General features: G+C 40.7%; 1 long non-coding RNA gene across 1 annotated transcript; it reads right to left on the reverse strand.

Annotated features, from left to right (window-relative positions):
• Positions 1-761: 761 nt before the first annotated feature.
• LOC127235932 (uncharacterized) lies at positions 762-23,182 on the reverse strand. Its single transcript, XR_007835745.1, has 4 exons — positions 22,054-23,182; positions 21,625-21,685; positions 3,341-3,538; positions 762-1,979 (listed from the first exon to the last, which is right to left on the reverse strand). It is a non-coding gene; the product is annotated as an uncharacterized LOC127235932 (long non-coding RNA).
• Between the last annotated feature and the right edge of the window lie 46,845 nt (positions 23,183-70,027).

Below are 70,027 nucleotides of genomic sequence, written 5' to 3' on the forward strand. Positions count from 1 at the left end.
CTCTTTACTACCACCACCTGCCACACCAAAGACCTTTCCAGTGCCTACTTTTGTCATTGGGAAAAAGAGAGAAATAAAAGATCTCTCTGGTCGATGTTCCAAGTGATGTCTAAGGCTCTTCAGAGGTGTCTGCACCTCTTTGGAAGGATCGAAAGAAGTCCTTCAATTCCATGAGCTCGGCTTGTTAGTACAGGAAGGAACTCTCAGTCTGGATAACCTTGATCCACTTTATTATGATTAAAAAAAGAAAAGAAAACAAATTCACATAATGGATGAATAACAGCCATTAATATGGAGTGTTTTCAGTTATACACTGCTCTGTGTGACTTATGTACATTTTAGAAATCATTACTATACAGAGGTGAAGGTGGCTGTGAGTGATGTTTGTAGAAAAGTTACAGTTCCTTGTACCCTTGTGGATCATCTGACACTGAAACCCCAGGGATGGGAATGTCTGTTCAGATTCCTTGTACAGTTTAGAGTTGCCACAGCCCACTGTGAGGAACCTTTGCAATCCCAACAAAACTCTCCCTTAGTGGACACTAAATCCCGGTAGTATTTACAGTGTAGTACAGTGTAGTAATACAAAAATTACACACTCACTGTGGCTTCAATGAGATGAATTGTAATGTGTTGCCCTAGATGCTTCAAAAACCTCTGACACTGGATGAAAAGCAATTAGTATCTTGTTTTCTTTTGAGAAAAAAAAACAAAAATAACAACAAAACAAACAAACAAACAAACAAAACCGAAGTGCTTGTTTGGCTCCTCAAGGTTATGGTCAAGTTTCTAACGACAGCTTACCTTGAATTCTAGGGCTTCCTAGAGTCTAGGTGACAATGATCTTCAGTACTGGCCTTAACCCCTGACAACAAGAAGGCTACAACTTGTAGTCTTCAGATGGCAAATAATGGAGGGAGTCTTCTAAGGGATGCGGTCCCCTCCCCAAGGTAGTCTTCTTTTTCTAAGCTCCCTAATCCTCTTTACAGATTCAGGAGGTCCCAGACCTGCACTCCAGCCAAGGTGTCCCCACCAGCAGGCAGCAACTGTGAAACAGATAGTGGCTGACTTCCGTCCCTGGGAGGTCCATTCTTAGACCACTGGGGATGAACCTCCCCTCTTGAGGCAATTCCAGATGAAAATCCCCAGGGCCAGCAGGGTGATGCACATGGCAGATGAAGCCACCAGCAAACCGATGACAGCTAGTGCATGTGGGGGATAATCCTTGGTCACCAGCTGCCCCTGGGAGAAGAGATTGAGCATCAGGGGAAGGTCCCTCCTATCAAGTCCAAAAGAACTGTTCGCCCAAGCCTTCTATGAAGGGGAAGAGGCTAAAGAGTGAAGACTGTGGTGTCTACTACCCTGCAATTCAGAAAAACCACGAAGAAAGGTAATTCTGACCTTTGCGAGCATATGTGAGAGAATGTGTGTGAAGCCTATCCTGGAATGCCATAGAAACAATTTTTCTAGTACTTTATTCTAGAGCCCTAAATGTTATGTAACCTTCAGCACAGACTAATGGTTTCTGTGGTGGTAGAAATGTTCTGTATTAATATGTACAGTGTGGCACACCAGAGCATACTGGTACTTCTAGGGAAAGGCCCACTGTGATGCTTTGGGGCATGCTCTCTCCATGCATCATGGTTAAAAACTCACAGCCCACTTCTGCTGTGCTAAATTGAGCATCTGTGAAATACTCGAAGTTCCCATGCCATCACATGGAACCTTCTCACAGCACAGCAATAGTCCCTTGTGTTCTGAGTGACTGTGTGGTCTCTGCCTTATTTCCCAGCCCTGCAGGAACATCGGGTACGTGAGTGCCATCCCAGGCTTGGTACTGCAGTGTCCCTGTGAGGATATAGTCACTCAGGTAGAAGACATAGAGGCTGATGATGAGTACTGGACTCACAAACGCCCACATGGCCTTCCAGTACCAGTTGAGGGAGCGGCAAGTCATGGCCTGAAGGTCACTTTCAAATCTGTTGGGAGTACAGAGAAAGACAGATTAATTCGTGCTCTAGAGGGAGGGACTCTAGTTTGCATACCTTCTGCCCTTGGGAAGATGCTGTTCTGGTTTGATGTTTGAATGTGACCCCAACCCATCTGATCCTCTCTCGGGGAGCTGTTGAGGTAAAGGGAAAAGGGCTGAGGCTGCCTGAGGAAGGATGACCAATGAAGAACTGGTCATGAGACATCATCTCCCCGGTGTTGGCCTTCAGAGGTCCCAGGTGTGGACCAGAGGATAGTTCCCAGAGAAGGTGGGGGAGGGGGTGCCAGCCCTCTCAGTCCACAGGGCTAGGGTGAGATTCCCTCTGCCCACCCACTCTGTCCATCAGTGATGGTTCCGAGTATACTCTACTGCCTCCTAGAGATGGTCACTCTGTGCTTGGAAGGGCCTGGCCTTGGCATGGGAGAGCAGGCAGAGTTAGAGCAGGAACAAAGCTGCTAGGCTGAAACTCAAGACCACCCTCTACCTTCTCATTGTGGATATATTCTATAATAATGGCTGAAAGTCTGGAAATGCTGAAGATATCAACAACGTAGCTCCTGAGACTGTGAGAAGTGGACTTAAATGTGGTGTGGGGCCCTAGATAAGGATAGGTTTGGGAAGAAACTACAATTTACATAGATGCTCTCACATGCCAGGCTCTGGTCATGTACCAGAGCAGATTAAGCCTCCAAGGTAGTAGTCAGAGATCCCTTATATACTGGGGGTGCTAGGGCTTAGTGTTGTCAGATAACTGCACAACATGGCAGAGTCAATATTTGACTCCAGGTTTTTTACTGACTTCCTAAGGCTTTCCATGGTGCCTCTGAATTCATAGTAGCCCTTCCCACTGCCATACCATACAATATCAGCCACTGGGAGGCTCCCTCAGGAGAGGATTAAGTGCTGGACTGGGAGCTACATGCATTTGTACTGTGGACCACAGAGACCCAAATTCAGAAAAAAAAAATACCAGGTGCTATCAGGCTTCGAGTCTAGGAACAGGGAAGAGGACGCTTCCCACATGATAACTAGGACATGTGATCAGACATGACATTATCTATCCTGGATATAGAGCCATCGGAGGCACAGGAGGGTTCTCATGATCCTGGCTGGGTGGCAAGATGTTGAAATTAAAAATGGGTCTCTTTGGTGCACATTACATGTGCATACAGCTCCTAGAACAACTTACCCAAGTGGAACTGAGTATTACCCTAGCAGGAGCACAGCTATACCAATGCAGCCCTTCTGGAGTTGTCTTAGAATCACACGGCCCCTAATTAGACCCTTCCACTGATTGTCTTTCATTTTGCCACCCACCCATGCCCCGCCTCCACTGCTTGGTGTCCTGACCTGAAATGGCCTCCTTGGGCAGGTAGCTGGAGATGACCTTGCTGTCCATCAGAGGGGTGAGGATGGCCGCTGTGTTTCCAAGCATGCTCCCCAAACCCAGCATCAGCAGCATGAGAACTGACCAGAGCTGGGACACTTCCATGTTTTAATGGCCTCAGTGTAGATGATGAAGGCCAGGCCCGTGCCCTGGACAGCCTGCTGATGATTAAAAGACACCAGATACACATGTGAGTCAGAGGGGACAAGAATGGAACGCCATAGTTCGGATGTGGAATGTCTATCCTCCGTGTCTTGCTGCACTCTTAGAGGTGTGTAACTGTAACACCAAAAATAAAAACCCAGAGACAGATATTGGGGTTCAAGCTTCAAGCTGAGGTCAGAGAAGCAAAGCAGCTGAGCCACTAGGTCTTACATCTACCTCAGTCCAAAAGGGGGCGATCCTGTTTCCACAAGGTCTCCAGCAAATCTCAGACTGCTGCCTATCCTCAGGATGGCTAGAGATTAAATCTCACAATGCTGCCTGAGACACTGGATTCCTATCTTTTATATGCCTCTCTAGAGCAGGGATTAAAGGCATGAGCTCGGTTAAATCTTTTAGGCTGATTCACTCTAGTGTATCCTTGGGAGGTCTTGCACTCACAGAAATCCACCCAAAAGCATGTGCCACCACTGCCTGGCTAGCTAGAATGGTTTCTGGGATTAAAGGTATGTATCACCATTGCCTGACCTCTATAGCTTGTGGCTGGCTTTGCTTTCTGAATCCTCAGGCGAGCTTTGATATGTCATAAGTAATATATCACCACATATAACTTTCAGAGCTGGGCTCTCACTGGAGAGTAGATCATTGGGTGTCTTGAGATTTTATAGCCCGCTGTCACTTCCTGTCTGTTCTTTGCTTCCTTGTCCATCAATAGTTAAAGTCTTAGGCTCATGAGTCTATTGTCATGAATTGTACAATCCTTCTCCACCATGATAGATTGTACCTTTCATTCCAGAAATAAAATAAGTGCCTCACTCATGACCATGTTAGGTATTTGGTTATAGCAACACAATTTTGTATTGACTGATACAAAAATGTAAATAAGCTAAATGGTGTAAGCACAGTGGGAATAGTAGGCTTCAGGAGCAGATAAGGATAACATGGCACTGAAAATTTTAAGTGAATATAAGATATCACACAACAATTATTTCACTATTATTAGCAGGAGCCATCAATTCTAAACAATGTCAGTGTTAAAATACTCCCTACTGGGGTACTCTGATCTCACTTTCCTGCCCATGACTACCACCGAAAGCACCACATTGTAGACAATTAGAATGAATGACTTAAAAAAATAGTGTTTTCAATGATTAACATAATTATTGGTTTAAAAGGTCACTGTAATGTTAATATTGGATTAGATATGGCTAAAGAGAGAATTAGTGGACAGGGAGTCATTTCTCAGTGTAATTCTGTTCAATCAAAAGTAGTTTGACCTAAAGATGCACTTAAATTGGACTAATGGTGTCTTTGTACACTGTGAACCTTAAGCTAATCACATCAGCCAGCCTCTAAGAGCCAGGTAGCCAATGGCTTAAAACAAGGTTCAAAGAAAGCAAATATAAGTTTTACCCACTGAGCACTCTGTATACTTCTTTTCTTTTTAAAATTTTATTTTATATGAATTTGTGTTTTGCTCGCATGCATGTGGTGTGTGTTTGTGTATGTGTGTGTGTGTGTGTGTGTGTGTGTGAGAGAGAGAGAGAGAGAGAGAGAGAGAGAGAGAGAGAGAGAGAGAGATCCTTTGGAGCTTGAGTTACTGGGTGCTGAGAATTGAACCCATGTCCTCTGGAAAAGCGGATAGTTTTCTGAACCACTGAGCCATCTCTCCAGCCCCCTCATTTCCACTTTCTATATATAATTTTCTTTTCTTTTGATATCCTGTACATGAGGGTAGAACATGCTGCATTTCATTTTGCCCAGTATGTTTTCTAACTACAGAATCAAGCCAATTAAGATCTATGAAAATAATTCTGTCTTACTTTTCTGTTGTTGTGACAAAATGCCATGACCAAGGCCACAGAAAAGAAAGTGTTTAATTTGGGGTGCATGGTTACAGAGGGTTGGAGTCCATGGCCATCATGGAGAGAACATGGCAGCTGGCGGGCAGGCATGGTGTTAGCCCATGAGCGCTTATATCCCTTTCTGCAAACACGAAACAGAGGGAGCTATTTGGGAATGGCCTGGGTTTCTGAAACCTCAGGCCCAGTGCCAGCATCAGAACTCCTCCAAATAGGCCACACTTCTTAATCCTTCCCAAAGAACTCTACCAAATGGGGGGCAAGTATTCAAACATATGCACATATGGGGGTCATTCTCATTCAAACCACCACACCCCACACCTTGTCTGCTATAGGCTTGTGACCATATCATAATGCGAAATAACTTTCGTCCAACTCTAATAGTCCCCACAGTCTTTCATAGTGTGAACACTATTTTAAGTTTCTTCTGAGACCCAAGGCAACTTTTAATTATAACTCCTTGTAAAATCAAAAATTAAATTATATATCTCAATGTAAAACAGCATAGAATATACATTACCATTTCAAAAGGGAGGAATGGTAATATAGTTAGAAAATACTGGACCAAGGCATGACAGAAATCCAGCGGGGCAATCTTCAAATCCTGTATCTCTAATCTGTTGCTAATAGGCAAATGGAAATTCAGGAGGGCAAACTCCAAATCCTATAGCTCTAATCTGCTGCCAATGGGCTTAGATGACTCTTCCCTTCAAGTTCTGCTGGCTACAACATGTGTCTTTCTCTCTTGATTTGGTCCCAAGCTTCTTGGTAAGTATTTCCTATGATTTTGACATCTCCAACATCTTGAAGTCTCCAAGCCAATCCAGGATTCATTTTTATAAATTCACATATAGCTTCTCTGGTTTTCTTGAAGGGATTCCCATGCCAAACACCTTGCTTCAGAGGCTTTTCTTAACTGCAGAGTAAGATTCCACAACTCCTTACTCCTGTATCATTCAGGGATCTAAAGTCAGAATGATCTGGCCAATGAAGCCAAGTTCAGCCATTTGGGTTGGAGCCTGTTCCCCTTCTTGAATTATATTCGCATAATATTTTCCCCCATTGCAGCTTTATAGAAATACAAAAGGCATTTCCTTTATACAAGTTTTAGGGTTAGCTGGGTGGGGTCTTCACCCAAAGACAACACTCCCTTTATTCCGCTTCACACCAGGCCTCTCCTTATCTCTTTCAGTACAGACATCAAATTTCTTGGTGCTTTTTCCCCTCCTCAAACTATACATTTTGTGTTTCTTTTTGCCCTGCTTATTATTTTTTATGGTAGCTCTGCATGAATGTGATTACTAATAACCATGCAACAGAGTTAATATTAGGCTGTTTTGAAATTTCCTCTGCCTATAAAATTAGTCCAACTATTTAAATATGCTATCAGGCAGAAAGCATCCTCATTTTTTCCCCAAGCACCACAAGAATGGTTTCTAACACTGTCACTAATATTGTTGCCCTCTGAAGTTTCTTGAGCTGAGCATCCATAACCCTCAATGATCTTAGCACTGTTGTCTCCAAGCTCTTACTAGGATGTCCATTCAGCCCTGCTTATAGCAGTCAACAGCTTTTCTAATCCAATTTCCCCAGGTTTTCCATATTCTTTCCAAAAGCAGCATGGCCAGCTTCCTGTCACAGCAATACCCCACCCCTTAGTACCAACTTTTGTCTTCCTCACTTTCCTGTTGTCACGACAAAACACTATGACCAAGGCAACTTATGAAAAAGAAAGTGTTTAATTTGGGGCTGCAGAAGGTTAAAATCCATGATCATCATGAGGAAAGCATAGCAGCATGCAGCAGGCAGGCAGGCAGGCAGGCAGGCATGCAGGCAGCAGGCATGCAGGCAGGCAACAGCCAGGCAGGCAGGCAGGCATGGAGGCAGCAGGCATGCAGGCAGGCAACAGCCAGGTAGGCAGGCAGGCAGGCAGGCAGACACACCTCTTCCAACAAGGCCACCCATCTTAATCCTTCCTAAACAGTTCTACAAGCTAGGGAACAAGTATTTAAACATGTGAGTTTATGGGGCCATTCTCATTAAACCACCTCAGATTCCCTTTGAACAACATAGAAGGAAACCCAAAGAAATGATGACATGGAAAAGGTAATATGCAATCAAAAAGTTATAAGACCTGTGGAATAGGAGGGAAAAGATTAACATAAATCTAAATGAAGATCTTCAAGGAGAAAAGAGCATTCATTGACTGCTCTGCCAAAGGACCTAGGTTCAATTCCCAGTACTCACAGTTTCTTACAAAGTGGCTAACTCTGATTCCAGAGATCTGACAGCATTTTCCGACTCCTATGGGCACTGGGAATGCATATGGTTCATGTAGACAAAATACACATAAAACAATGTTTAAAAAGACTCTTATACATTGCCAGGCAGTGATAGAATACGCCTTTAATCCCAGCAATCAGGAAGCAGAGGCAGGCAGATCTCTGAGTTTGAGGCCAGCCTGGTCTACAGAGGGAGTTCCAGGAGAGTCTAGGTTACACCGAAAAAGCCTGCCTCAAAAAGAAGCAAGCAAGTAAACAAGCAGACAAATAAAAAATAAGAAATACAGAATGAAAGAGAAAAAACAAATGGGGCCAAATACAGATGTTTATATGGAAGCAAAATCTAACAAAGTTTAATGTCCTTAAAACTTGCCCTGTCCAGGCATGATGGCTCACACCTTTAATCCCAGAACTCAGGAGGCAGAGTCAGTCAGATCACTGTGAGTTCAAGGCCAGCCTGGTCTACAAAACAAGTTTTAGGACAGCCAGGGCTGTTATACAGAGAAACTCTGTCTTGAGCACACATCCTTCTCCTCCCCCCAGATAAACAAACTTGCCTTATAGAACAATACTTTAAAAGAAGATTTATTTAGTTATATGTATATGTACATGTATATGTATATGTACATGTTTGTGTACCATGTCTGTGCAGGTGCCCACAAGGCCAGAAGGAAACATCGGATTCTCTGGAGTTGACTTTGAAGTACTTGATGTGAGTGTTGGGAACTAAACTCCGGTCTTCTTGAAGAAGCTTTTCTAACTGCTGAACCATCTCTTTAGCCCCACAGGAAGGTATTTTAAAGCTAGTTCCTCTCTCCCAAAGATAGCTGGAATGCAAGAAAGAGTATTTACAAATAAAATTGTGTGTGTGTGTGTGTGTGTGTGTGTGTGTATGTGTGTGTGTGTCCATCCCTGGGGCCAGAGACTGATCTCAGGGCCTTGTGCATCCTACGTTTGCAGTATTTAGAAAGTTATAGGCTCAAAGGGCCTGAACTGCATGACAATAATGTTTAAAATGGAAGAGGGGAACCAGGTCTGGCACACACCTTTCATCCCAGCACTCAGGAGGCAGAGGTGGGAAGATCAGGATTTCAATATCATTCTTCTGTCTTTAAAAAAGCAAAGACAGGAAAGACAGGAGAAAATGATCTAAAATTCTTACACTGTTTGAAAGGGAAGTCATAAATACTCTCTAACATTAAGCTGTGTTAAGTTAAATATTAAGAGATTTCAGGAAGGAGATATGAAAGTCCAAATTTCAAACAGTAGAGAATATATAGTAGAAAGGAAAGGAAATAAGAGAGAGAGAGAGAGAGAGAGAGAGAGAGAGAGAGAGAGAGAGAGAGAGAGAGAATGGCAGGAGCAGGGGAAAGAAAGTAATTCTAAAAATATAAAATAAAATAAAATCAGTAATTTAATATCTTGGACATAAAGCTAATCTCAAAAACAAGCGAGGAAAAACTAAGTGTCAGGACCAAAACAAGGGAACTGAATGGATGCCAAAGCTTAGAACAGGAGCCATAGATGCCCAAGTGGGATCTAGATCTCATAGCCTGGGTGTCATCGTCTTGGTGTCTGAATTTTGCAGAAATGGAGGGTCAGGCTATAGATCCTGTAGGCAGGGCTCAGAGCTTTACAATGGTGCTGGTTAGTTTTATGTCAACTTAACACACACTACAGTTATCTGAACGGAGGGGACCACAACTGAGAAGATGCTTCCATAAGCTGCAGGGAATTTTCTTAATTAGTGATGGGGAGTGGAGCAGCCCAATGTGGCTGGTGCCATCCTTGGCCTGGTGGTGCTGAGTTCTTAAAGAACGTAAGCTGATCATGCCATGAGCAAGCCAGTAAGCAGCAACCCTCCGTGGCCTCTACATCAGTTCTTATCTACAGGAATCTACCTTGAATTCCTGATGGAGGTGTAAGCCAAATAAACCCTTTCCTCCCCAACTTGCTTTGGGTCATGGCCTTTCTTCATAGCAACTATAACTCTAACTAGAACAACAAGCAAAAGGAGGAAAGTGTTGTATCTCTCCCTGGACAATGGTAAACACCAGAAAACAAAAAAACAAAACAAAACAAAAAAAATAATAATAAATGGAAAGATCTCCCATGCTCTTGCTTAGGTAGGATTAACATAGTAAAAATGGCAATCTTACCAAAAGCAATCTACAGATTCAATACAATCCCCATTAAAATCCAACCACAATTCTTCACCGACCTTGAAAGGATAATAATCAACTTTATATGGCAAAACAAAAGACCCAGGATAGCCAAAACAACCCTATACAATAAAAGAACTTCAGAAGGCATCACCATTCCTGACTTTAAGCTCTACTACAGAGCTATAGTTCTGAAAACAGCCTGGTATTGGCATAACAATAGACAGGTAGACCAATGGAATCGAATTGAAAATCCTGATATTAATCCATGCACCTATGAACACCTTATTTTTGACAAAACAGCTAAAATTATACAATGGGGCGTGTGGCTGGAACAATTGGATGAGGGTGTGTAGAAGACTGGAGATAGACCGATGTCTGTCGCCATGCACAAAACTCAAGTCCAAATGGATCAAAGACCTCAACATCAATCCAGCCACATTGAACCTCTTAGAAGAGAAAGTAGGAGGTACCCTTGAACAAATTGGTATAGGAGATCGCTTCTTGAATATAACTCCAGGGGCACAGACACTGAAAGAAACAATTAATAAATGTGAACTCTTCAAACTTAGAAACTTCTGTAAGGCAAAGGACACAGTCGACAAGACCAAATGGCAGCCCACAGACTGGGAAAAGATTTTCACTAATCCTTTATCTGACAAAGGGCTGATCTCCAAAATATACAAAGAACTCAAGAAACTAGTCAACAAAACACCAAATAACCCTATTAAAAAATGGGGTACAGAACTGAAGAAACAATTCTCAATGGAGGAAATCAAAAAGGCTGAAAGATACTTAAGAAAATGCTCCACATCCTTAGCTATCAGGGAAATGCAAATCAAAACAACTTTGAGATACCATCTTACCCCTGGCAGAATGGCTAAAATTAGAAACACCAGTGATGACTTATGTTGGAGAGGATGTGGAGAAAGTGGAACACTCCTCCACTGCTGGTGGGAGTGCAAACTTATACAGCCATTTTGGAGATCAGTATGGCAGTTCCTCAGGAAAATGGGAATTACTTTACCACAGGACACGACAATCCCCCTCTTAGGCATATACCCAAAGGATTCACATCCATGCAACAAAGACATCTGTTCAACTATGTTCATAGCAGCACTATTTGTAATAGTAAGAACCTGGAAGCAACCTAGAAGACCCTCAATTGAAGAATGGTTAATGAAGATGTGGCACATCTACACAATGGAATACTACTCTGCAGAAAAAAATAATGGTATCTTGAAATTCGCAGGCAAGTGGATGGCACTTGAAGAAACCATCCTGAATGAGGTAACCCAGTCACAAAAAGAGAAACACAGTATGTACTCACTCATATATGGATTTTAGACCTAGATCAAATGATCACCAGCCTATAATTCACATCACCAAATGAACTAGGATACAAGGTGTATTCTAAGAGATTCATATAAAGTCCCTCACAGAACTGGGAAGGGACAAGTCTCCCAGAGCTCAGGTGAAGTGGGGGAGGATAGCGAATGGAGAGAGAAGTAGGAGAAAATGAGGGGCAGGAGAGGAAAGCATGTGCGACCAGGAAGATTGAGCCTGGTTAGGAATAGAAGATAGGAAAGAGAGAGAGAGAGAGAGAGAGAGAGAGACAGAGAGAGAGAACATAAAAGAGGGAGCCAATATTGGTTTGAAGATAAAATTGAACACAAAGAAAGGTCGAGAGAACTATAAGACTGCTCTCAACTAACAAGTTGAGCTTCCATGGAAAGGCTATCATAAATCCCCTTCCTGGAGAGTGAGATCAACAACTAACTTCTCCATGGAGCCCTCAACTAATGCCTGTTGAAAACAGGATCAAACACCCATATATAAACACTGAGTCGAACTAGAACCCAGATGCAGATGGAGAGGACAAGACCATGCAGCAGAAGCACATAGAGACAGCTTACCTGAACAAGGAGAAGCTGAGGGCCACTAGACTGATAGCTGGGAAGCCAGCATGGGACTGACTCAGGCCCCCCTGATTATGGGTCTCAGCCAGAAGGACTGAGCAGTCTAAGAGACCTCAGACAGTGGAGCCAGGATGTGTCCCTGGTTCACAAAAGAACTTTGCGAACATATCCCCCATGGAGGGATAACTGCCTTAATCTAGAGACAGGAGAGAAGCCCTAGTCCCTACTTCACAGAACCTGTCAGATCTACATGACCCCAACTGGATGGCACTCCCCTACATATGGAATTGGGGAGGGGGGATGGGAGGGGAGGGTGTTTAGAGTGCATGTGAGAGGGCAGAGAGGGTAAAAAGGGAGGGAAGGGGGGAGGGAGGGATTGGGGGAGTGAGCGAGGGAGGGAGCGAGGGAGGGAGAGGGAACTGGGATCGACATGTAAAATAATAAATTAAATTAAAAAAAAATGCTTTGACTCCAAAAATTTAAGTTGAAGGACAAGTTACTGGGGAAAAGGATTGCTATTTTTGTTTCCACTGAAAATGAAAAGATGTGGATTCCTTCCAGACTAATGTGGTTTGATCATGCCAGACCGCCTGAAACAGAGTACAAGCTGATCCTACACTCAAAACAGCTGGACAAAACAGCCCTACAGACTACAGCCAGGATATCTGAATCTTCTTCTAATCCCCCATGACAGAGCCCCTTACCAGCAGGAAGTAGTTTGGAAAGAATGACACCCAAATTCCCAAATATTGTGTATAAATGTTTGTTTTCATTTAATTGGACTTTGTTATATAAAATTACATAAAAAAAGAAAAAAAATGGAAGCATTTAAAATATAAGGAACTATAGGAATCTCATTTAGTTTGGTTCATCAAAATGGAAATCACAAATAGTAATGGTTTTATCAAATATTATTACATATTTCAGAGAGTAAAACATTCCATATAGTTAGATTTACAACACATAAACAAATGATTAAATATTTATTTCACACATGTACAAATGTAAGAAAAAATACACATTTAGCTGTCAAATTGAAGATGATAATAAAAAACCCTTTACATTTTATTTTTGATAGCAAAATGTCTATGTCATAATTCTGAAGGCTTGAATTTTAAAGTTAGGTCAAAGATGCATATATTCGTTTTTTCTTTTGTTTTATAATGTGGGGACCAATCCCAGTGCCTCACATATAGAAGGTAAAATGCTGTCGCTGGGCAGGAGCTTCGCTAAGATGGCTTACCAGCCCAGACTTTTCAGTTACCAGTACACTAACCACTAAACCCAGGCTGGGCTAGGGTCCCAAAGGGCCTAAACGTATAGAGTGAACAGGCTTTGTTGAGGTAAATGAGATAAAACTTAAAACTGGGAAGCCATGTGAAATAAACTTAAATCTGCACTCTACTGAGTGGCCTGAGTTTAAAGGCAAAGCAGGACAGTGACAAAACCAGAAACAGCACATAGCATGAGTGAGAGAAGCATCACACTGATTCTCGAAGCCTGTTTGTTTGTCTTACTGCTTCAGAGATTTTAAGGGCTCATAAACACTTCTGAATTATTATTCAACAAGTAAACACACTACACAGAATATTTCAAAGCCACTACCAACAAAAATAAATAAACAAACAAATCAACTTCTACCCAGTAGTGTATTACTGGTTTCTTAACAAATCTTTTCTTTCTGGCATTAAAGTGAGAAAGGGGGTAGGGAGGATACAACTAAATGGTTTCTAGAAAAAAAAATTTCCATTTAGTGAAAAGTTCTGGTTTCTGACTTCTACAGAACATGCTGGTCCACAAATGATGGAACAGAGGTAATTATGTTGAGCTAAAGAAATACAGGGTGAAAACAGAGTCCTCAAGGAAAGCCCTACAAGAAACTCATGAGTGATCTAACTACAAACAGATGGATGAGAAGAATATGTGTGGGAAATGTTGGCTTGTTACTATAGTTTTTTTCTTCCTTTTCAGAGTCATTCATCTTCTAAGATTGCCTCCCCTGCCTTTTTAGGTACAAATTACCTCACTGCTATTTGTTCCTTTACAATTTTAACAAAGTTTAAGTGAAAATAACAGAGATCAGTGCAGTCTTTTCTGGGAATAAGTTCCTTATTTGTGGAGGTTCACACACATGTGTCATGTTTGCTTTGAGAAATGGGAAAACTTCTTCCATGTTAACATGTGGAGAGTAAATGCTTTCTTTCTGAGGTTTAACTGCCTCATGGTCTTCATTCATTCATCACTGCACTACACACTGCAGGTATGTGTCCTGTTTCTAATACTTTACTTAATGACTGGCCAAAGGAAAAGCACACCAAGAGAAATATTAAAGCTTCTTGTAAACACCATTTCTCTACACATATACAAACCATGACCCAAAGTCCAACCTAGAACCCAGTCACCCACTTTCTGTTGAGTCAAATTTTGAAAGAGTTCTAATTCACATTCAGGCTAAAAGGATATTCTGGAAATAAGTCTAAAGACTGCATGTTCTCTCAGTCCATCTGCTTTCTAAACTGTGAAAGCATAGAATATATATGTCTTTCTCCCACTCATAACATAAACGCTTGACAAGTCAGGATGCAAAAAAAAAAAAAAAAATGACTGCATCTCCATTGACAAACAGCACTCATGATAGAGAGATGCAAAGTTAACTGAGTCTTCAAGGTCACTACAGCCTACTTTCCCTTAATTGATTAAAAATGTTGACTACAGTAGACAGAAAACACATTTTACATGAGTTTATACATTTTGATGATCAAATAGCGTGAATTAATTAGGATCTTAATATTAAAAATAAGAGGTATATTGGTAAATCTTAATAACTTTACTATTTATCTTTACATTAATGGACTGTTACAGTGTTGATGTTACCAGCTTATCTAACATTAAAATGTCCACTCTTAACTCTTTCTACCATGAAGAAACCTCACTGTGCTTGCATGGAGAAAAATCTGGAGCACATGACAGACAGGTGTTTGGGACAACAAAAAACAGTATTACCCCCTTTTTTTATTATTCTTCTTGATCAGAGAACTGAAGAGAAGAATGCTAATCCTAGCATGGCAAGCAAAGCCTAAAAATTAGAAAAATGAAAGAAAGAATAAGACAAAATGCTTCAAAATACATGCCTGACCTGGATGGAGATAACTTGCATGTTCATGTGTAGCAGGTTCTAGACAAAACCTTCAGTGTTTAATGTTCAGATTCATATCTGGAGATAAAATTAAGTCATGATCTCTTTGTTCCTCTTGCTAGCCCAGGAATACCATTACTGCTCATTTTCTACCCCTATTGCAACAGAAGTCAGTAATACTCAAGTCTAGTATTATGCTGGTGACTTGGAATCTACATCAGATCACCTAAGATATCTTCAGACTCCAGATCTGCATTGGTCCCTTGGATCCATGGTAGATCAGTATAATTATAACAATCTTCAGATCATCATGAAGAGCTGACATGACTATGAGTTAAGGGTTAACCAACCTCCATTTTCCAATCAAATGGAACCAAGACGCAAGCAGATGTGGCTATCCTAATATCTAACAGGTTAGATACCAAACCAAAATTAATCAAAAGAGATGAAGACGGTCATTTTGTATTCATCGCAGGAGAAATCCATCAACACAAAGTCTCAGTTCTGAACATCTATGCCCCTAATACAAAGGCACCCACATTCGTAAAAGAAACACTACTAAAACTCAAAGCTCATATAAAACCTCACACACTTATAGTGGGAGACTTCTATACACCACTCTCAACACTAGATAGGATCACAATTCAGAAACTCAACAAAGAAACAAAAGAACTAAAGGAAGTTATGTCTCAACTGGGATTAACGGACATCTATAGAACATTCCATCCAAAGACAAAAGAATATACCTTCTTCTGTGCTCCACATGGAACCTTCTCTAAAATCGACCACATACTAGGTGGCATAATAAACATCAACAGATACAAGAGAATAGGAATAGTCCCCTGTATCTGATCAGACCATCATGTTTTAAAATTGGAATTCAACAACAACACAAATAGCAGAAAACCTGCAAACTCATGGAAACTTAAACAATGTGCAATTGCACCACACCTAGGTCAAAGAAGAAATAAGAAAGAAATTAAGAACTTTCTAATATTCAGTGAGAATGAGGACACAACATACCTGAACTTATGAGACACCTTGAAAGCAGTGCTACAAGGGAAGTTCATTGCACTAAGTGCCCATATGAAGAAAACAGATTATAGTCACATAAGAAAATTAACAGCGCAACTGAAAGTCTAAGAACACAGAGAAGCGTACTCACCACATAAGAATAGATACCAGGAAATAATCAACTTGAGGGCTGAAATCAACAAAATAGAAACCAAGAAAACAATATGAAAAATCAATGCAACAAAGAGTTGGTTTTTTGAGAAAATCAACAAGATAGACAAAACTTTATCCAAACTAACGAAAAAGCAGAGAAAGAACATGCAAATTAACAAATCAGAAACAAAAAGGGGAACATAACAACGGACACAGAGAAAATCCAGACAATTTTAAGGTCATACTTTGAAAATCTGCATTCCACAAAAACTGAAAATTCAAAGGAAATGTACAGATTTTTGCATAACTATCACTTACCAAAATTAAATCAAGAACAGACAACTTAAATAGACCTATAAACCCCAATGAAATAGAAACATACATCAAAAGCCTTCCAACCAAAAATAGTCCAGGGCCAGATGGAGTCAGTGTAGAATTCTACCAGACATTCAAGGAAGAACTAATACTACTACTCCTCAAACTGTTCCACAAAATAGAAACAGAAGGTTCATTGCCAAACTCTTTTTATGAAGCCATAATAACCTTGGTACCCAAGCCTCAGAAAGACACAATTAAGAAAGAAAACTACAGACCAATATCCCTGATGAACATCGATGCAAAAATACTCAATAAAATACTGGCAAACCAAATTCAAGAATACATCAGAGAAACTATCCACCATGACCAAGTAGGCTTCATCCCTGGAATGCAGGGATGGTTTAACATACGAAAAATCTATCAATGTGATCCACCATATAAACAAACAGAAAAAGGAAAACCATATGATTATCTCCTGAGATGCGGAAAAAGCCTTCGACAAAATTCAACACCCTTTCATGGTAAAGGTCTTGGAGAGGTCAGGAATAACAGGAACATACCTAAACATAATAAGAGCAATATACAGCAAACCAACTACCAACATCAAACTGAATGGAGAGAAATTTAAAGCAATTCCTCTAAACCAGGCTACACTTTCTCTCCATATCTGTTCAATATCGTACTAGAAGTTCTGGCTAATGCTATAAGACAGTAAAAGGAGATCAAGGGGATCCAAATTGGAAAGGAAGAAGTCAAACTGTCTCTATTTGCAGATGATATGATCGTTTACATAAGCGACCCAATAAACTCTACCAGGGAACTCCTACAGTGATAAACACCTTCAGCAAACTAGAAGGATACAAGATAAACTAAAAAAAAAAAAAAAATCAGTAGTGCAATTTTTTTCAGACGACAAAGAGACAAAGAAAGAAATCAGAGAAATATCACCCTTTACATTAGCCACAAACAACATAAAGAATATTGGTGTAACACTTACCATACAAGTAAAAGACCTATATAATAAGAACTTTGTGGCTGTAAAGAAAGAAATTAAAGATGATACCAGAAAATGGAAAGATCTCCCATGCTCTTGGATAGGTAGGATAAACATAATAAAAGTGGCAATCTTGCCAAAAGCAATCTATAGATTCAATACATTCCCCATTAAAATCCCACCACAATTCTTCACTGATCTTAAAAGGATAATAATCAACTTTATATGGAAAAACAAAAGACCCAGGATAGACAAAACAACCCTATTCAATAAAAGAACTTCAGGAGGCATCACCATTCCTGACTTTAAGCTCCACTACAGAGCTATAGTTCTGAAAACAGCCTGGTAGTGGCAGAAAAATAGACAGGTAGACCAATGGAATCAAATTAAAAATCATATTAACCCACACACCTATGAACACCTGATTTTTGACAAAACAGCTAAAATTATACAATGGGGCAAAGGCAGCATCTTCAACAAATGGTGCTGGCACAATTGGATGAGGGTGTGTAGAAGACTGAAGATAGACCCATGACTGTCACCATGCACAAAACTCAAGTCCAAATGAGTCAAAGACATCAGCATCAATCCAGCCACATTGAACCTCTTAGAAGAGAAAGTAGGAGGTACCCTTGAACAAGTTGGTATAGTTGACCACTTCTTGAACATAACTCCAGGGGCACAGACACTGAGAGAAATAATTAAAAAATGGGACCTCTTCAAACTTAGAAGCTTCTGTAAGGCAAAGGACACAGTGAACAAGACCAAATGGCAGCCCACATACTGGGAAAAGATTTTCACTAATCCTTTATCTGACAAAGGGCTGATCTCCAAAATATACAAAGAACTCAAGAAACTAGTCAACAAAACACCAAATAACCCTATTAAAAATGGGTTACAGAACTGAAGAAAGAATTCTCAATAGAGGAAATCAAAAATGCTGAAAGACACTTAAGAAAGTGCTCCACATCCTTAACTATCAGGGAACACAAATCTAAACAACTTTGAGATCCCAGCTTACTCCTGCCAGAATGGCTAAAATTAGAAACACCAGTGATGACTCATGTTGGAGAGGATGTGGAGAAAGTGGAACACTCCTCCACTGCTGGTGGGAGTGCAAACTCACACAGCCATTTTGGAAATCAGTATGGCGGTTCCTCAGGAAAATGGGAACTAATTTACCACAGGACCCTGCAATCCCCCTCTTAGGCATATACCCAAATGATGCACATCCATGCAAAAAAGGCATCTGTTCAACTATGTTCATAGCAGCACTGTTTGTAATAGCAAGAACCTGGAAGCAACCTAGATTCCCCTCAATTGAAGAATGGATAATGAAGATGTGGCACATCTACACAATGGAATACTACTCTGCAGAAAAAAATAATGGTATCTTGAAATCCGCAGGCAAGTGGATGGCACTAGAAGAAACCATCCTGAATGAGGTAACCCAGTCACAAAAAGAGGAACATAGAATGTACTCACTCATATATGGATTTTAGACTTAGAGCAAAGGATCACCAGCCTATAATTCACAACACCAGATGAACTAGGATACAAGGTGTATTCTAAGAGATTCATATAAAGTCCCTCACAGAACCGGGAAGGGACAAGTCTCCCAGAGCACAGGGGAAGAATGGAGAGAGAAGTAGGAGAAAACAAGGGGGAGGAAATGAAAAAATGTGCGACCAGGATGATTGAGCTCAGTTAGGAATAGAAGACAGGAGAGAGGAGAGAGAAAGAGAGAGAGAGAGAACATAAAAGAGGGAGCCAATATTGGTTTGAAGATAAAATTGTACACAAAGAAAGGTCTAGAGAACTACAAGACTGCCGCCAACTAACAATTTGAGCTTTCGTTTTAAAGGCTACCATAAATTCCCTTCACGGATAGGGAGATCAACAATTAACTTTCCATGGAGCCCTCAACCAATGCTTGTTGGAAACAGGAGCAAACATCCATACACAAATACTGAGTTGAAGTAGAACCCAGATGCAGATGGAGAGGACAAGACAAGGCTGCAGAAACACAGAGATAGCTTACTTGAATAAGGAGGAGCTAATGGGCCACCAGTCTGATAGCTGGGAAGCCAGCAAGGGACTGTCTCAGGCCCCCCTGAATAGGGGTCTTAGGCAGAAGGACTGAGCAGTCTAAGGGACCTGAGACAGTAGAGCCAGGATGTATCCCTTGTGCACAAAAGGGCCTTACGAACACATCTCCCATGGAGGGATAACTGCCTTAACCTAGAGAGAGGAGAGAAGCCATAGTCCCTACTTCACATGACTTGTCAGACATACATGACTCAAAATAGATGACATTCCCCTACATATGGAATTCGGGTGGGGGGGTATGGGAAGGGAGGGTGATTAGGGTGCCTGTGAGAGGGCAGAGAGGGTAAAAGGGAGGGAGGGAGAGGGAGAGGGGACTGGGATTGACATGTAAAATAATAAATTAAATTAAAAAATGCTTTGACTCCAAAATATAAGTTGAAGGACAAGTTACTGGGGAAAAGGATTTCTATTTTTGTTTCCACAGAAAATGAAAAGCTGTGGATTCCTTCCAGACTAATGTGGTTTAATGAAGCCAGACTGCCTGAAACAGAGTACCAGGTGATCCTACATTCAAAACAGCTGGACAATGCAGACTTACAGACTACAGCCAGGATTTCTGCAACTTCTTAGAATCCCCCAAGACAGTGCCCCTTACCAGCAGGAAGTAGTTTGGAAAGAACGACGCACAAATTCCCAAATATTGTCTATAAATGTTTGTTTTCATTTAAATGGACTTGGTTATAAAAAATAAATAAATAGATAAAAATTTAAAAATATATCATTATGCTCTATAAAACAGAAATATTGTAAGAGTGAATACAGTAACTTCCTTCCACATTTGTCATATATATCCCTCCTCCAACTAGAATGCTTCCATTTGCATTGCTAAACTCACAACGTATTCCTCTGTCTTAGATACCCACCAACTCCCAATCACTCTGAACTGACACACCTGAAATGTGGCTTCCCTTGTAATTCACTACAAAGGGTACTCAATTCTTCCTGAAAGATGGATATTGTTGTTCATTTCTACAGCAGTTAGCAATGAAACGCAAACAAAAAACTCAATGAGGCCACCTGGAGTTCATTGTTGGAGGGAAAAGAAGGGTGATGAAAAAAGTTAGCCAACACAGAGCAGAGAAGAGGGAGAGAAGAGGTATCCATGATGTGGCCATGTTGGACATGCATGTCCTGCCCATAGTTTGGGGGCAAGGTCAGCACAATGCCAAGATTGCAACATATATTCTTTTGATAAGCTGTCTCAAGAGGCTTCCCTCCTCTTCAGTAATAACCCTATCCAGAATTTCCTGTGATAGAGAAAATGGTTGGTAAAGTTCTGGAGCCAATCTGAATAAGGCAAAACTCAACACAACAAAACTAACTAGGATGTTAAAACTCACATAAATTCAAATTTTGCAGAAAGATCTCTAAATAATTAAAATCAGGAAGAGCCTGCGCTATCCCAGTAAGAATGACTAAATATTATTCTTGCTATTTATCATTATGTTTACTCATGATGTAGATTTGAGGAATGCAGATGCCATAAGATATATCTTCTATGGATGTGTTCTGGTGATTGAGTTCATGTCTGCAGGCATATATCATGGTGGTGCAGATGCCTATACCTACTAAGTTTCCCATACAAGCCCCTAAATGTCTGTATGCCTGCTGTCTCAAATAAGGCAGCAACACCCGTACCTCTTGTTCTCACTGCAGAAAGATCAGTGCCACTCAATTTACCCTGATATGATTATTCAGAGCCTCAGCGATTTGCAATAACTATTCCTCATGTATCCCACATGGTTTTATGTTTCCCAAAGGTGAAACTTTAATACCAGCCCTCAGGAGGCAGAGGCATGTAAATGTTTGAGTTCAAGGTCAGCCTGGTCTATAGAATAAATGCCATGGACAGGCACTGCCATACAGAGAAAATGGGTCTTGCAAAAACAGCATAACTTTCATGGGGCTATAATTCAAACCGTGGTATGTGTTTAGTCATTGTCTCCTTGTCTTTTTTCACAGGAATTCCTTGAAAACACAGGATAGCTATGTGGCATTCAGGTACTTGTTTTTGAGAAATTAAGAAAAATCAATAAAGTTTAAGCTGTGCTTATGTACACTGTTGTTTTTATGTAAAAGTTGCATGAAAAATTAAAATTGTTTCAGAGGTTAATTTGTATAAATTAATGTATTTACCGTTCACTTTTTCTAGAACGTTGGCAATGTTCTTCAATAGTAAATTCTTCACAAATGTAGCCTGAAATATAAGACCAGAATATATATCATATATTAATCAAAATAGTACAGAATGTAAGTTAATATATTAAAAAATTCTAAGAACTATGCCTTATTCAACTAATTTTGTGTTTACTTAATTGAAATTAGACAATAGTACCAATAAGCAAGGATACCTGTCCCCTTATTTTCAAGCAAGAAGGTAAATGCAATCTTATCTTTAGCAGTGAGATTTCTCTAAGTGTGCAGCATCACATACTTGTAGACCATTTTCTGGGGAGTATTCAGCAAAGCCCACTCTTCCTGAGTAAAATTGATGTGCACATCATCATAGGTCACTGCATCCTAAAATATCCCATACATGTGTGGATGAGTAAGTGTGATACTCACATTAGAAATGTCTTCTTCTTTTCCAATGTAGTTATAAAATCCTGGTGTTTCTCACACTTACATCATGACATGGTCTTCATGCTGTATTCACCTAGTCATTTTAGAGGGAAATGAATGGGAGTTAAACATGCACCATTTCTTGGCTCTTCAAATTGCTTATAGCCCTGAGAAAGAAATCACAATGAAGAGTCATAAAGGGAGAGGAAAGCTTGCAGAACAACACTACTGAGAACTCATCTGAGAAACTATATCATAGGCCCAGCCTATCACAGCAATACCCCAGGCCCTGGTAGTAACTTCTGTCTTTGTGAGGTTTGTATTGTTGTGAAGAGACAACAAGGGCCCTGACAACTTTTAAAAACAAAACAAGAATAAACAATAAAATCATTTAATTGAGGAGTCCCAGTTAAAATTTCAGAGGTTCAATTAATCATCATTATGGCAGCATGCAGGCAGCTATGGTTCTGGTAGTTATAGTCCTAAAAGCTTAAGACAGTGGCAACAGGAAGTTGACTAATAACACTGTGCAACACCCTGAAGATAAGAAACCTCAATTTTGTGACCCATAGAGTCATACTTCATCTAACAGTGAAAAGCCAACTCTAAAGAAAAAAAAAAAAAGGTACACTTCCTCCTACTGTCACTCATATGTTCACAGACTATGGACTGAGAGCTACGGAAACTTCATGACACCAAACTAGACTCCCTGAATGTGGGTGACATTTATGCGATGATATGTTGATGGTCCCCTGTCAGTGAAATCAGGATCCATCGCAGGTGCATGAACTGGCTTTTTCGAGGCCACTCCCTGTGGTGGCATAATTTGATCATTCTTGATACATGATGGAGTGCCTTACTTCTTTCTCAGCTTGGTTTGTCAGAGTTAGTAGACTATTGAAAATAGGTCTTTTCCCTTTGAGGAGTAGATGGGGGATAGAAAAAGAAAAGATACTTTTCTAGATTAGGCCTTGCCTATTATCTAACATCTAACCCTCCTTCATCCACCCCAGTTTTGAGATCACAGTGTCTAATGTCATGCATGGGCTTCTCAAATTTTTAGGAAGTTTTGAATGAAAAACCATTTTGAATGAAATACAGAAAAATTTTAAAAACTGACTCTTTAAAGAAACAACACAATTGTTTTGAACATCACAAAATTTAAGCCTAAACATATATCATTTTTTACTTTTACAAAAAAGCCCCATACATTTAGGTAGCTATGTGTAGTGCAAGTTTAAAATTGTAGCACTTGGAAGTATGGACCGATGACTGCTATTACCTTCAAGCTAGCCTTCGCTACAAAGCAAGACCCTGCCTCAAAACAAATAAATATAGATTAAGAAACTTAAATGTAACCGTCTCATATTTAATTAGTGAAAATTACAAACCAGTGGGATGACGCACGCCTTGCTAAGCATTCAGAAGCTTGAAACAGGAGTCACAAGTTCAAGGCCAGAAAGGACTGTATTGCTATGAGCCCATCTTGGAAAAAGAACAAATAAGATGAAAATAAACAATAAAACATACATTTACTTCACCACAGTTGCAAATAAGAAAATCATATCTTACCATTCTGGTGTGCTTCTGTTGCTGTGGTAAAACACTGACCAAACACAAAGCAGGCCAGAAAGGGGCTTACTTAGCTTACACTCCAGGTCACTGTCCCTAATGAGAATTACAGCAGTGACTCAAGCAGGACAGTGGGAAGAAACTGTGGAGGAATGCAGTTGTCAGCTCATCTCTGGCTCTCTCACTTGCTCACAGTACCTTCTTTATGCAGCGCAGTTCAACCTGGTTCACCCTATGTTGATCAACATAATCTCACACAGATGTAACCAAAGCACAATGGATGAAAACTCAGCCATTAAGTTGACAGCTAATGTGAATTACGGCATATTGTAAATTTGCAGATATCCAAAAAGACCCAACTAATTTGTAGCCTACAATGACATACTTCTGTGGTAACTGTCTATAACATTCTGCCTTTAAGTAACTGTAATATTTTTCAATATGTATTTATCACTCTGGAGCTCTAGCAAGGAAACCTGTTATGCTCCTTCATGCTGATAGTTTTTTCCACACATATCAGGACACAGGACAACCTCATGTCATACTTGAGCAAGTGGGCTAGTGGACAGAGGTAATAAGATAACTATACTATCCACAATCAGCCAACACAAGACATGTATATTCATGCCAAAGAGCCTTGAGTTAAATACTCCCATGAGATAACAGAACAGATAGTGGGGTAGGCCTACACTCAAGAGAACATCAATATCAGGCACCTGGGACAGAAGACCACCTTCAGGGAACACATTAGTTGTGGTAATTAAGGGAGGTCTGGGATTCCTTAATCTATCAAAATGAAAGCCAGTCTTCCCTGAGGACCACAGTTTGAGTGGGAAAACCTGGAATTATGGCTCAAAAGTCAGTGAGGAAGCAGTGTTGGGAACCAGTAGTCCTGTGGTAAACATTTAAGGTTATAAATGTCTATTTAAACTAACAAAATATTTATGCCATACAGTCCTTCTTGTAAGCTGTTTATACAGGTTAAGCCTCTATTATCAAAGGGAGTTTTTCTCTACCTCTTTGCCCTTTACAGGTATAACTCTAACCTACTAAGTTAAAACCAGTTACAGTCAGGCTGCAGGGCTCTGAGTAAAACATCCCTCCACAGACTCTCAGCTTTTATCCAGTTTTCCAGAAACATTAATTAATTACAGGGATAAACCATCACTCAGTCACCTATGTGTTTAAGGCAAGTAACTAAACACAAATTTTGTATACTAAGGTATGCTAAACAGTAAGACAGCCCTCAAATGCTTAGAGATCTAGAGAATAAGGCATTTAAAATGTTTAATTAAAAAGCTCTCATAACAGAAAGACAGGCTAGCTGCTGGCAACACCCCTTTCCTCCAAGACACTGATGAAGCTCCACCCACAAAAGTTGCAACACTAGCTACTGAGAAATCCTGCCTTTCATCTCAACTGCTGCAAAGGGTTCTAAGGACCATGGACAAGCTGGCAGTCGACTTTCTCCATGTTGCTTGGGCCAATGGTAGGTAAGTCTTCCAAACTTCCTAATCCACATGTCTCATGCCATCAGCAGAAGGCAGACATCCTTAAAACCTCTGACTTCAACAACTGTGGAGGACCAAGGGGTAGCTGTCTATGCCACCAATAAAACTCACTGAATTTTTTGAGCTTCCCTCTTTCTCTGGAAGGGATGGGCAGAAGGGAAAACACTGTCCTTGTTGCTTCTTTTAACTCAAGAGGTTGAGAGGAAAAGATGCTTATGGAGCTGAGCAATAACTGCTCACCTTGCCTTGGGGGAAGGCCGAATAACACTGCTGTTCCTCACCATAGAAAGAGCACTGGTGCAGGTCTCCAGTGAGACCACATTTTTTCTGTGAAAGGGTAGCCTAGCTCAGTCCCATTTGGATAAGTGGAGGCCCCTAGTTCTTTGCTTTGGTTTAAAAAGAAACCAAACTGGAGGAAAGGCTGTGTCACACAAACAAGTTCTCAGGTTAGACTCTCACCAAGTCCAGTACATAAAGCAAGATCAGCATTAAGAGGAGAAACAAGCAAGTGTTGTGAACAATCTCAGCTCTAGAAGGTGAACCCAAGTCTGGTAGTTCAAAATTATCTTTCATTATATAAACTTTAAGGTCAGACTGGACTTCAATAGGCCATCTCTTGGAAATCCACAAGTAAAACAAATATCAGAGGCAGCAAGGAAATTATCCCAGGGACACAGGTAATCACTTCACCAGAAAGAGAAAGAACAGGTGAGGTGGCCCTTTGTTGTTGAAGCAAAAGCTTTGCTCCCCAATGCCTCACCACTCAGCAGGAGGCCCGGAATTGTCAGCATTCACCTTGCTCCCTTCAAGTCAAAGGACCCTCATACAGGCTCCCCTCAAGACCTGTACCAGCTCTTCATCTTCCATTTGAATGTTTCATCCTGCAGGTATCTCCACCTACACCCATGTCTATTGGAGATGCTGCTGGTGTCTTTTCCTAGTTGGGAAACTAAAATACAATTTTATCCTTATTCTGAGATTTAATGGATGAAATTTTTATATTTCTATGCAACAGACTCATTAGATTTTGCAAGGTTTTCCATTATCTCCATAAACACAGAGAGGATCCTGCAGGACACTCTATAATAGCAGTCCTCAACATCTTTGTATGGACCACTTTGGGTGTTCAAAGGACACTCTCAATGGGGTTGCCTATGACCAATAAAAAACACAGACATTTGAGTAGAATTCACAACATGAAAAATTACAATTGTGAAGTAGTAACAACTAATGTTATGGTTTGGGATCGGCATGCAACAAATAGGAAGCATTAGGAAGGTTGGCAAACACTGTAGTAGAATTACATTGGAAGAGCATCAAGGAGAGAAGTTTGGATGAATTCATTCTGCCCAGTTGAGATTCCAGGGGTTGCTTACAGTGAGGAAAGGAATTCTCAAGGGAGGGTGGCCATTATTTCCCTGGTTTGAGTGAGCATAAATACATTTACTCTTTCTGACATTTAAAAAAAACATATTTGTTTTATTATTGGCATTGATATTTTGTCTCTGATTTTACTTATGAAATAAAGAAAGGTGGACATAGCAAGACTAACTTTGGAATCAGAATCTGTGTTTCTTCACATACTAACCCAAGTTCAAAGAAGCACCACAACTAGTTTGTTCTGTGTAAGCATACACTACTAGACTTGTTCAGCTTTATAGCAATTCATGAAGTTTCATCTGATCCCCAGGCCAAGTTCCCTTTGATCTTCTTCATTTATTATTGATTTTTACCTGTATGAAGGCCAGGTTAATTATTTTGATTGTGTAGGAGGGTCAGAGGATCTGGATTTCCAGGAGTGCCCAGACATAAACACAAAGGGGTAAGTAATTAAAAAAAATTAAATTGCCAGATAGAAAGACTTGAAAGGCAAAATTACTGGGCAGTGGCCATGAGAGGTTCTATCAACAGCACTCAGGAAGCTGTATCAGTTTGAGTTCAATGGAGCCTCAGGTGAGTAAAAGCTGAATAGAGTAGCCTCATCATGAAAGAGCAAAAGAAATAAGAAGGAGAAGAAGAAGTAAAAGAAGAAGAAGATGGCAGAAAGATGATGAACAAAAAGAAGTCTAAGAGGGAGAAGGAGAAGGACAGGAAGAAGTTGATGTGGTAGAAGAAAGAAACCAAGGAAGAAGGGAAGAAAGAAGAAAACCCAGTATGGAGCTGGAAATATCCCCACATGCCTGTAATGTAACCAATCTGGTGGCAGGAGGATCTATGAGTTCATGGCTAGCCTGGTCTACAGAGTGAGTGCAGGGACAGTCAAAGCAACACAAAAAAATCATGTCTTGAAAAATTGAAAACTATTTTTTGCACTAAATCTAACTATAAATCTTTACATATTCATGCTCAAACTGAGTAGGCCCGTTGGCAGGGAGGCAGTTGAGATGCACACACGCGCACACACATACACACACAGAGTAAATGATAAAGCCAAAAACAAACGACAATAGTTCAGTGAAAATCTAGAGAGTGACAAGAGAACTAACAGGATTTCAATGATTTTAAAATTCAAAATGTATCCATAATTACAAGTACAAGAGCATTAGGGCCAAGCTTTATTAAGCCCTGCAGCAAGAAAGGTCCCCTTTTCTCTTTGACGGGGCTGGACTTTCATGCATGACTTGCAGTGTGTCTGCTTTATCTTGATAGCAACAACATTAGTAGAGGTAAACTAATTTGAAGTAGCTCAATACTTTCATTTCTGTTCTCAGAAAGAAGACCTGCATCATGTAGTGGAGCACAGATGAAGGGACATGACCTGTCTTAAAAACGAGTGAAAATATAAAGTACACAAAACAAAAAATTTTTTCCTCATAAACCTGAAAATAACTGAATTCCTATCAGCCATGTAGGCTTTCCCTCCTCAACCAAAGTTTAACTAGAAAGCATGGCACATGCATATCTGAGTATTCCAGTGGAGATTGGTGCACAGTGTTTCTGAGGCAGAGGCAGAGAGTCAGGTTGATTTCTGATTTCACTTCTGCCTGGCCTACAAAATGAGTTTCAACACAGACTTCAAGGTACAAAGACAAAACCACTTTCAAAATGAAATGAAAGGAAGAAGGAAGGAAGGGAGAGACAGTGGAGGAAATGGAAATATGGAGACAGTTAATACAAAAAACAAAAAAAAAAACAAAAACAAAAACAAACAAACATCAAGACAAAAAAGGTCTCACAGTCCCTAAGGCAGAACACCAACTGACTCCTGAGTATTGTTCTGCTACTATTGTTCTCAGGTCTCATGTACTCAAAAATATGTAACAAAATTCCAACTTTTAGCCACAGATGATGAATCAAGCTGTTGTACTCAAAAATCTGAAAGTGGAGATTTGTCAGCTCACCAGGACTTCAGTCTGAGTTCTAGAAAAGAAATGGGTATACAGAGAAATGCTGGGAAAAAAAAAGACAGGAAGTCTCTCAACTACTAAGCCATCTCCCAGGCATTTTCTTGATTTTTTTTTTGTTTGTTTTATTTTTAATTTTCACATATTTGACTTCTGCTGGAAATGAAGCCACGTCCGTAAATTTATCACTCTATCTTTCTCTACTTTCCTCTATTAATATGACTATCAGTACAACAGAATGTTTGGCTACCTTATTTGAAAGTTGGCTTGATCCTGTATAATGCTTTGGTTATGTAGCACCAATTGAAAAGGCTCTAAACCCAGTGACAGAGAGCTTGCCCTTTCTTGACATACTCTGCCCATAAGTTGAAATCCTTGTAAAAGTTCTTCTACACTGGCAGGTGGTACTCAGATTTCACTGATTTTAATCATGTGAATGGCTAAACCACATGCATAATCTAAAAACTGATAATTCCAGGATCCATGGAGGAAAGTAATTACAGCTGATGCATTAACACAGCAATGTGTGAAAGAGAGAGAACAAGAAGCCTAACCCTAACACCAGGTGGATTTGCCTGAGGGGAAGGAGTTGTGGGAAGAAGGGAAACTGTGGTCAGAACACTTTGTATGAAATCAAACCTGAAGGATCTAAAGAAAGAACTGATAAAGCATTCCCACCATACCCCATTCCCCCCCCAAAAAAAAAAATAAAATAAAAACTGTGGAGTTGTGTCACACATAATTAATCCCAGCCCTTGGGAGGCAGAGCCAAGCTATTTTCTGTGTGCTTGAAGCCAGTCTAGTCTCAAGAGTGAATTCCAGGACAGTGTGCAAAGATGCAGAGAATCCATTTGTCCAAACAATCAAAATAAACAATAAAATCAAATCAAATAAAATAAAAAGACAAGGAAGAAGAACTCTCTGACTACAAGTGATTCGTTTCTTTATATCCAACCGCACTCAGCTAGCAATGGCCCTGTGATGACCCAGGTGAGGATATATAGGGTATTGAGTTTAGGCAAAGTGTGGTCCAGCTGTGTGCTTATGAAAAGCCATTATCAATACTTGGTAGAATTTCCAGTGAATGCAGCATCTCTCCATCCTCCCTGAATGGCCCAGGTTCAGCAAAGAGCAATATAATCCCACCCTTCCAAAGCAAACCATATCTAATGATTTATCCTCATGAGAGGACAGGCATTTATTTGTAAAAAGAAAGTCAGCAGGAGCCACAAGTATGATGAGGATGTTGATGAATAACAACTCTGGTCCCCTAAAAGCAAGTACATTATATACTAAAATGGTTCATTCACATTCCTCAGATATAACACCTTACCCACTGAGATGATGTTACTTGGATATCTATCATTCAAGAATGTTTGTCTTCCTGACAGACAACACACTTTCTGGAAGATCAACTCTCACAGATATCTTGTGGCACATGTTGGAAGGAGGTAAAGGAGCCATGGAGAGTAAGAGAGAGCAAGGGAGTACAATGCTAAAATTCATAAGGCCAGCACAGTTGTTTGAGAAAATCCAGCACTGATTGGCTGCGTGCCGGCTGCCCTGCCTACATTGGTTTTCATTTCCACGTCTTTGCGTTAGTTACCTCAACAAGATACCAAGATGGACACAATGATATGATGTACTTTTCAAGGTCCGTTTTGTTCTTTGTGTTTCCTAGTGACGAAGTAAAACCAATTTTCACTTGAAGAATTGTAGGAAGCTCTTATATTGAGAAAGCACAGTCTTATATGAAAAGGAAAACACCACCCAGGTTTAGATTCCTATGGAGAGCGAAAGGAAAGAAAAAGAAAATAAGAGAGAAGAAATGTGAGTTTACAGACAAAGTTTCAGTAGGAGCTAACAGGCCCACAGACTGATAGCTGGGAATCCAGCATGGGACGGACCCAGGCCCCCCTGAATATGGGCCTCAGTCAGAAGAACTGAGCAGCCTAAAGATCCTGAGACAGTGGATCCATGATGTATCCCTGGACCTTTCTAACACATCCCCCATGGAGTATCCCATGGAGGGATACTGCCTTAACCTAGAGACAGGAGAGAAGTCCTAGTCCCTACTTCAAATGAACTGACAGATCTACATGATGGCACCTGGATGGCATTGCCCTATATGTGGAATTGGGGTGGGTGGATGGGAGGGGAGGGTGGTCAGGGTACATGTGAGGGGGCAGAGAGGGTAAAAAGGAGGGAGGGAGAGGGAACTGGGATTGACATGGAAAATAATAAATTAAATTAAAAAAATTAAATTAAAAAAAAACTCAGATTCCTCATTCTTAGAGACACACATATTCTTACAATTGAAAGGCTCCCTAGCGCATCGTTGGCTATGAGCTGCACTAATAAACACCTGCCTTTAGTGGTGTCATAAGTAGCTACTTAGCTGGTTTTGTTGTTTCTGGTGTCAGGATATCTGATGATTTGCGTTCACACTTCTGGGAGTGGCTTTGCAACTTCAGACAATCTCCTCTAACACAGGATGCATTCCTGGTTATTACCAGGTTTGGCCTGGTCAAAGATGGAAGGTGTGCTAATGCTGTCCTCATTGGAAAAAGTGTCTAAACATCTCTTTGATGCTTCCTTTTTTTTGAGTCCAATGATTCATTATGCAGTAAGTTTGCAGTGTCAAATGCTTATTACTAACCCTAAGCCTCAACCTCACCACTAGCCCCTAGCCCTAAGGCTCAGGCCTAATGCTAACCCCAAACACTAACACTAACCCTAAACCCTAATCCTAACACGTTAAAACTCTTACCCTAACACTTATCTAATGCTTACCCTCTAATCCTCTAATCCTTAACCACTAACCTTAGCATAACCCAGTCTATCAAGCCCTATGTAACCTAGCAACCTCTTATAGTTGGATGTTGCTCTTTACTTTGAGGGGGCTAGTAGGTTTTTGTTTGTTTTTCTTAAAACTGATATTTGTTTCCACAGAGAGTGGCTGTACTCTTCAATTTCTTGATATTCCTACTTACTTTTACCACAGATACCACAGATACCTGTACACACACACACACACACACACACACACACACACACACACACACACACACTGGAATGCTTCACTTTTGTAAGCCATTCTAAACCCACTACTTTTCCTAATTCAATAAGAAGTAACCTGTCACTAATGTTAATGATTCAGTGAAAACACTAGAGGAAACAAGGATGGATAGTCCAAACTCTGTCTTAATTGAAAAACATCTGTCCTAACCATTCAAGAGAATGTTCCTACAGAGCATGTCCCAGAGTCACTCAGAAAGGATACTCTGTAACCTGTTGAGCTACCTGCAGACTGTGCAGTGTGTTCCAGGTCCCTAGCTTTAATGAGATGTCACACATGGCATGACAAGCTTTGATGATTCAGCTGTTTTTGAATCATACCCATGTCTATAAGTTATTCCTGGACCATATCCTTGTTTTTAAACCCCATAAAACTCATTGGTTGACCAAACTGATCATTGGCATTAATTATAATTCAGTCTGTTGTGGGTACCCTATGTAGAATGATGTGACATGTGTGTTGCATATTCTCAGAAACAGTCTTGTCACACAACACAAGTAAACAACTGAAGCTGATGATGACTTCTCCAAATATCAAAATGTTGGTCACATACACTTGGTTTTCTAGACTAAGCATCTCCTTGAAGCTTGGTGTCATTCTGCTATGGCAGGTTTATGGTCCTGAAGCATTTTGGTGCCTCTTTCCAGAGTTTCCCTATGGAACTTTACATGTGGATATCAATTAGTGATGCTCAGGATCTCAGAATTTTGGGTGCCAAAGTCGCAAATGAATATTTGTTAGAAAATGATCTTCCTTGAAAAAGATCTGCAGTTCTGAGATGGGGTTTTTGGCATGATACTAAATTTGCAGCTGTGCTGACCACAGGCTGGGGAAAATATAAAGCACAAGGTGTTGAGTAATGTGCCAACAGAGAAGGGGCAAGGACATAGTTACTTTGAAACTGGAATTGTTCACTCAGCCCAGAGCAATGGGAATAGGTGAGTAATGCTTCCCTAGTACCTATTCCTGCATAGTGAAAGTGTGTGCAGTTGGCTGGTTCTCTTCATCCCTGTTCCGGAGTAATGTTTGTATAGCCTTAAAATATGTTCAAGTCTCTGAGCATATTTCTGGTATGTGCATGCCTAACAGTTATAATCCAAGGAAACCTGGCCCTGCCTCTGATCCACCTTTACATGGAAGTTGTATATAAACCTGCCCTTTAAAAGAAAAACTCCACCCACTTCCCTTCTCTCTCCACCACTGTCCCTCTTTCTTCTCTTCTGTCCTCTCTCTGTTTCTGTGTCTCTTTAGCTCTTTTCTCTTTCTTTCTCCCTCAATTAAACTTTCAAAATGAGTCTTATCTACAGGACTCACTGTTTCCCATCCACCTGTAGTCCATCACTTTTCCGTGGGACCTGTATGTCCAGTTTATATAGCATACAGTCAAACAGTCCAGTCTAACAGAGCATATTCTTGAGCAAATGACTAGTCTTGTCATATTAAAAGCAAACTCCATGAGTTTCTTTAATGTCCATATTCCCGTCTGACATAATTGGTGTTGCCAGGAGCAGTTGTGTCTTATTGTCATGAAAAAATCTAATAAATCATTTTAAATTCCATATTCTGTAGGTTGTTGAAAGGTTTGAAGAATATTTCTGTATATCTAGAAAACATAACTAACATAACTATAAGATTCAACTATTACAGGTTACTATATATAATTTGCATTTATTATATATTACATTTTTAATGAGCTGTATATACACAGTACCTAAATAAGAATAGAGATATTCATATAAAAAAATTGATCTTAAACTTGTAACAATAAACCAAGATCTATACCAGGGCAAAGTATTAATTTCTATAAGTTCTTCATTCTTAGGTCTAATATCAAATCATTTCTTTAAAGATATGATATGGATTACCAAGTTAACAACAAATATGGCAAAGAGTATATATGTGCCAAGTACGTCAAATACCTCTTTTAAAACTCCATCCATAGTAGAAGCAAAAAGCTTTTTATATTCCTTGATGGTAATATTATCCGCCATTGTTGTAGCGGTAGTTAACAAATTGTAAAAAAAAAAATTAATTTATTTATTTACTAGCGTAAAATGCAAAACTATTCAGTAATTTACCTCAAATTAGATCCTCAGAATGCCATTCCTGCCTCTTATGTTCACTTTAAGCTGCAATGACAATATCTGGCCAATAGGTGCTGTAGGTGTACTGCCAAACCAAGTCCAAGACTGCCTCAACATACCCAGCTGAGTCAGGCAAATGGAGAACTGACCTCAGATATACACAGTAATCTCCCCTTTGTGAGCTAATGATAAAGGTACAAACAGTATATTCATTTCATTTACATGTTCATTTTTCAGTGATGGAGGTTAGTACTAAAACATGAAATATTTTCAAACAAATGATTCATGGCTGATTAAAAAAACAAAGAACTAAATACTCTTAAATAGTTTTACTATATATGAAAGCTGAAGATTTCAATCAGCTTCAAATGTATCTCCTTTGGCCAAGTAGAGAAAGTCTTTCCCCCTTCTACTAACACATTGGTTAGGAGAAGGAAAAGATACTACTAAAGACATATAGTGACTACCATTGCTTCACAACCATCTTTCTTCTTTCTAACATATTTAATTAGACTATTTACATGCTGTCCTTTGCAGCAGTATCCTCAATATGATGAAAATAAAGTAAAAATTTCATGTCCTTGTAATTAATGAGCCATCTCTCCGCCCCCAAGTCTTTAGTTAAGATATCCACAAATAGAAGTAATGGAACACATGAAAATAAAGAATTGCACACATTGAAAGACCATGTACACTCTGCTAAAGAAAGAGGCCTCAGCTGGAGAGTGCCAGTTTCCAGTGAGATCCCACTATCCTACAGAAACTTCCCAAGTATCAGCTCAGCCTTTGTCCTATTCTGCCAGCCATTGTCTAGAAGTAAGTCTGGGCCCAATTGGGGCGGCCTCTCCCCTATGATCTCTCCCCCAAAACCCTGGTTTGACCCCTGATTCCGCTGCTTCTATGTCCTGTCCTCATAGAGAGCACCCTTGGAGCTCTGATATACCCCCACCCATCACCACCTTGAGCCTGCACCCCCTACCAGGTGCCCTACCCTGCCAACTGTCCCGATGCTCTGGTTGAGCACTGGGACAGAGAGTGGAGCCAACATTCCACCCTACTTCAGGGACTTCTCAGAGCAACTCTGAACAAAGGAGACCTGACTATCCACGCGGGACCACCTGTAATTTCCACCTGCATGGTCTCTGACCCCACCTCAAGTCCTCTGGTGGAGTCCCGGGCCCCGCCCAGAGATCCGCCTATCTCTGTCAGACCACTCTGAGTTTCTGCAGGCATCTTCTACTGGATACTCATCACTGACACCATCCCTGGGTCCCTGTCTGCGGAGAGACCTCCTAGAGAGCTTGGACCACACAGAGCTACAGATATTGAATCTTTGACCCACATAAGCCCACCGAGAAAATACCATAGAGAGGAAGAGACACCACCAACACCTACTGGAAGAAGCTATGGGAAGACGGCAATATAAGAAAACAGCTAACAACAGAAAGACAAGCATGATACCACCAGAATCTAGGGAATCTACCCCAACTAGAACGGAACACAGCAACAAAGCAGAGGAAGCAGAACAACTTAAAAATTACTGTCATAAAAATGATAGAGGCCCTCAAAGAAGATGTGAGAAAATCCCTTAAAGAAATAGAAGAAAAAACAAACAAAAAAAGTGGTTAGAAATGAACAAATTCCTTAGGAAAGTAAAGAAAGTACAGAAAGCCAAGAAAAAAAAAAAAAACAATTAAGCAGGTGAAGGAAATGGTTCAAGACTTGAAAACTGAAATAGAGAAAATAAAGGGAACACAAACTGAAGGAATGCTGGAAATAGAAAAACTAGGCAAAAAATCAGGAACTATAGACACAAGCATAACTAACAGAGTTCAAGAGAGGGAAGAGAGAATCTAAGGCGCAGAAGATAAACTGGAAAAAATAGATTCATCGACCAAAGAAAATAATAAATCCAACAAATCCTTAACACAAAACATCCAGGAAATGTGGGACACCATGAAAAGGCCAAACCTAGGAATAATAGCCAGAGAGGAATGTGAGGAAGCCCAGCTCAAAGGTGCTGAAAACATATTCAACAAAATTATCGAGGAAAATTTCCTAATCTGAAGAAAGACATGCCTATGAAAGTACAAGAAGCATACCGAATCCCAAATAGGCTGAACCAAAGAAAAAAGACCCCTCCAAATATAATAATTAAAACACCTAGCATACAGAATAAACAAAGAATATTAAGAACAGCAAAAGGAAAAGAACAGGTAACATATAAAGGCAGACCTATCAAAATTACACCTGACTTCTCCATGGAAACCCTCAAGGCCAGAAGGTCTGGAATAGATGTTCTACAAGTATTAAGAGACCACAGATGCCAGCCCAGGCAACAATAACCAGCAAAACTCTCAATCCCTATAAATGGAGAAAACAAGATATTTAATGACAAAAAAGACTTTCCCAATACATATCTACAAATCCAGACCTACAGTATGTATTGAAAGGAAAACTCCAACCCAAGGAAGGTAACTACACCCACAAAAATGCAGGCAACAGGTAATCTAACTACACCAGAGGACAAGGGTAAAGCAGAAAAAATATATTGACAATACCATTGCCAACAACAAACCTAAAAAAAACAAGCATCAACAATCAATGGTCCTTACTCACCCTCAACATTAATGTTCTAAACTCACGTATAAAAAGACACAGGCTAACAGAATGGATATGACGACAGAATCCATCCTTCTGCTGCATACAAGAAACACATCTAAGCTTCAAAGATAGACATTACCTCAGGGTAAAGGGTTGGGAAAAGATTTTCCAATCAATTGGAAATAAGAAGCAAGCAGGCATAGCTATCCTAATATCTAATGAGGTAGACTGCAAACCAAAATTAGTCAAAAGAGATGAAGACGGTCATTTCATATTCATCGCAGGGGAAATCCATCAACACAAAGTCTCAGTTCTGAACATCTATGCCCCTAATACAAAGTCACCCACATTCGTAAAAGAAATGCTACTAAAACACGAAGCTCATATAAAACTTCACACACTTATAGTGGGAGAATTCAATACACCACTCTCAAACCCTAGACAGGACCACAAATCAGAAACACCACAAAGAAACAGAAGAACTAACAGAAGGTATGTCTTAACTGGGTTTAACAGACATCTATAGAACATTCCATCTAAACACACACACACACACACACACACACACACACACAAAATACAACTTCTCTGCTCCACATGGAACCTTCTCTGAAATCGACCGCATTTTAGGTGACATAACATAAAAAGAGAGTAGGAATAGTCCCCTGCACCTTATCAGACCACCATGCTTTAAAATTGTAATTCAACAAACTAAATATCAGAAAACCTGCAAACTCATGGAAACTGAATAAGGTGCAATTTCACCACACTTGTGTCAAAGAAGAAATAAAGAAATTAAGGACTTTCTAATATTCAACGAAAATGGAGACACAACATACCTGAACTTATGGGACACCTTGAAAGCAGTGCTATGAGGGGAGTTCATTGCACTAAGTGCCCATATGAAGAAAACAGATGATAGTCACATAAGAGAATTAACAGCGCAACTGAAAACCTTAGAACAAAAAAAAAGCATACTCACCTTGTAGGAGTAGATGCCAGGAAATAATCAACTTGAGGGCTGAATTCAACAAAATAGAAACCAGGAAAAGAATACAAAAGGTCAATGCAACGAAGAGTTGGTTTTTTGAGAAAATCAACAAGATGGACAAACCTTTATCCAAATTAACAAAAAAGCACAGAGAGAACATGCAAATTAACTACATCAGAAATGAAAAGGGGAATATAACAACGGACACAGAGGAAATCCAGACAATTTTCAGGTCATACTTTGAAAATCTGTATTCCACAAAAATTGAAAATTCAAAGGAAATGGAAAAATTTCTGGATAACTATCACTTACCAAAAATCAAGAACAAACAACTTAAATGGACCTATAACCCACAATGAAATAGAAGCAGTCATTGAAAGCCTTTCAACCGAAAAAAAGTCCAGGGCCAGATGGCTTCAGTGCAGAATTCTACCAGACATTCAAGGAAGAGCTAATACCACAACTCCTCAAATTGTTCCACAAAATAAAAACAGAAGGTTCATTGCCAAACTCTTTTTATGAGGCCACAATAACCTTGGTAACCAAGCCTCACAAAGACACAACTAAGAAAGAAAACTACAGACCAATATACCTGATGAACATTGAGGCAAAAATAGTCAATAAAATACTGGCAAACCGAATTCAAGAATACATCATAGAAATCATCCAACATGACCAATTGGGCTTTATCCCTGGAATGCAGGGATGGTTTAACATACAAAAGTCTATCAACATGATCTACCATATAAACAAACTGAAAGATAAAACCATCTGATTATCTCCATAGGTGCTGAAAAAGCCTTTGAAAAAATTCAACTCCATTTCATGATGAAGGTCTTGGACAGATCATGGATAACAGGAACATACCTAAACATAATAAGAGCAATACACAGAAAACCAACTGCCAACATCAAACTCAATGGAGAGAAACTTAAGCCAATCCCGATAACATCAGAAAAAAAGACAAGGCTGCCTTCTCTCTATATATCTCTTCAATATCATATGAGAAGTTCTAGCTAAAGCTCTAAGACAACAAAAGGAGATCAAGGGGATCCAAATTGGAAAGAAGTCAAACTGTCTCTATTTGCAGATGATAGGATAGTTAAATAAGCAACCTAATAAATCCTACTGATAAACACCTTCAGCAAAATAGCAGGATACAAGATAAATTTAAAAAAAAAAATCAGTATCTCTACTTTTTTCAGATGACAAGGAAAAAGAGAAAGAAATCAGAGAAAATCACCCTTTACAATAGCCACAAGCAACATATATTATCTTGGTGTAATGCTTACTAAACAAGTAAAAGACCTATAGAATAAGAACTTTGTGGCTCTAAAGAAAGAAGTTAAAGAAGATACCAGAAAATGGAAAGATCTCCCATGCTCTTGGATAGGTTGAATAAACATAGTAAAAATAGCAATCTTGCCAAAAGCTACCTACAGATTCAATGCAATCCCCATTAAAATCCCACCACAATTCTTCACTACCTTGAAAGGATAATCAACTTTATATGGAAAAAAGGTTAGCCCAAACCCTATAGCAAAACAACCCTATACAATAAAAGAACATCAAGAGGCATCACCATTCCTGACTTTAAGCTCTACTACAGAGCTATAGTTCTAAAAACAGCCTGGTATTGACAGAAAAATTGACAGGTAGTCCAAGGGAATTGAATTGAAAATCCTGATATCCACAAACCTATGAACACCTCATTTTCAACAAAACAGCTAAAGTTATAGAATAGGGCCAGGACAGCATCTTCAACAAATGGTGCTGGCACAATTGGATGAGGGTGTGTAGAAGACTGCAAATAGACCCATGTCTGTCACCATGCACAAAACTCAAGTCCAAATGGATCAAAGACCTCAACATCAATCCAGCCACATTGAACCTCTTAGAAGAGAAAGTAGAAGGTACCCTTCAACAAATTGCTATAGGAGACTGCTTCCTGAACATAACTCCAGGGGCACAGACACTGAGAGCAACAATTAATAAATGGGACCTCTTCAAACTTAGAAGCTTCTTTAAGGCAAAGGAGACAGTGGACAAGACCAAATGGCAGCCCACATACTGGGAAAAGATTTTCACCAATCCTATATCCGACAAAGGGCTGATCTCGAAAATATACAAAGAAAACAAGAAACTAGTTAACAAAACACCAAATAACCCTCTTAAAAAATGGGAAAAAGAAGTGAAGAAAGAATTCTCAATAGAGGAAATCAAAAAAGCTGAAAGACACTTAAATGCTCCACATCCTTAGCTATCAGGGAAATGCAAATCAAAACAACTTTGAGATACCATCTTACTCCTGCTTGAATGGCTAAAATTAGATACACCAATGAAAACTCATGTTGGAGAGGATATGGAGAAAGGGGAAAACTTCTGCACTGCTGGTAGGAGTGCAAACTCTTACAGCCATTTTGGAGATCAGTATGCGGGTTCCTCTGGAAAATGGGAATTAGTTTACCACAGGACCAGGCAATCCCCCTCTTAGGCATATACCCAAAGCATCCACATCCATGCAACAAAGACATCTGTTCAACTATGTTCATAGCACCACTATCTTTAATAGCAAGAACCTGGAAGCAACCTATATGCCCCTCAATTTAAGAATGGTTAATGAAGATGTGGCACATCTACACAATGGAATACTACTCTGCAGAAAAAAATAATGCTATCTTAAAATTCGCAGGCAAGTTGATGGCACTTGAAGAAACCACCCTGAATGAGGTAACCCAGTCACAAAAAGAGAAACACAGTATGTACTCACTCATATATGGATTTTAGACCTAGAGCAAAGGATTACCAGCGTACAATTCACACCACAAGAGGAACTAGGTTACAAGGGGTTTCTAAGAGATTCATATAAAGTCCCTCACAGAACCAGGAAGGGACAAGTCCCACAGAGAACAGGGGAAGTGAGGGGGCAGCAAATGGAGAGAGAAGTAGGAGAAAATGAGAGGGAAGAAAGGAAAACACGTGTGACTAGGAAGATTGAGCCTGGTTAGGATTAGAAGATAAGAGAGAGAGAGAGAGAGAGAGAGAGAGAGAGAGAGAGAGAGAGAGAGAGAGAGAGAGAGGGAGAAAGAGAGAGGGGGGGAGAACATAAAACAGGGAGCTAATACTGGTTTGAGTATACAATTGAACACATAAAATGTCTAAAGATCTACAAGACTGCCACCAACTAACAATTTGAGCATCTGTGTAAAGGCTACCTTAAATGCCCTTCTCGGATATTGAGATCAACAACTAAGTTATCCATGGAGCCCTCATCTAATACCTGTTGGAAACAGGAGCAAACACCCATACATAAACACTGAGTCGAACTAGAACACAGATGCAGATGGACAGGACAAGACCAGGCTGCAGAAACACATAGAGACAGCTGACCTGAACAAGGAGGAGCTAAAGTGCCCCCAGACTGATAGCTGGGAAGCCAGCCTGGGACTGACTCAAGCCCCCATGCATATGGGTCTCAGCCAGAAAGACTGAGCAGTCTAAGGGACCTCAGACAGTGGAGCCAGGATCTATCCCTGGTGCACAAAAGGACCTTGCAAACACATCATCCATAGAGGGATAACTGCCTTAACCTAGAGAAAGGAGAGAAGCCCTAGTCCCTACTTCAAATGACCTGTCAGATCTACATGAATGCAACTGGATGGCATTCCCCTACATATGGAATTGGGGTTGGGGATAGGAGGGGAAGGTGGTTAGATTGCATGTGAGACTGTAGAGAGGATAAAAGTGAGGGACGGAGGGAGGGAGGAAGGGAGAGGGAACTGGGGTCGACCTGTAAAATAATAAATTAAAAAAAAAATGCTTTGACTCCAAAATTTTACATCAAGGACTAGTTACTTGGGAAAAGGATTTCTATTTTTGTTTCCACAGAAAATGAAAAGCTATGGATTTGTTCCAGAATAATGTGGTTTGATCAAGCCAGTCTGCTTAAAACAGAGTACCAGGTGATCCTACATTCAAAACAGCTGGAGAAAGCAGCCTTGCAGACTATAGCCAGGATTTCTGCATCATCTTAGAATCCACCATGACAGTGCCCCTTACTAGCAGGAAGTAATTTGGAAAGAATGAGGCCCCAATTCCTAAATATTGTCTATAAATGTTTGCTTCATTTAAATGGACTTGGTTATATAAAAAAATAAAAAAATAACAATAAAAAATGCAATCACTTAAAAAAAAGAAAGACCCTGTACAAATTACTGTCATTGTGACACCTTTTAAATTAAGTACAATACAGTCATATACAATGTAGCAGAATGGAAACTCCCTGGGTTGGCCCATGATCCTGCTGCTCCTGTGTCCTGTCTCCATAGAGAGCACCCTTGCAGCTCTGATACATCCCCACCCATCCCCACTGCGAGCCTGCCCCCCCCCACCCTGTGCCCTACCATTCCCATGGTCCTGCCTCTCTTGTTGAGCACTGGGACAGAGGGTGGAGCCAACAGTCCACCCTACTTAGGAGACTTCTTGGAGCAACTCTGAACAAAGGAGACCTGCCTATCCACGTGAGACCACCTGTAATTTCCACCTGCTTGGTCCCTGCCCTCACCTCCAGTCCTCTGCTGGAGTCCCGGGCCCATCCCAGAGATCTGCCTATCTCTGCGGGACCACTCTGAGTTCCTGCTGGCAAGATCCTTGACCCCCAATTCCCGGCCTCTGCTAAAGAAGAGGCCTCAGCTGGAGAGATTCAGTTTCCAGTGAGATCTGACTATCCTGCAAAATTTTCCCAAGTTTCAGCGCAGGCTTTGTCTTCTGCCAGCCATTGGCTAGAGTCATTGGCTAGTGGCATCTTCTACTGGATTCTCAGCCCTGACCCCATCCTTGGGTATCTGTCTGTGGAGAGACCTCCTAGAGAGCTTGGACCACACAGAGCTTAAAATATTGCATCTTTGACCCACATAAGCCCACCGGGGAAGTACCATAGAGAGAAGGGGAGACCCCCCACCAACACCTACTGGAAGAAGCTATGGGAAGAAGGCAACACAAGAAAACACCTAACAACAGAAAGGCACGCATGACACCACCAGAATCTAGGGAAACTACACCAACTAGAACGGAACACAACAAAAAAGCAGAGGAAGCAGAAGGGAACGACTTAAAACTTACCATCATAATAATGATAGAGGCCACCAAAAAAGACGTGAGAAAATCCCTTAAAGAAAGGGAGGACAAAACTAATGAAAAAGTGGAAGAAATGAACAAATACTTTAAGGAAAGTACAGAAAGCCAAGAAAAAAAAATTATGCAGGTGAAGGAAACTATTCAAGACTTGAAAACTGAAATAGAAAAAATAAAGGCAACACAAACTGAAGGAATGCTGGAAATAGAAAAACTGGGCAAAAAATCGGGAGCTACAGACACAACCATAACCAACAGAATTCAAGAGATGGAAGACAGAATCTCAGGCACAGAAGATAAACTAGAAGTAGATTCATTGACCAAAGAAAATCATAAATCCAACAAATCCTTAAGACAAAACATCCAGGAAATGTGGGACACCATGAAAAGGCCAAACCTAAGAATAATAGGCATAGAGGAAGGTGAGGAAGCCCAGCTCAAAGGTGCCGAAAACATATTCAACAAAATCATGGAGGAAAACTTTCCCAATCTGAAGAAGGACATGCCCATGAAAGTACAAGAAGCATACAAAACACCAAATAGGCTGGACCAAATTAAAAAGACCCCTCCAAATATAATAATCAAAACACCTAGCATACAGAATAAAGAAAGAATATTAAGAGCAGCGAAGGAAAAAGGACAGGTAACATATAAAGGGAGACCTAATTCCCATTATCCTGAGGAACCGCCATACTGATCTGCAAAATGGCTGTAAAAGGGTAAAAAGGGTAAAAGGGAGGGAAGGAGGGGAAGAGAAAGGGAGGAATGGAGGAAGGGGAGTAGGGAGGGAGGGAGGGAGGGAGAGGGAAATGGGATCGACATGTAAAATAATAAATAAAATTTTAAAAAAATGCTTTGACTCCAAAATTTAAGTTCAAGGACAAGTTACTGGGGAAAAGGATTTCTATTTTTGCTTCCACAGAAAATGAAAAGATGTGGATTCCTTCCAGACTAATGTGGTTTGATCAAGCCAGACTGCCTGAAACAGAGTATGAGGTGATCCTACATTCAAAATAGCTGGACAAAGCAGCCTTACAGACTACAGCCAGGATTTCTGAATCTTCTTCCAATCCTCCATGACAGCACCCCTTACCAGCAGGAAGTAGTTTGGAAAGAACAACGCCTAAATTCCCAAATATTGTCTATAAATGTTTGTTTTCATTTAAATGGACTTTGATATATATATGAAATAAATAGAATGTTCAACAGAGCATTCCTAGATACAGGCTTGTGGTTTTATAACCAGTTAAAGAATAGCTCATGATATTCTTCCTGTTGTAGCTTTACAACTAATTAAAAAATAGCTCATGATATTCCTCCTGTTGTAGCTTTACAGCCAGTTAAAGAATTGCTGAGGATATTCCTTCTGCTACAGTTTTACAGCCAGTTAAGGATTAGTTCAAGGCATTCCTTCTACTGACCCTTTCATCTTGCCTACATGCAAACCCTGCTCACATCCTGCCTATGGACCTGCATAAGCCTCCCCTGAGAAAATAAAATTTGGCAGCTTGATCAGAATATGGATTTGCTGTTGTTCTTCTTATCCCTTACCCCTCGATTCCCCTAGGTGACTGCCCTGTGTGTTGGGACAGAGAAAAGAAGAACCTCAAATCATTCCCAACCCCAGGGACACACCCTCTCCAATAAGACCACACCTACCCCAACAACACCATACCTTACTATAATGCTACTCCCTTTGGGCCATTTTCCTTTAACACAAGACAGTTTGTTTTTTAGTTTTAGATTTGTTTTCAAGACACATTTTTCTCTGTGTAGTCCTTGCTGTCCTAGTACTGGCTCTATAGACCAGGCTGAGCTCCACAAGACAAAGGCCCACCTGCTTGAGGTTTTGTGGTGGTTGTTTATTGCTTTCAACACTGCCCACAGACCCCCATCCCAGGTTCTCAGACAAAATACACAGAGGAAATTAAAACTTCTTGGGATAATCAAAGTTCTGTTTGTATTTTATACCAAGCAATACATTTTCATTGGGATTTGTTTTATGTATTAGCATTTTGGTCAGAAAAAAATACAGTTATTTTGTTTTATTATTGTAAAATGGTCTATTTTGGTCGGGGAAGGCTCCTTTTTGTTATTTGCTGGTGATTTTTTTTTTTTTTTTTTTTTTTTGCTCATTCTCTTTCCAGTACCCTAGTGACAGGATTACAGACATGAGCCAGCACATGCAAGTTTATGCAGTACAGAGAGAATGTAGCCCAGGGCTTTGAAAATATCTTAGGATAAGTCTTCCCCACCTTTCGTGCTATCCCCCTCATCCTCAAAGCCTAGTTGCTCTCCCTTCAGTATCCCCCTGCCAAGGTGTCCTCTGAGTTACCTCAGTTCTCACCAGGCTGCTTTAGTACCACCGATGCTTCATCAGTATCCCCAACCACACTCCCACCACCCCACCTGGGTGTCCCCTGAGCTGCCACTATTCTTAGCAGGCTACCTCAGTGCCTGCTGTTCTGCCTCAGTATTCCAACCCCTGCCTCAGTGTCCTCCTGTAGCTACCCCTGTGCTCCTGCCAGGCTGCTTCAGTGACCCCTCCAACCTCATACTTTCAAGTCCCCTGACTGCCTCAGGATCCCACACATGCTGACTAGTAGACTCCACAGCTAACTCAGTGTCTCCTCATCCTATATGGTATAGCCCCCTCAGGCTACCTCAGTGTACCCCCAGTTACCTCTGTCCAGTAATCTATGGTTACCTGGGTGCCATCCCAGCTTCCTAGAGCCCCTTGAATTCCTCAGTGTTACCATTCCACCTCTGCTTGGTGCCCTCACCGGCCTCCCAAGTCATTGGGCCACAGCCAGCTTCAGTCTTCCTTCAGATACCTCAGCATCCCATGGGCTATCTCAGAGTCCCCAAAGCAACCTCAGTGTCCCCCTCCAGGTAGTCTTCATGCCCTCCCCCCACCTCCCATGCCCACCCCCCCACACACACACACACCACAGAAGTTTTCTCTGGCTATCTCAATCTTGGTGTCCCCTCAGGCTACCTCAATGTCACCCAGACTGCCTCAGCTCACCATATCATAGCAGCCTCAGTGTCTCTACCCAAAACTGTCTTACCCTCATGCTGGCTGCTTGAGTGTTTCTTGGGCTGCCTTGCTGTCTCCCTAAATGCCTGCTTTTCCCTGGCAGCCTCAGTTTCCTGCCATGCTATTTCAGTGTTCCTCTGGTTGCTTTGACATCCCACTCCCTGCCCCCACCCCTGGCTGCCTTGGATCTTAGAACTGAGGCCTTAGTGCCTTACCTGACTCCATGCACCCTCCCCGCAACCCAGCTGTCTTCATGTCCCACACCCCATCATTGCCACAATTTCACCAAGTCTTGCTCAGTGGCCCTCAGGATGCCTCCTGAGTTCCTCAGTAGCCCATGGGCTACTTCAGGGTCCTCTAGTCTGTATCAGTGTGCCCTTCCCAACTCTTTTCATGTCCCCCACTTGGCTTCCTCAGTGTCCCCCAACTACAGACTGTTTCTCCCTGGCTGTATCAGTTGACCCAAAGATGCCAATGTTACTCTCATGAATGCCTCAGTGTACCCCCAGGTGCTGCAATGTTTGTCCCTCATACTGCCCCTGCTTGTCTTGTACTTCCACTGCATGACCAGGCTTCCACCCAGCTGAGTCAGAGTCCCCCATGCTGCTTTGCTGTATGCCCTGCTTCCTCCATGTCACCCAGGCTGCCTCATTTTCTCCCCCCTCCCTGATTGTTTGGGGTCCCTCAGGCTGCCTCAGTGACCCTGCACGCTGCCTCAGTATCCCCACCAACTTCCTGAGTATCACCCAGGCTGACCTGGTGTCCCTCTATGCTTCTGAATCAAAGTCTGTTCACAACTTCTGCAGTGTACCTGTCTGCCTGGGTGTGCCCCTTCTGCTGCCATCATGTAGCCCTAGCTGCCACAGAGCACCCCTAGCTGCCTCAGTTCCCGCTGGCAGGTCTTCTGTATTGTGTGAGTTTTTTAAAGAAAGAGGTCATTCCAAGTTGAAGTCCTTAGGCCTGTGTGGCAGCAGGAAAGTTCAACCTCTATGGACTAATCCTTGAGCAGCAGTGCATAGGCATATTAGGTGAATGTTACACTAGGTTGGTTTTTGGACAAACAAGTTTGTCATACCAAAGCCCCTGATCTAATTTTTGTATTATTATAAATCATCATGGCCCTGACACTTTAGTCCTTATTGTGCACTATTGGCAGTACCCAAAAATTCAACAACTTCAGGTGTGCCAGAACTGTCTTTGACCAAATGTAGTGCAAAGGCTCAAGTTGCTCCAGGAAAACAACTCTCTAACTCATAGAAAACAATCACTGATTCCCAACAAGATTTCCATTAAAGTCTGTTTACAAAACAACTGCTCTGTTCTAATGTTTTCCCTTGATACAGTGACTCTGTTTGACTCCTAGAATGCTCCTTGTCCCAGGGCTACCTCAATACCCTCCAGACTATCTCAGTTTCCCTCCATTGGCTACCTCAGTGCCTCCCACACTCACCCTCGCTTCAGCACCCCCCAAGCTGCATCAGTTTTCCCCAGACTGCATGGGTGTCACTCTCCCCCTATTGCTTAACTGTCTCCCCAGGCTTAACTGTCCCCCTCCATGTTGCTATGATTCCCCTCCCTCCCACCCAACCTCTTCCTCAATGTGTCAGGCCTGAGTGCCTTACTGAACAACATGCTGCTTTGGTGTGTCTTCCTTGGTGTTCCTCAGGTTGACTCTGCCCCTAAGCTGACTTAGGGTCCCCAAAGCTGCCTCCCCCCCACTCCATTGTGTCACTCCAAGCTGCCTCAGTTTCCCCATGGCTGATTCAGTAATCCTCAGCTACCCCGTTGTTCCCCTGGCTACCCCAGTGTCTCCCAGGCTGCCTGGGTGTTCCACGGAGTCTCCCCCAATGTCTTCCTTAATTGCCACATTTGCCCCCAAGCTGCCTTAATGTGCCCCCCCATACACACCTTACCTTAATGGACCCAAGGCTACCTTGGCATTCCTCTGAAGTCCCTCAGTGTCCTGCAGTTTACCTCAGAGTCACTGAGGCTACTTCAGTATCCCCTTACCTGCTGCTTCTTTGTATCCCAAGCTTCTGGGTGTCCCCCACATGCTGCTTTGGTATTGCCATGGCTGCATCAATGTCCCACCTTCTGTCTTCTCATTGTCCCTGGGCTGACTCACTGCTCCTCAATGTTTCAGGCAGAAGAAGAGAACAACCACACTGTGGCGAACTGAGGGACCAGGAACTGATTTAGTGTCACACCAGTAGCTGCCTGGGTGTATCTCCACTGCCTCAGTGTCTCCTTTGTCCATTGCTGCCACAGGATATACCTCTTGCTTATTAAGTGTCCTGCTGGCTGCCTTATGCCCCCCAATTCACTGTTCCTCCCAGCTAATCCCCCCTTCAACATCTCAATGTCTCCCTAAAGCTCCTCAGTATACCCCAAACTACTTTAATATCACCCACATCTCTCTGTCACACCCCCATCTTTGTCAGTGCCACCCCACCCCAGCCCCCAACTCAGGGCCTCCAGGCTGTTTCAGTGTCCTCCAGGTGTCTCAGTGTCACCAAGCCTGCCTCATTGCCCTCCACATTGCCTCATGCCCCCCCCACCCAGCTACCTGAGTATCTACTATGGCTGACACCATCACTGTCAAGCTACCCAATGTCCCCTATATCCACACAACTCAATGGATCCAAGACTGCCTTGGAGACCATCAGTGTGCCTCAGGCTGCCTCCGTGTCTGTGACACACCTCCATGAATTCATGTCCCACCAGCTGCCACATTGTCCCACCTCCACTGCCTTGGTGCCATTCCTGATTGCTAGCTAACTCGGGGCTCAGGGTCCTCCCACGGCCTCTGCTTCCTCACAGCTGCCAGTGTCATTATGGCTGCCTGGGTTTCAATAAACCCCAGATTCCTCAGTATACCCCCATCTGCTTTGATCTCCCCACTCCCCCAATTAGCTCAAGGTCAATGTGGCTCACCTAGAACACAGGGAAGTAGACAGCTGGGGAGCAGACTGGTGGGGGGCACTCTGTAGATTGTCAGCATCAAATTCTCAAGGGTCCCACCTGACCTATCACCCAAACCAGGGCACTGACTGATAAGTAGAGTACAGTCCACTCCTGGCTTAGCAGATAGGCACACACATGCGTGCACGCGCGCACGCACACACACACACACACACACACACAGAGAGAGAGAGAGAGAGAGAGAGCGAGAGAGAGAGAGAGTTAACTGCAACTTCATAGTCTTCTATCAGCCATTTCTCTATTCTCCTGTAATTTTAGGTCTTTTTCAAGTATGATCAACAACCACTCTATCTTCACATTCTTCATTTACTGTCATAATTTATCCTCCACTAGACAAGGTGAGTAACAAGAAGCTGCTAAAAGCCATAAGTCAATGTTTATCCCTCTGTAAAGCATGTTATTCACCTTCATAAACATGTTTGAAAACTTTCCCAAGTGCTGCTCCCTGATTTCTTGATTATATACCTCGGTGACTCAAAGACAAAAACTATAGCATTTATACTGTATTGAACTGATCTGCTACAGGGCTAGAAGGAAACTAGTTCAGAAAGAGCACTAGTATAATAAAAATCCTTCCAGGAATTCTTAAAAATGCAAACCTATGTTGTAGACAGCTCAGTGATGAAAAGCATTAGCTGTTCTTCCAGGATTTCCTTCTCATAGTTCTGGAGGCTGGCAAGTTCAAGCCCTAGATGCTGGCAGATTTGGCATCTGGTGACGCACTACCTTCTTGAAACTTGAAAGGGGAAAATGTTTATTTTTGCTCACAGGGCAAGAGGGATCCAGTCAGCCACAGTAGAGAAGACATGGAAGAAGGCATGGAAGCACTGTGGTAGGAGCAGGAGGCTGGATGGTCACATTGTACCCTCAGTCCAAATGTGAACAGGAAGACCAGGGTATAAAGTCAAAAGCCCATTTCCTTCCCTGAGGAGTACCTAATCCCATCCTGAAAGACCCCTTGAGTTACTTTTCACATGGACAGTTGCCACTATATCACTTTCTGTTATGCCTTGCATGGTCAAAATCCTATAAAAAATTTCTTTCTTTCTTTATATTTTTCTTTCCTTCTGTCCTTCCTTTCTTTCTCCCTCTCTCCTTCTCTCTTTCCTCCCTCTCCCTCTTTCTTTCCTCCCTCTTTCCCTCCCTCCCTCTCTTACTCCATCACTCCCTGAGACAGGCTTTCTCTGTGTATCCCTCACTAGCTATCCTGGAACTTATTCAATAAACAAGGTCAGCCTTGAACTCAGAGAACTACCTACCTCTGCCTCCCAAGTATCAAGTGGTAGAGACTGTAGTAGTTTCATTTCTCACTTCTGTATCAGATGAGAAGCAACTTATGGTTTATTGTGGCTTATTGCTTGAGAGAGGATACAGTCTATCGTGTCAGGGAAGGTATGGCAACAGTGATATGAAGCAGCTGGCCCCACTGTATATACAGCAGGGGAATCAGAGAGATGAATGCTGATGTTCAGCTGGATTTCTCATTTTTATTTCATCTGTGATACTGCTCACATGCAGGGTGGGTTTTCTTCTCCATGAAATGTCTCTGGAAACATCATTGAGATACAATCTTCTAAATCTCTCACCACAATATGGCCAATCACCACAAAGACAATGCTATATCCAAACTATAGTAATATTATACTGCAAAGATCCATAAAGGATTTATAGACATTCTGTAGCATCCCATAGTACTTTCCATACAGCACACAGTCAATAGAACTTTACTGTCCAAATGACTATCCCTGACATATTGAAGGCAAACTCTGTAAGGAATTTTTTTCAGTGTCCATCATCCTCTCTGAAAGAAATTGGTGCTTCCAGGAGCAATTTGTCTCCTTGTCATGAAAGTCCCTAAGTTAACAAACCATTCAGCTTTTTATTAGAATAATCAGATGCCTTAGGCAGGCAAGGTAAAAGACCAAAACATCTTTACAAATATTCCACAGCACATTTGGGTGGATTCTGGCCACTTCTTGGAAGTCTGCAGCACACAAGCAGGGTTAATTAACACATCCTGGGGTCTGGTTCCCTGTTTCTTTAAGAATATCCTGGGGTGGGAGTTATGACCAGTAGGTTGGAGAGAAAAGGCTACCTGGTTCCCAGTTTTCTTGAGAGACAATGCGGTTGGGAGTAAAGTTTATACAGTTAGTGATGAGCTCAGGCTCCTCTCTTCTTGTGGGAACTGCTCACTGTGACTTCCTGTCCCATAGACTAGAGTCAGGGGTCCCTTTGCTTACCTTGGGTCCTTTTATTTTTTCATTACAATAAGATACACATTTACTTTTACAGTTTCTCTGATTTTCCTTTTTTGCATTATTGTGTTTTTAAATCAGAACTGGAATTTGGCAAATGATTATGAGCTAATGGTTTGAATAAATACTTCTTTTTCAGATCACCAGATAGTTTACTTTCTTCCTTCCTTCTCTTCTTTCTTTCTTTCTTTTTGTTTTTATTGTTTTATTTTTTCAGGACATGGTTTGTCTGTATTGCATTGGAGCCTGTCCTAGAACTCACTCTGTAGACCAGACTGGCCTCGAACTCACAGAGAAACACCTGCCTCTGCCTCCTGAGTGCTGAGATTAAAGGTGTGTACCACCAATGCCAAATTAATTTTGTTGGATTAACCTATCTCTCCCTGGCAGTGTTGCTTTTCAATGGGATTCTGCATTTTTTTCCTCTAGGAGCCTTGTTGTACTCCAGAAAAGTCCATATAAAGGAAAGAAATGTTTGATGTATTCTCAAAACTTTACACTTGATTCATTTATGTTTTTGTCTCCCTTTGCCCATTTTAGAGATATGTAGGTATTCTTGTAAATCTCAGACTATTTGCAGGTTGTAGGGTGGGCTTAATGATCATCAGAAGGTTTTGTTTGTTTAGTTTGCTAATCATATCACTTTCACTTCTATTAATAGGAATTTTTACTACTACAAACTTGAATATGTATTATATAGTGTATAATAGCCTATAGTATATATTATACTATATAATATGTATTTATTCTGTGACCACTATAAAACAGAATTTTCTTGAGTGTTAAGATCTTTATTTATGGGACCTCTTCAGAGGGATCAAATCATTTGGAAGGAGTAAACCTGGCTGGGCTAAGGGGGTAAGCAAGAAAACAGGTAGAACTTTCAAGCTTTGAAATATTACCTGAGGCTGATTTTGGCTTCTAAATTTTTGTCTTTTCAAGACAGGGTTCCTCTGTGGCTCTGGAGGCTATCCTGGAACTAGCTCTTGTAGACCAGGTCAGTCTTGAACTCACAGAGATCTGCTGCCTCTGCCTCCTGAGTGCTGATGAACACACTCTTAATAGTTTTTTCTTTAGTTGGTCAGCAAGGTAGCCCAGTGGGTAAAGTGACCTGCTGTCAAACCTGATGACCTGAGTTCCTTATCTGAGACTCATGTGGTAGAAGGAGAGAGCCAGATCATACAAGTTGTCTTCTGAATCCCACACATAAGTCATTCCCAACCCCAAATAAAATATTGAAAAGTTTTGTATGAACCTTTAAAAATCACAATAACTTAATAATGGGATATTTAAATATTCATGATGTATTTTAATTATTTCTCCTTCATTCATCTTTTTCTGCATACTCATTTCCATCATTTTCTTATATTCCCATGCATTTCTGTATTGATATAAACATAGTAGAGTTATTGTATTTTTGATTTATAATGTTTTAGGATTTAAATTTTAGTACATAAGTTAGTATTCTTAATTTTGTTAGTAATTGTGTTAAGTTTGCATTCTTCTCAAATATTCTAGATCAGTTTTGATGTCAGGACAGGATACCTTTTTTGTTTTTAAAATATTTTTTTTAGAAATGGAGTTGTTTAAAGTCTTAATATTTATATAGCTTTTGATATTATTGCCTATGTGTAACTCAAAATCTTTTTTTCTATCTTGATCCATGATAGTGAAAAAGAAGGAAGAGATAGAAAAAAAAGACAAGTAGCATTTAAATAGGAAAAAAGAATCTGAATTACCATCAGCTATTCTTCAAACTAGTGGTATCTCTGAGTTTACTGTAAAGAGAAGCAAGTTAGGACTGCCTGTCATTGAGGTAATTGGATTAGCCTGTAGTTGTGTGAATTTACATGAGTATATCATTCAGCAAATACTGGTGGGCTGTCTAAGGCCTGTGCTTACTGCTCAAGAAACCGACACTCTATTGGAGATACCACATAGAGACAGTCCATTGATGAGTCACAAACACAGTTTGTCACTGGCTTCTGCTAATACTGGTGGTAGTTCTTAATGGAAATTTTTCTTTTAAGAAATATCTTTTAAGATATTTCTTTTGGTAAAATTTTAGAAGTAACACTTTCCTAAATACCTTGTGTGTAATTATTGATTTCCAGTAGTATTTTCTTCTAATTAGTAGTTTTGAACAAACACTATGTTTTTGGTGCAAGCAATCTGTCAGTATAGTAGTATGGTCCCCGAATAGGTCAGAAAAGGGTGTTGGCATATGACTTAGAGCTGATCTCAAAAATATACAAAGAACTCAAGAAACTAGTCACCAAAACACCAAATAACCCTATTTAAAAGTGGGGTAGAGAACTAAAGAGAGAATTCTTAATAGAGGAAACCAAAAATGCTGAAAGACACTGAAGACAGTGCTCAACATCCTTAGCTATCAGGGAAATGCAAGTCAAAACAAATTTGTGATACCATCTTACTCCTGCCAGAATGGCTAAAATTAGAAACATCAGTGACAACTTATGCTGGAGAGGATGTGGAGAAAGAGGACACTCCTACACTACTGGTGGGAGTGCAAATTTGTACAGCTATTTTGGAGATCAGTATGGTGGTTCCTCAGGAAAGTGGGAATCAGTCTACCACAGGACCCAGCAATTCCACTCTTAGGCATATACCCAAAGGATCCACATCCATGCAACAAAGACATCTGTTCAACTATGTTCATAGCAGCATTATTTGTAATAATAATAATAACCTGGAAGTAACCTAGATGCCCCTCAACTGAAGGATGGATAAAGAAAATTTATACATTTTTACAATGTGTACATTTACACAATGGAATACTACTCAGCAGAATAAACACAATGGAATCTTCAAATTCACAGGCAAATGGATGGAACTGAAGAAATCATCCTGGATGAGGTAATCCTTTCACAAAAAAGAGAAACATGGTATATATTCACCCATATATGGATTTTAGACATAGAGCAAAGAGTCAACAGCCTATAATTCATACCACCAGAAAAACTAGGATACTAGGAAGATTCTAAGAGATTCATATAAAGTCTCTCACAGAAGGGGAAAGGGAAAAGATCTCCTGAGTATATTTGGAGTGTGGGGTGAGGGGGACAGTGAGTGAAGAGGGAGTGAGGAGAAAGAGAATGGGAGGAGAGGAAAACATGTGGGACTAGGAAGATTGAATCAAGGGAGGAATAGTTGAGAGAAAGAGAGAGATACCATAAAAAAGGGTACCATTATAGGTTTGAAGAGAAAACTGAGTCTATAGAAATTTACAGAAACCTATAAGACTGACCCCAACTAATAATTTGAGCAACAGTGGAAAGGCTAACTTAAATGCCCTTCCCTGATAATGAGATTGATGACTAACTTATAGAGCCCTCATCTAGTAGCTGATGGAAACACAAGCAGACACCCACAGCTAAACATTGAGCTGAACTGGAATCCAGATGCAGAGAGAGAGGACAAAACCAGGCTACAGAAACCCACAGAGACGCTGACCTGAACAAGGAGGAGCTAATGGGCCCCCAGACTGATAGCTGGAAATCCAGCATTGAACCAACTCAGACCCCCTGAACATGGGCCTCAGTTAGAAGGCCTGGGCAGTCTAAGGGACCTCTGACAGTAGAACCAGGATGTATTACTGGTGCACAAAAGGACTTTGGAAGCACACTCCCTATGGAGGGATACTCCTTTAACCTAGAGGCATGAGGGAGGGCCTAGTCTCTACTCCAAATGACTTGACAGATTTAGATGACCCTTCCTGTAAGACATCATCATACATGTGGAGTGGGGGGTGAGGGAATGGGATGGGAGGGTGGTTGGAGGGCATGGGAGGATGGGAGAGAGGAAGGGAGAGAGGGAGAGGGAACTGGGATCGATATGTAAAATGATAAAAATTAGTTAATTAATTACTATAAAAAAGAAGGTTCTGATAAATAGACATGATGCATTAACTAGTCATCAACCCCTGAGTTAATCCCCAGTCCCTTTCCCTTCCCAGAAATTGAGATTGTGGGCAGAGCTGAAAATCCCATCCCTCAAATGCCATGATTGGTTCATCTGGCAACCAGCCTGTTGCTGGAAGCTGCCTGGAGGTATTAAGCATTCATCCAGCTCATTATCATATGAGAAGAAACTATGCTTCCCACTGCAGAGATGCCAGAATCTTAGGAGCTCTTGTGCCAGGAAATGCAAACTAGTGTCAAACATTATAACAAAAAAATGTTCCTAGACTGCTGTTACCCAGGACAATGTACAGTGACTTTAGAGACATGAACCAAGAAGTAGATGCAAAGACCAAATATAGAGAGAATATATATGTATGTATATATGTAGATATGTATATATATATATATATACATATATATATATATATATATATATGTATTTCTAATTATGTTACAATGCCTTTTAGGCACACATTTTTTTTCCTGTCATTTGAGAGTAGGCTCTAAGATATAGGCATACTGCTAATTTATTCATGAACACTTCAGTGCATGTTTCCTAAAAGTTCTCAAATATAACTACAGTATACATCAAAACCAAAGCTAGGGATGGTGGTAGAAACCTGTAATTCCAGCTACTTGGGAGACTGAGGAAAAAAGACTGCAAACTGGTGGCCAGCATGGACATTATAGTGAATTTGAAGCTAGTCTCAACAACTCACGGGGACTTTGTCTCAAAGTAACAATTAAAAGCGGATGATGTAGTTGAGTGGTGCTTGCCTGGCATCTACCCAACCCTGATGCTCTATTTCCACTACCAACCCAAACCTATTTTTCTTCTTTACTATATATTTTGTTATTTAAAACAAATTTTAAATTTAAATGTATTTTGATCATATTTCTCCTCTTTCCCAACTCTTTCCCCACCCTCTTCCCCTCTCCTCACCCAACTTTAAGTTCTATCTCAAAACAAAACAAAAGAACAATACAACAACCAAACTTCCATAAAACAATAAAAGAAAACAATATCCAAACACAAAGCAAAACAACCAACCATCCAACAACCCCCCACCCAAAGAAGCCCTTCAAGATGTAACCAAATAAAAGCACATAAAACATTAACAAAAGAAAAGATAAAACAGAAAAAGCAACTGTGGAGTCCATTATTTATTCATTAACCATTCCTGAAAATTAAAACTTTCTTTTAAAAGAGAGCATTTAAAAAAAAATAACCGTGAAAGCACCTCTGGTACATCTGGGTGCCCATGGATCACACTTAGGGAGTGGGCTCAGTAAAGATGAGAAAAGAGCAGAATACCTGGCTTGAAATTATCACTAAGACCCCTCAGTGTGTGGTTTCAAACACACAGTAGAGTGTGCCCCTCCCATGAGGTACAGGGCCCAGTGTGTGCACAGACTGTGGAAGGACCTATCACCTCCACAAAGACAATGCTGCTTCCTCAATTTCCACTTCCCTTCTGCTTGCATTTTGCTCATTGATTAACTGGCAGTTTGGAGCTAGAACATACTTCAAAAAAGTGTGCATAAAATTGGATTTTCCCCTTCTGCCACTCAGAGAGACTTCAAACCTATAATGTAACACCCACCTCACAATGTGTGTGTTTATGTAATATACCTCACTGTAAAGAGTGTTGGTTTCCTTGGGGCTTGAAAAATGGCTCAGGTGTTAAGAGCACTGGCTGCTCTTCCAGAGGATCTGAGTTCAATTCCCAACACTCTCTGCATGGCTCACAACCACCTATAACCTCAGTTCTGGGAGACCAGACACCCTCTGCAAGCACTGAACATAAAAGTGGTGCATGGATATACATGAAAGCAAAACACATAAATAAATAAAATAAAATTTATCATTTTTAAATAAATGTTGGTTCCCAAGGCATATACCTGATGGAATTGCTTCATTTTGAAAGCCTGCCGTAACTCTCTCTTGCATTTGTAGTAACATATATTCCTGCACTGAACTTCAGGCCCTGCATTCCTCTGATTTCCTCCCTCTCTACCCTGTCCCCACCACCTCAACCGTCACATGCTATTACTTGGACCCTACTGATTCTCTTCATTGAGTATTCTGTCTCCAAATAATGAGATTCACAATGTGAACTGATTGAGAGATTTTTTTAAGCACTGCACAAGACACACTAGAACATAGAAGGAGCCAGGGATGGTCCTAAGCCTGAGGAGAAACAGAGCAGTAAGTCAATAAACAAATAAACAGGTAAATCCCTGCTGAGGTGATTAATGTTATAAAACAAATAAATGTGAGTATTTGCTACACTAAGGATGATAAACCTCTTCTATAAAAGGTGAGGTAGCAAACATTTTCAGTTTTGTACTGTTTAACTACATCATTAACAATAGGCAAATAAAAATGACAGATTGTATTCTGATGCATGTTATGAAGTTACAAAGGTTTGGATCTGGGTCAAAGTTTTTCAACCTTGGTGCTACAAAATGAAGTATATGTATTCTTGTTACTTGCAATTTGATCAGCAGAGAAGACCCGTCTGGGGAACAGTGTTCAAATGGTGGGTAACTTTCAGGAAGACCAGTTTGTTCTGGGAAAGGAAGGAGCAAGCACAGGGGGTCTGGCTGTTCCAGATGGCAAGGGTTAACTAGAGCATGGTCAAGCATTGTCAATTAAAGAGGATAAGGAGTATCTATAGGGTGTTAAGAGCAGTGTTAGGGATGTGGGTTTTCTTTCAAGTGCAAGAAGAGATTGCCAAAGTATTTGAAAGTAGAGTGATGGTGTCTGGTGTATGTGTTAAAGGATCCCAGTCTGTGGTAGACAATGGATAGGGTAGAGACATGAAGAAACACTCAGATCCCATGACCCTACCAATTTGGCTGATTTTATTGGCCCTGTAAGTACTTATTGTTAAATGTTCTGCATTGTCTGGATGGCCAGGAATCTGAGCTATCTCAGTGACCTAGGGTAGAACCCAACATGACTGGTCAAAAAAAAAAGTCAATGAAATGATTCCTAATGACATTCTGTTATACTTAAAGATTGGTCCAGCTTCTGAGAAGTAATGATGGCATCAGAGAGGCCTCCTTCAGCAGAAGGAGGGAACAGATGCAGAGACCCTCGGCCAAGCGTTATGTGGAGAGAGTTTACATTGAAGTCTCCATTGGGTCCCACACCTCAGAGCTCAGGGAATCTTTCAGAAGTAGAGCAGGGAAGGTTGTAGAAGTCAGATGGGGATGGAGGACACCAGGAGAACATGGCTTAAATGGGTCCACAGAGAATGAAGCAGCAAGCTCGAAGCCTACATGGACCTGCATGCACTTAGATCCTCTTCATACATGATGTGGCTGTTACCTCGGTGTTTCTGTGGGACTCCCAACTTGAAGCAGAAGTGTCTTTGGCTCTTTGCCTGCTGAACTCTTTTCCTCCCATTCAGTTTCCTTGCCCAGCCTTGGTGTGAGGGATTTTGCCTTGTCTTGTGTGTTTTGTTTTGTCATGGTTGGTTGTTGTCTCTTGAAGGCCTATTCTTTTCTGAATCCAGATAGAAATGGAGTGGATAAGGGACCTGAGAGGAGTGGAGGGAGGAAAAACTGTGTTTGGAAATACTGTGAGAGAAGAATCTATTTTCACTTAAAAAAGAAAAAAAATTGTCTTTTAGCTGTATTTTGTTTCCCTTCCTTTCAGTACAATGTTTTCCACTCAGAAATGTGATTTTAATCAAGTGGGGAAAGGCAAGACGAAGTTTGATGACAAAGTCCGGACATTTCTCTTTTCTCGTTGCCCATGCATGCTCACCAGGAGTATGGGACATATCTTTTGGCTGTTTGATTAAGGGCTGCCAGGCTGACACTGTGTAGTATCCTAACTCTACCTACCTCCCAGGATTAAAGGACCTGCAGTGTTCCAGCGAATCTAGTCTATTGCTTATAGTGCAGTGCCATCTGCTGGTAATGTAAATATTTACAGTTGCCTGCCTGAAATAGATAATCATGAAGGTGATCTGCTTTTAATATTGCTGTAATAGTATTCAGAGGAGTGAGGGCAGGGATAGGTTAATTTCATTGTCTTATAAAAGAAATCCTCCTAACTTCCTGTGAAAAATGACGAGGTCTGTGCCCTCACCAGAAGAGAGCCCAACCTGTCTGGCAGAGTGTGCCTGAGTGTTCAAGCGAAAGAGGGAGAAGGGCGCCACCCAGTGGACTGAACTCATACAGCGTCGACAAGGGTGGAAGGCGAAGGCTGGGTTTCACAGTGATATCTCTACAACTTTGAGGAAACAAGTAAAGTCAAAGTGTCTCTAGCTATGTAGATTGCTGTATCTTTAGAAGTAATATCTTCCCTACCAGCTGTTTGCCAACCATGGTTTTGGTCCCTTAAGCACAGCATAAGGGTTTCAAAACAGGTTGCCTACAAGAGAAGTTTTTTTGGATTTCATCCATTTGATTTCATTCAGACATCAGACATGGGTGATCCTGGAAAAACCATAGACGATAACAGAGGCTCTGACAAACATTAAATCCAACAAGTGCTTCCATTTTTCTCAATCAAGAAGTGCCTTTCCTAGTCCTTCCTTCTTTAGGGTGGGGCACATGTAAAGGAGGGACCTGGCTAGCTTATCAAAAAGAATTGTGTGGATGTGGTGAAATCAAACTAGTTTGAGGTGAAGGCTCATCCTAGCACCGTGGTTCTCAACCTTTCTATTGCTGCCACCCTTTTATACATTCCTCACATTGAGTTAACCCCAACCATAAAATTATTTTTTGTTGCTACTCTGTAACTGCAATTTTGCTACTATTGTGAACTGTATTGCATATTTCCAAGATAGTCTTAGGTAAACCACAGGTTGAGAAACCGCTGTCCCAGATTATCCAGGTGAGGGTCACTATCATCATGAGGCCACTTGAGAAGAGGGAGTGGAAAGAGGAATGTCTGAGGGTGCAAAAGGAGGTTGGGAAGAGGTGACTAACAGCCCCTAGGCCTCAGGAACCTGTTCAAGAGGCAAAGAAGGGATCCATCCTGGAAGCCTTTGTCTAGGTTTTATTGTTGGGAGGTCCACTTCAGATTTTTGATTCCTACTTCAAGAGAATAAATTGTTGTTGTTTTAAATCACTGGGTTTGTGGTGATTTGTTTCAGCAATGGAAGGAATTACATACCTTCAATAAATTGTGTTTTCACATAACTGTCATGCTGTCATATGATTATTAGAATTCCTCATTGCCAGCAGATATATAAAAATTTCCTTGATTTTATAGTTCTTCTCATCTGTTAATGTCACCACAAGCTAATGTATCTACTTTACACACTAGACTGGGGGCTTGTCAAGGTGAAGAGTACATTCTCTGTACCTGGACCTTACAACCTTACAGGGTCCAGGTTTTAACATGAAGTGTGTGTGTGTGTGTGTGTGTGTGTGTGTGTGTGTGTGTGTGTGTGTGCATGTATGTGAAGAACAAGCAGATTCAATGCCAGAGAACTTCATCAATGATAGTTTTTATGAGCCTGGCTTATGGTGGGCAAGCACTCTACCACACCACCAAACTAGACCCAAGAATTCAGAGTAGGAATTTTCAAACAGTGTCCTAGATATTTGTCTTTAATCAAAAGAAAGAATTGAGTCAGGCTCACACCACAGCTATTCTACACTTCTGGTAAGTTTGCCCTGCAGCGATGGAGAGGACAAGACCAGGCAGCAGAAACACATAGAGACAGCTGACCTGAACAAGGAGGAGCTAACGGGCCCCCAGACTGATAGCTGGGAAGCCAGCCTGGGACTGACTCAAGACCCCCTGAATATGAGTCTCAGCAAGAAGAACTGAGCAGTCTAAGGGACCTCAGACAGTGGAGCCAGGATGTATCCCTGGTGCACAAAAGGACCTTGCTAACACATCCCCCATGGAGGGATAACTCCCTTAACCTAGAGACAGGAGAGAAGCCATAATCCCTACTTCACAGGACCTGTCAGATCTACATAACCCCAACTGGGTGGCATTCCCCTACATATGGAATTGGGGTGGGGGATGGAAGGGAAGTGTGGTTAGGGTGCATGTGAGAGGGCAGAGAGTGTAAAAGGGAGGGAGGGAGAGGGAACTGGGATCGACATGTAAAATAATAAATAAAAATGCTCTGACTCCAAAATTTAAGTTCAAGGACAAGTTACTGGGGAAAAGGATTTCTATTTTTGTTTCCACAGAAAATGAAAAGATGTGGATTCCTTCCAGACTAATGTGGTTTGATCATGCCAGACCGCCTGAAACAGAGTACAAGCTGATCCTACATTCAAAACAGCTGGACAAAAACAGCCCTACAGACTACAGCCAGGATATCTGAATCTTCTTCGAATCCCCCATGACAGTGCCCCTTACCAGCAGGAAGTAGTTTGGAAAGAACGACGCCCAAATTCCCAAATATTATGTATAAATGTTTTTTCATTTAATTGGACTTTGTTATATAAAATTAAATAAAATAAAATAAAATAAAGAAAATGAAAAGCAAAAAAAAAAAAAAAGTTGGCACTGCAGCAATTTTACTCATAAGTCATTTACATTTAGAAGAAGAAAATTCGGGATTTGCATTTGTATAGACAAGCTATTGCTGGCTGAACAAGTTCCAGACATCCAATGCAGTGAATTCTTGTTTCTGTAATGTGTGTTTGATGCTATGATGTTGTAATATTTACTGTGGTGCGTAGGATATTTTTTTTCATTTTGAGAACTGTTCTTACAAGAGATTTTGCTAACTACAGGAAATGAAATGGTAGTATTAATTTTACTTAAGCATGTCTACTTTCAATTTCTGCAAACCAAGCAGGGAGCTTCATGAATTATTCCAGATACCACATAATTATCCAAACATCAGAAGCATTGTTTGCATAAATTATAAAAATTATTTACTAAAATTTTAATTGAAACTACCTCTGGAAATTACTATGAATTCTGTTTTGCCAAAAGGAAATAGGTATCCCTGCTCTCCCCCAACCCTGTATCCTACTGTGCCTGCTGCACCATTGCTGTGGTTGAGTACTGGGCCATAGTGCAAGTCCAACAATGACTCTACCTCCAGGGAACTTCTTGGATCTGCTCTGAGCACACTGAACCTGCCTATCCATGTAGGACCACCCTGAGGCTCCACCTGCCTGATCTTTGACCCCCCATCACCAGTCATGGAAATCCTGACCCACCTATGCCCAATGGAAGAGTAGGGTGGAGAGAGAGAGACTCCACCTACACTGACTGGAAGAAGCGATGGGAAGACAGCAAAGCAAGACAACACCTAAAAATAGAAAGACAAGCATGACACCACCAGAATCTAGGGACTTTACACCAACTGGACCTGGACACACCAAAGCAGAAGAAGCAGAAGAGAATGACTTAAAAAATATCTTCAGAAAAATGATAGAGTCCCTCAAAGACGATATGAGAAAATCCCTTTTTTAAAAAAATGGAAGAAAAAACAAACCAAAACAATGGAAGAAAACAAATCTCTTAAAGAAAGTAAGGAAAGCCAGGAAAAAACAATCAAACAGATGAAGGAAACAATTCAAACAGTTCAAGAGTTCAAAACTGAAATCGAAACAATAAAGAAAACACAAACTAAGGGAAAGTTGGAAATAGAAAAACTGGGCAAATGATCAAGAACTACAGATGCAAGTGTACCCAACAGAATACAAGAGATAGAAGAGAGAATCTAAAGTGTTGAAGATAAACTAGAGAAAATAGATTCATCAACCAAAGAATATCTTAAATCCTTAACACACAACATCCAGGAAATGTGGGATACCATGAAAAGGCCAAACCTAAGAATAATAGGCAAAGAAGAAGACAAAGAAGCCCCACTCAAAGATGCAGAAAACATATTCAACAAAATCATTGAGTTAAACTTTCTCAATCTGAAGAAGGACATGCCTATGAAAGTATAAGATGCATACCGAAAACTACATAGACTGGACCAAAGAAAAAAGATCCCTCAACACATAAGAATCAAAACACCTAACATAGAGAATAAAGAAAGAATAGTAAGAGCAGCGAAGGAAAAAGGTCAGGTAACATATAAAGGCAGACGTATCACAATTACACCTGACTTCTCCATGGAAACTCTCAAGGACAGAGGTCCTGGATAGATCTTTACAAGTAATAAGAGTCCACGGATGCTAGCCCAGGCTACTATACTCAGCAAAACTCTCAATCCCTATAGATGGAGAAAACAAGAAATTTAATGACAAAGCCAGATTTTCCCAATATGTATCTACAAATCCAGCTCTACAGAAAATATTGGAAGGAAAACTCCAACACAAGGAAGGTAACTATGCCCACAAAGATATAGGTAATAGATAATCCTACTTCACCAGAACCCAAAGGATAAAGCAGGGCAAATATACACACAATACCACCACCAACAACAAATCTAAAACAAACAAGAATTAACAATCAATGGTCCTTACTTTCTGTCAATATTAATGAATGGTTTGAACTCACCTATAAAAAGACATAGTTTGACAGAACGGATATGAAGACAGAATCCATTCTTCTGCTACATATGAGAAACACATCTAAGCTTCTAAGACAGACATTGCCTCAGGGTAAAGGGTTGGGAATAGATCTTCCAATCAAAAGGACCCAAGAAGCAAGCAGGTGTGGCAGTCCTAATATCTAAATAGTTAGACTTCAAACCAAAATGAATCAAAAGAGATGAAGGGGTTAATTTAGTGTTCATCACAGGAGAAATCCATCAGCATAAACTCTCAATTCTGAACATCTATGCCCCAAATACAAAGACACCCACATTCATAAAAACAAACAAAAAACAAAACAAAATACTAAAACTCAAAGCTCACATAAAACCTCACATACTCATAGTGGGAGACTTCAACACCCCACTCTCACCACTAGACAGGACCACCAAACAGAAACTTAACGAAGAAACAAATGAACTAACAGAAGTTATGTCCCAACTGAATTTAACAGACATCTATAGAACATTCCAGTCAAACACAAAAGAATATACCTTGTTCTCAGCTCCATATGGAACCTTCTCAAAAACTGACTACATACTAGGCAACATAACGAACCTCAATAGATAAAAAAAAAAAAAGTGGAATTGCCCCCTGTATCTTATCAGACCACCATGCTTTAAAGTTGAAATTCAACAACAACCACAAATCATAGAAAACTTACAGACTCATGTAAACTGAACAATGAGCAATTGCTTCATTCCTGGGTCAAGGAGGAAATAAAGAAAGAAATTTAAAGACTTCCTAAAATCTAATGAGAATGAAGTCACAACATTCCAGAGCTTATGGAACACATTGAAAGCAGTGCTACGAGGAACGTTCATTGCACTAAGTGCCCATATGAAGAAAACAAAGGATAGTCACATTAGAGAATTAACACACAACTGAAAGCCTTAGAACAAAAAGAAGCAAGCTCACCCCAGAGGAGTAGATGCCAGAAATAATCATTTTGAGGGCTGAAATCAATACAATAGAAACCAGGAAAAGAATACAAAAAAAGAATGTAACAAAGAATTGGTTTTTTGAGAAACTCAACAAGATAGACAAATCTTTATCCAAACTAACCAAAAAGCAGAGAGAAAACATGCAATTTAACAAAATTAGAAACGAAAAGAGGGACATAACAACTGACACTGAGGTAATCCAGATAATTTTCAGGTCACACTTTGAAAACCTGTACTTCACAAAATTAGAAAATTCAAAGGAAATGAACAAACTTCAGGATAACTATCAACAAAATCAAATCAAGAACAGATAAGCAACTTAAATAGACCTATAACTCCTAATGAAATAGAATCAGTCATCAGAAGCCTTCAAAAAAAAAAAAAAAAAAAAAAAAAAAAAAAAAGCCCAGGGCCAGATGGCTTCAGTGCAGAATTCTACCAGAAATTCAAAGAAGAGCTAATACCAATACTCCTCAAACTGTTCCACACAGTGGAAGCAGAGGGTTCATTACCAAACTCTTCTTACAAGGCCACAATTACCTTGATACCCAAGCTGCACAAAGACACAACTAAGAAAGAGAACTACAAACCAATATCCTTCATGAACATTGATGCAAAAATACTTGATAAAATACTGCCAAATCAAATCCAAGAATACATCAGAGAAATCATCCACCATGACCAAGGAGGCTTCATCCCTGGGTTTCAGGGATGGTTCAACACACTAAAATCTACCAATGTGATCCACTATATAAACAAACTGAAAAAGAAAAACAACATGATCATCTCACTAGATGTTGAAAAAGCTTTTGACAAAATTCAACACCCTTTTATGATAAGGTCTTGGAGAGATCATGGATAACAGGAACATACCTAAACATATTAAGACCAGTATATACTACACGAACAGCCAACATAAAACTGAATGTAGAGAAGCTTAGGGTATCTCCTCTAAAATCAAGAACAAGACAAGGCTGCCCTCTCTCTCCATAGTTCTTCAATATTGTACTTGAAGTTCTAGCTAAAGCAATAAGACAACAAAAGGACATCAAGGGGTACAAATTGGAAAGCAAGAAGTCAAACTGACACTATTTGCTGATTATGTGATAGTTTACATAAGTGAACCAACTCCTACAGCTGTAGGCAACTCCTACAGGTGATGAACACCTCAGTAAAGTAGAAGGATAAAAGATAAATTTTAAAAAAAAAATCAGTAGCCTTACTATATACAGAAGACAAAGGGGCTGAGAAAGAAATCAGAGAAACATCACCCTTTACAATAGCCACAAACAACATAAAGTATCTTGTGATAATACTTACAAAACAAGAGTGAAAGACATATATAGCAAGAACTTTGTGTCTTTAAAGAAATAAATTAAAGAAGATACCAGAAAATGGAAAGATCTCCCATTCTCTTGGATAGTAGGATAAGCATAGTAAAAATGGCAATCTTGCCAACAGCAATCAACAGATTCAATGCAATCCCCATTAAAATCCCAGCACAATTCTTCGCTGACCTTGAAAGGATAATATCCGACATTATATGGAATAACAAAAGACCCAGGATAGCCAAAAAACTTCAGGAGGCATTACCATCCCCGAACTCAAGCTCTACTATGGAACTATAGTCCTGAAAAAAGCTTGGTATTGGCATAAATTGGCCAATGGAATCAAATCGAAAATCTTGATATTAATCCACACACCTACAAATACCTGATTTTTGACAAAGAAGCTAAGGTGTTACAATGGAAAAAATAAAGCATCTTCAACAAATCGTGTTGGCACAACTGGAAGATGGTGTGTAGAAGACTGCAGATAGACCCGTCTATTGCCATGCAGAAAACTCAAGTCCAAATGGATCAAAGACTTCAACATAAATCCAGCCACACTGAACCTCTTAGAAGAGAAAATGGGAGGTACCTTTGAACAAATTGGTACGGGAGATTGCTTCCAGAACATAACTCCAGTAGCACAGACACTGAGATCAACAATTAATAAATAAGACCTCCACAAACTGAAAAATTTCTGTAAGGAGAAGGACACAGTTGACAAGACCAAATTGCAGCCCACAGACTGGGAAAAGAAATTCATCAACCCTACATCTGACAGAGGGATGATCTCCAAAATATAAAAAGAACTCAAGAAACTAGTCACCAAAACACCAAATAACCCTACTTAAAAATGGGGTAAAGAACTAAAGAGAGAATTCTCAATAAAGAAAATCAAAAATGCTGAAAGACAGTTAAGAAAGTGCTCAACTTCCTTAGCTATCAGGGAAATGCAAATCAAAACAACTTTGAGATACCATCTTACACCTGATAGAATGGCTAAAATTAGAAATACCAATGACAACTTATGCTGGAGAGGATGTGGAGGAAGGGTAACACTCCTCCACTGCTGGTGGGAGTGGAAATTTGTACAGCCAGTTTGGAGACCAGTAAGGCGGTTCCTCAGGAAATTGGGAATCAGTTTACCACAGGACCCAGCAATTCCACTCTTAGGCATATACCCAAATGATTGACATTAATGCAACAAAGACATCTGTTCAACTATGTTCATAGCAGTATTATTTGTAATATCAAGAATCTGGAAGCAACCTAGATACCTCTCAACCGAAGACTGGATATAGAAGATATGGCACATTTACACAATGGAATACTACTCAGCAGAAAAAACACAATGGAATCTTGAAATTCGCAGGCAAATGGATGGAACTGAAGAAACCATCCTGAATGAGATAACCCAGTCACAAAAAGAGGAACATGGTATGTACTCACTCATATGTGGATTTTAGACATAAAAGGTCACCAGCCTATAATTCATACTACTAGAGAAACTAGTATATAAGAAGGAACCTAAAAGATTCATACAAGCTCCCTCACTGAAGGGAAAAGGAACAAGAACTCCTGAGCACATTGGTAGTTTGTGTGTGTGTGTGTGTGTGTGTGTGTGTGTGTGTGTGTGTGTGTGTGTAGGGGTGTGCAGTGAGTGGAGATGGAGCTAGGAGAAAGAGAAGGGGAGGAGAGCATATGGGACTAGGAAGATTGAGTCAAGGGAGGAATGGATGAGAGCAAAGAGAGAGAGAGAGAGATACCAGAGATACAAGAGATACCATAAAAGAGGGAGCCATTATAGGTTTGAAGAGAAAACTGACTCTAGAGAAAAGTTCAGAGACCTACAAGGATAACCCCATCTAACAATCTGAGCAATAGTGGAAAGGCTATCTTAAATGCTCTTCCCTGATAATGAGATTGATGACTAACTTATATGTCATCATACAGCCCTCATCTAGTAGCTGATGGAAACAGAAGCAGACACCCTCAGCTAAATATTGAGCCGAACTCCTGGAATCCAGTTGCATAGAGGGAGGAGTGATAAGAAAATGGGAACAAGACCAGGCTACAGAAACCCAGAGACAGCTGTCCTGAACAAGGATCTACTCAGATCCCCTGAACATGGGTCTCAGTTAGAAGGCCTGGGCAGTCTAAGGGACCTCCGACAATGGAACCAGGATGTATCCCTGGTGCACGAAAAGACTTTGGGAGCACATTCCCCATGGAGAGATACTCCCCTAACCTAGAGTCAGGAGCAGAACCTAGTCCCACCTTCAAATGACTTGACAGATTTTATTGATCCCTTCTGGAAGGCATCACCCTCCCTGTGGAGGGGGAGGGGGAATGGGATGGGAGGGAGGTGGGGGGTCATGAGAGGGAGGGAGGGAGTTTGGATATGAGGGAAGGAGGGAAGGAGGGAAAGGAGGGAAGGAAGGAGAGGGAACTGGGATCAATAATAAAGTAAAAAAAAAAAAAAAACTAAATTAAAAAAAAAAAAGGTATCCCAGAGGAAGATGGGGGTATCATCTAGATTACTTTAGAGAGCGGGGACTTAAGTGTGTTAGTTAATCCCGTGTTCTGTAGAGGAAAGGTAATTATTGGTTGTCTCTGTAATTCACAGTTGTATTTGTTTTAAAATTAGTTTTCTAGTCGTGTATACCTGTCTACTCAGTCTTACAGGTAACCTCTGCCCTGGATTCAGTTACTTCTATGACTGGGTAAGAACCTGAGTGCCTGTGTAGATACATGACCTAATTCGGTTAAATACCCAGCTAAATGCATGTTGAGACCAGGTTGCCAACAATAATCCCTTTAGTCAACTCTGCCACTCACTTCTTGACACTTCTTCCTTGGCCTAAATTTATAATAAATGTTATCATCTATACTGAGTCTGTAAGTTCAGTGCTGTCACCAAAATCACCATGGAAGTTACCTGTCTTTCCCACGGTAAACACAGTTTAAATGAGAAGACACTAAAACAATGCTCCAAACACTGGAGCTATCATTGCCAATCCCTCTGTGCTCTTAGCAAACACAGTCAGAAGAAAAGTAAGTTTTTAAAACCAACTATGACCAGTGGCTCTCAACCTCCCTAATGCTTATGACCCTTTAATACAGTTCTTTATATTGTAGTGACCCCCAACCATAAGTTGTATTCGTTGCTACTTCATAGCTACAACTTTGCTACAGTTATGAATTGTAAACATTTGTGCTTTGTGACAGTCTTAGGCAACCCCTATGAAAGGTCATTTGACTCCTAAGGGGTCATGACCCACAGGTTGAGAACTGCTGAACTATGACACTAACAGAAACACTTGGCCTGAAGTGCAGGATTTTTGTTTATTTTCAGCACTCAGATGGAATCCACATCCTTAACAGCTGCCCTACCACTGAGCTGCCAAAAGTTATTTTGAGCTGGACTTATTATTATTCTTTATTGGCCATAGATCAAAAAATAAGATGGGATAACAGATCATATGTTATCCATAGAATGGTAAGGTAGAAGAGTACATACAAGTAAGTGGAAGATTTTTAGCAATTTTAGACACTGTTCATGACAGTGTGGAAAATACCAGGAAAGGAGGCAGACATGGAGCAGGGAAGTGGACACATTTACCTCTGTAGTGACTGGAGCAGGCATTTGAAAGAAATTTTGTTCCAGTGTTAGGGACACTATACTACAAAGAGGATAGAGTGAAAATCTTAGAAGTCTAATGTGCAAAGCCGAATAAAAATAATAAAGGCTGTGGTACATCTGAAAAATTCTTTGAAGGCTGAATCTCCTAGTGCCATGTTTCTTGTCTTGAACTTTCTATAGGGAAAAAGAATATTGATAAGTCTTAAGGACAGTTTCCCATGTAAGTTCTGGTACTCCGAGGCAATTCAAGTGAATTTGGTTAACTCAAGAGGATGACAAACACTCAATTCCTCTTTCTGAGGGTTTTCTTTTCTCCCCAATTTGGTTTATTTGATTCGGGGTCTTACTGTGTAACTCAGGCTGGCTTTGACCTTGTGGCAATTTCCCTGCTTCTTCCTCCTGTGGACCAATGAGTGTGGGAACCATGCTTGGCTTCTACCTGAAGCTTTCTTGGTTTTGTTTATGGCCTCTGTGGGTTTATGTTCAATTCTCTAGCTTATTTATCCTTTTGTTTAAGGATAAGTACTTCTGTAAACACTTTGATCCAAGCAGATATGTGACTAGGTCCAAGTGAAGCCATAGACCCAAAGTATTGTATATGTGGATGCTGTGTGATGGTGGTGGGCAGGGTTTCCTTTAGCTTTTACAGTCAACTCAACTTGACATCAGACACACCTGCCCTATAAAAACAGGTATCATCAGGTCAGACAGAGCATTCATGTGGACATTGGCTCCTCCCGTCTTAGAAAGGCTGGCTGAAACTACTAACAGCTGAGACAATAACTTGGTCTTCACATTTGATGAGGGTAGGGTAAAAGGCTATAAAATATAAACATATTTTTCACTCTTGGATTTGTTATTTAAAAAAAAAGATTCAGGGGACCATGTAGTAAGGGAAGATATCAAAAGCTCTCTCTCTCTCTCTCTCTCTCTCTCTCTCTCTCTCTCTCTCTCTGTGTGTGTGTGTGTGTGTGTGTGTGTGTGTGTGTGTGTGTATGCACATGGGGTCACACCAGCCCAGAATGTGCTTCAGGAAATGAAAAAATGAAACAAC

Source organism: Phodopus roborovskii, unplaced genomic scaffold, assembly GCF_943737965.1.
Source record: "Phodopus roborovskii unplaced genomic scaffold, PHOROB, whole genome shotgun sequence".
Taxonomy (NCBI): Eukaryota; Metazoa; Chordata; class Mammalia; order Rodentia; family Cricetidae; genus Phodopus; species Phodopus roborovskii.